The sequence below is a fragment of the Sinohyriopsis cumingii genome, chromosome 3, assembly GCF_028554795.1.
Source record: "Sinohyriopsis cumingii isolate HCF-2022 chromosome 3, ASM2855479v2, whole genome shotgun sequence".
NCBI lineage: Eukaryota > Metazoa > Mollusca > Bivalvia > Unionida > Unionidae > Sinohyriopsis > Sinohyriopsis cumingii.
Genome location: NC_142963.1, coordinates 86,014,384 through 86,080,874, shown reverse-complemented (window position 1 = coordinate 86,080,874; position 66,491 = coordinate 86,014,384). Strand labels below are relative to the sequence as shown.

The following is a 66,491-nucleotide window of genomic DNA, read 5'->3' as shown; positions in this document are numbered from 1 at the left end:
GGATTTAATTCGCAATAGATGTAAGTACCTTTTAAATGTTCACTTTGACACTTAAGGAAATAGATTGGTTGTTGGATAATAATAAAATTTGTTCGGGTTTTTTTCTGTTACACATTTTAAGACTATCTATTGTACAAGATGGCCGCTATCGCTTAAAAGAGACCGCCGTAAAGCTTAGAGGCTCTGGCTTTCCAACAGACTCACTATTCATAAGCAAATCTATGAAGTCGCTAAGAAGAATGTCACAAATATAGTCCATGCAGCAAAATCAGCCCACTACACTACTAAGATGATGGAGAGTTCCAGCTGCAAAGAGCTCTTCGAGATTACTAACAAGCTAATGTCAAGGAACAAGTCAACACCACTTCCAACTACCTTCTCTCCAGTCGACCTTCCGGACATGTTTACAAATTTCTTCCGTGACAAAGTACAAACCATTAGAAATAAGCTTGACACCACAATTTCAATTGACTCGTCGTCACCAAACAGTTGGGATACATAATTTGAGCGGCAACCATTAGCAGCATTTGAACCTGTCTCTATGGATTTCGTGCGTACAATCCTGATGAAGAGTGCACCAAAGTCATGTGAACTTGATCCAATTCCAACATCACTGCTCCTTGAGTGCTTAGATCCAGTATTGCCTTCACTAACTGATATTATTAATACCTCTCTCTCATCCGGGGAATTCCCATCATTTTTCAAAACTGCCATTGTAAAGCCTCTGCTGAAGAAACCAACACTAGACCATAACAATTTAAAGAACTACCGCCTAGTTTCTAATCTCTCATTCATTTAAAAAATCTTAGAAAAGGTTGTTCTATCCCAGCTTGTATCTCATCTAAATTCAAACAATCTTTTCAGCAATGTACAATCTGCATATCGCCCTTGCCACAGTACTGAAACTACTCTCCTAAAAGTAGTTAATGACATTCTCTCTGCGTTGGATAGCGGAAAGATTACAGTCCTCACCCTCCTTGATTTATATGCAGCATTTGACACAATAGCCCATGATATATTACTTCACCGTCTCCAGCATGTATTTGGCATTCATGATACAGCCTTACTGTGGTTCAAGTCCTACTTGGTCAACAGGACACAAATTGTATCTGCAAATGGAATACACTCCAGCCCAGTTGATCTATGTTGTGGTGTTCCACAGGGGTCTGTTCTTGGACCTATTCTCTTCATTCTGTACACTCAGTCGCTCTCAAGTGTCATAGATCATCATCCAGTGTCTTACCACTTGTACGCTGATGACACCCAAATATACAAATCTAGCCACCTAACTGAAGTTGATGCTACCATCCAACGTGTAGAGAGGTGCATTTCTGATGTGAAATCAATGATGACTTGTAACAAGCTGCAGATGAATGATGATAAAACTGAGGCCATTATGATCACAACACAAAGACTTTCTCATTCACATTCTTTACCTCAAACAATAAATATCAGCAACACCAACATTAAATTCACACAATCAGTACGAAACCTAGGTGTTCCTCTGGACAGTACTCTCACATTGCACCAACATGTCATGAACATATGCAAGGCTGCATATCTTGAGCTGAGACGCATCAGCTCAATTCGCAAATATCTTTCAGTGCCACTAAAACACTTGTGTGTTCACTAGTACTTTCAAGACTGGACTATTGTAATTCAATTCTGTCTGGTTCATCTCAATATCTACTCCAGAAACTTCAAAAAGTTCAAAACACAACTGCTCGGATCATACTTAAAGTACCACGATCAGAGCACACCTCCCCGCTGCTCTGTACCCTACACTGGCTATCCATTCGATCCAGAATCAAACACAAAATATGTTCTCTGTGCTACATTTCACTGTCGGACTCTAGTCCAACATACCTATCTGACCTCACCCATGTGTACACACCAGCAAGATACTTACGCTCCTCTTCTGACAATCGTACACTCATTATTCCCACTATGAAAACAGTCATATGGACATCGTTCTTTTGCATACCAGGTCCCAGCAACGTGGAATGAATTGCCCACTGAACTTAGACACGAAGACACAGTGATCACATTCAGGAGGGCTCTCAAAACTCACTTATTTCGACTGCAAGAACAAACTTAAAGATATAATAATGTTTCCTATCTGAAATATTCTCAGCATGTTTTTTATTTTTTTAATGTTTTTCTAATTTCATGGTGTTTGTTTTTGTAATAATATTATTGTTTTTCTATGTTATAGGTGTTGTCTAATGTTGTAAAGCGCTTAGAGCTTCTAAAGATTAGGCGCTATACAAAGTCCTCATTATTATTATTATTATTATTATTATTATTATTATTATTATTATATAGTTGTTCATCTAAACATTAGCTTCAGAAAAATGACGACTAAAGAATATACCATGCTAGTTATACTTTCTATAGTCACCAAGATCTTCCGAGTTGAAAAGCGTTTAAGGAACTCTTTTATCAGTTCTTTTGGGACTGCATTAAAGTGCTTTTCGAGCTTAACCTTTGCGAACTAAGTGTGAGGTTAAAGTTGAATTAGCTGCAATATCAATTTTTTTTTCTGCAGTGACATAGTAGCAGAAAAAACAAATCCATGTACATATGTTCTTTCATTTTGTGGACTGGGCAAATGATTCAGAAGAAATTAAACTTTGCGTAGTCTTAGTTTCCTCCTTCTGTCAATTTTAAGTTGTCCTTCCAAGTTTAATGGTAAATCTTAAATCTTGACACAGAGTGCATTGATACAGAGAACAATGAGCTGCTACTATAGTATCTGGACGTTTACTGTTTTTTTTAAAAAAACTTTTTTCCCTCTGCCACAGACTCTAGTTTCTGTGCCTGTACTTTGCACATTAGCAGTTCCCAATTTCAACTTTTACTTATTATGCCTTGCTCAAATACATTTTGCTCCAACTGATACATGTAGCCACAAACCATTTCATGTTGTGAAAATATATGCCATGGTAATGTCTTCAAAGTCACTGTAATTTTAGCATCTAATTTCACCTTCACATTTATCAAAATGAAGAAATTACCAGATACAATCAATACATTTGGAGTTCACTCTTATACTGGTATCTGTAAAGTTTGATCGGGTTTAATACGGAACAAGGTAAGTGTGATACATGATGTGCTGGATGAAGGTATTTAATTCATTGTGGTATTTGTTACACTGAGTAGAGGCCTTGTCTTCATTGACATCTTAGTTAATTATAGAGCTTGAGGAAAAAACATGACCTGCAAAAATGTAAGCAGCATAAATACTAACACCCATCACATGTGCAATAAAACTTGGTTATAATATGACCTGCAAAATTGTAAGCAGCATAAATACTAACACCCATCACATGTGCAATAAAACCTGGTTATCAGAAGATTGATAAAAATCACTCCATTTTGTCCACCTTGGCTTTTCAAGTTATTACTAGACCATTTAATTATGTCTGCCATCTTTTCACATTGACTAGACATGTATGGTAAATAGTCATCACCAAAGTAATGAATAATGACATTATTTTTTTTATTTAAAGAGGGTAACACAATTAGGTTAAGAACTAATCTATCTTTCGGCCCTCATACAAAGGAATTTATTTATGTACAATTATGCACATATACACACACATGTATACATATATATATACACAGCAGCAAATACATGTCTATACAACAATATATTCCCATTCTTTCCTTTCCCTCCCCAGATAGATATTCACCCATAAATATTGAATCTACATAGTATACATTCATGAATACAAATACAGTTGTTTTCAATCTCATTTTAACTACATTTCTTAAGCCACTGGATATATTGAGTTTGGAATAAGGAAATAGAGTGGACATTTCTAATCTCAACTGGAATACTTTTCCAGAGCAAAGTCCCAGAGTATTGGAAACTTTTTAAAAATAATTCCTCATTGGTTTGGGAATTTTTTACAGTTTGGTAGACATGGATTGCAAGTGAGGAGAATTACCCAGTAGCCTATACTGGAATAGTGACTGTAAATATTCAGGAGCACTGTTATTGGATATCTTGTACATTAGCTTAGCTTTTCTCAGCTGAATGTAGTCTTTAATAGGTAGTACTTTCAACTTACCAGCTATATTTTCCCAGCTTTCTGTTTGGAATGATATTAGCCCAAATGCTCTTTTTTGAAGACATATTATGTTTGCTGTTTTTTTATCATTTGAATTACCACATATTGTATAAAGTAAACTAAATAGCGTTGTATGCAAACTGTTATAAAATAGTTTTATGTGTCTTTCTGGGGGATAATGTCTTATCTTACTGAGAAGATATAGACCTCAATTAACCTTTTTACTGGCATATTTTATATATTCAGTCCATGATAGGTTATTTCTACAAAAAGTAGTCTATCATGATAGACAATTTGCAAATTTATATCCTTCCATGTTAGGTATAGTTCATCACTATAAAGATTTGTTCTTTTTTGCTATGATGAGATAAGTTATAGTTTAGTTTTACCAGTATTAACTACCATGACACTGCATGTACATGAACTACCTAGTTTGTTTTAGGGCAGCCTATGAAGAAATTTCCAATTCATACTTTGTGTTTCCAATGTCTGATAATATTGTGTTGCCTGCACAGAGATCTGTAGATAAAACTGAGTCTCCCAAGAAAAGTGGTAGGTCATTAAAATTAGTAATTTGATCTGGAATTGAGCCTTGTGGGACTACGTATCTAATTGTTCCAGGTTCAGACAGAACATCATTTATGTAAACATATTGCATTCTCTCATTTAAGAATGAAGTAAGCTATCTAATTGCCCTGTCATCACTTTGGTAAATTTTCAGTTTGCTCAAAAGGATTTTATGATCCACCATGTTAAAAGCTTTCTTGAAATCTACAAAATACATGTCCTATTATTCTAACTGATAAAAGTGCTTTAAGCTATTTATCAGTTAGAGAAATCCAGGCAGTCTCATCTGAATGTTTCTGTATGATGCCTGATTGATTAGGGTGTAACAGCAAGTGTTTCGTTAAATATGACAAGTCATGGAAATATGTTTCAATCAATTTTGACAAGTTTGGTAGGATCCAAACATGTCAGTGGTTATCTGCATCTTCCTTATAACCTGATTTGCAAATAGGCCTTAAGTTTGCAGTTTTCTATATTTTGGGGACAGATGAGGGGTTGCAATGCTTAAATTTATTGTGAATGTAATGTTATCTGAAATAGTTGCACCAGATGTTTTTATGAGTCATGGACCAATCTGATCAAGTCCTGTAGCTTTCTTGGTATCAAATTCAATGAGGAATTTTTTAAGAAAGTTTCTTGATACCAGAGGGATAGAGAAACATACCTCCCTAGGTATTTTGCTGGTGCAGAACTTTTTCAGTTTATCAAAGTTATTTTTTATAACTGGTTTCTTTAATTTTGTGATAATGTCAATGTAAAAAATCATTGAAAATATTTGCAATGTCAGTGACATTAGTGACAATGGTGTCATTTTCCAGAAGTGAGCAAATTCTTTGGTCTGATCTTTGAGTGTTCCCCCAATGAGTTAATTGGAAACTTTCCAAATAGAATCTGAGTTGCTCTTTTAGTTGTCAAGCATTGATTGATAATAATTTTTTTAGATTTTTTAATCATACTTGATATTTTATTTCTCCATACTTTATATTGTGCATGGTTTTCCTATAGCCTTGAATTGGTATTGTGTTTTCATGGCATGCAAGAATTCAGTAGTAAGCCAATTAGGCTTATTGAAGTGTTGTGTCATCAGACTTTGTACTATCAGTCTTTCATTCAAATAGTCAAGTGTCTTTAATCTGTTTTCATTGAATTCTGAAGTATATCTTTGGTACTGTTCTTGTTTCTTGCCCTTTCTAATTTATCCCTTAGAAAATTATACAGGATCAAATAACTTGAACACAAAGCTACTTTCCTGTAAATGAGAGACCATTAGCTGTTGGTCCTCTTGTAATAACGGCTACTGTAGCTATTTGTGATGAGATACTGCATTGTTTACTGTGCTGAATTTAACAGTAATTTTAATACTGCTGCTGACCTAACTACAAAAACATTTGGAATGTTTTGTTGAATCTTTTTAATAGTGAACCAAAATTGTAAATATTGTAGCGTTTAAGATAGCACAGTTTTCATTCCATTTTACAGATTCATTCAATAGGCAGTGCATCTGCTGTTTATCTCTAATCCTAAATACAATCTATAAATGATGTCATTGTAGTATCATTTGAAGTTAGTGACCAGAAATCATTTTGTTCTTTTAGAGTGACCTGGACCGTAGACATTTTGAGTCCAAGATCAATGTAGTTCTAATTTATACCTATTGCAAGCTGTCAACAAAGTCTGGTAATAGTAGATGGTGGAGAACCCATTTTTTAAAAGTAGCAACCATTTTTTTTCTTTCAGTCATAGTGACCTTAAGTTTTGTCCTTTTGACCATGAACTTTTTATTTTCCTTTACCCCCAAATGCAAGCTTTCCACAAAGTCTGGTACCTGTAGATGTGTGTGTGTGTGATTTGGATTTTTAATGTACCTTTAACAATTTTTCAGTCATATCGCAACAATGTCTAAAGTGTGGCAGTTTATAGTGATGCCTAGGACTGGGGCATCATTTTGCAGACATGTAGCATGATATCCCACCCAGTCACATTATCCGGACACCAGGTCGAACAGTCCTAACACTAACCCTTCTTAATGCTAAGTGCCAAGTGAGGCAGCTCTTAGTAACCATTTTTGTAAGTCTTTGGTATGACTCAGCCAGGGATCGAACCCATGACCTCCCACATCCGAGGCAGATGCTTTAACCACTAGGCCACCGGAGCGGTTCGTTAACTGTAGATGGTGGAGGGCTTATGCTTTTGAGCAAGAACCACTTTTCTTGTTCCACAGTGACTTTGAGCTTTTAGCTTTTCTGCCTTAAATCAACAGGTTCTTCCTTACCCCAAGTACAAGACAGCAACAAAATATTAGTAATAATAGATGGTGGATAACTAAAGTTATTGTGTGGAAGTAACAAAACCAGATGGATATACATATGGCTGTCTTATGGTGGGTGTATAGCATAATTACATATTTTGAGAACACAACTGTGTTAATGGCAATTAGTCTGATTACTCCTGCACACAATTTTAAAGTTTACAAGCATATTTAGACCATTTTAACAATTTAGTAGACGATATCAATCATTTTCTGCTTTATATGTACAATCTGATACAGATAACTTGTGAAATCTTCTTGTGTAGTATTTATGGTCATTGTGTTATGTGCTACTTTGTTTAAATGAAGAAAATAATAAACTTGTAGTGATTAAACAAGACAAGGCATGAATATACAATATTTTCACTCCTCAGATCTACACTGAAAAGTTTCTAACAACACTGAGCCATGGATTTGAATTGTCTTGATGCTAAACCTTTTATGTTAGACTTTGTTTCAACTGGTCTGGGATGTTCTGAGAAGAAGTTCAGAATAGTAGGTTGTTCTAGGATGGATTAAGGACAATGCAAGAGAATTACAGATCCAGAGGTAATGTGGTCTATACCAGCATGTGCAAAAGACTGACTGATAAAGAACATCTATTTAATTGGGAGGGGGGTAGCCTGGGATTTTCTTAAGAACCTAGATACGTGTATTTTATTGTACTTCAAGATAATCTACATGTATATTTGAAAAACTAAATAATGGACATAATTATATTTTGACCATACAAACCAGAGCAGGAATATTCTTTGTAAGCTATTGGGATGGTGGTAGTGGTGATGGTGATGGACATTTTTTTCCACAAACAAATCTCCGTCCCTCACCAGAGAATAAAAATAGCTAGTCCATCAATGATCACTGAATTATATCAGCTTGGAAATGAAAACAAAAAAGCTGGATCTTTTAGTTACATCATTTTAATGTGTTCAAGTTTTTAACTGATTTGAAATGGACATTCGTTTCTCAAAGAAACAAGGAATCAGCATGTCCAATGTATATATTTATATCATCTAAACAAGAATAGACCAATCAGCAGTCACACTACATGACACTCCCTAATACATCCAATGATAAAACACTACAGATTCATTAGTAAATGTAAACCAGTTGGCACAGACAGATATCTTAAAATGATCAATGAAAGCAGTCAATAAATGCAATAATATTTACTTTAAATAGTCTATCATCCTTTATTATATTTATAAACAGTTTCCAATGTTAAAATTTATTTCTTGAAAAGAGTACTTTAAGAAATTTCACTAGTGCCTAGAGGTTTACTATAACAGGATTCCATCATGTAGTGGACAAAAGAAATTCAATACATACAATTTCGTTTGACATAAAACTATAATACTGTGCTCTGTTTTGTAATACTGTTGGATTCAGACTATATTTATATTAAAAATGATACAAATTTATAGGTAATAAGAATTCCTAGTGGACATGATTATACAATTGTATTGGTAACAAGAAGTCCTAGTGGACCTGATTATACTATTGTATTAGTAACAAGAAGTCCTAGTGGACCTGATTATACTATTGTATTGGCAACAAGAAGTCCTAGTGGACCTGATTATACTATTGTATTGGTAACAAGAAGTCCTAGTGGACCTGATTATACAATTGTATTGGTAACAAGAAGTCCTAGTGGACCTGATTATACTATTGTATTGGTAACAAGAAGTCCTAGTGGACCTGATTATACTATTGTATTGGTAACAAGAAATCCTAGTGGACCTGATATTACTTGCATTGCATACATTGGTTAAAAGGCAAATGTAGTAGTAAGGCAGGTGTCAGGAAATTTTCCATCCATTTGGTAGAACTGGTGATATGTTGTTTAACTGTGTTTATACTCTGAGTAACTTCAGCTGATGAGATGGTGCACTAGCATCATTGTATATTAATATGAAAGGTGTATATGCTAGGATTCAACCAATCACATTTCATCTGATATTAATATGAAAGGTGTATATGCTAGGATTCAACCAATCACATTTCATCTGATATTAATATGAAAGGTCCATATGCTAGGATTCAACCTATCACATTTCATCTGATAATAATATAAAAGGTGTATATGCTAAGATTCAACCTATCACATTTCATCTGATAAGAATAAAAAAGTGTATATGCTAGAATTCAACATATCACATTTCATCTGATATGAATATAAAAGGTGTATATGTTAAGATTCAACCTATCACATTTCATCTGATATGAATATGAAATGTATTTATGCTAGGATTCTACACATCACATTTCATCTAATAAGAATATAAAAGATGTACATGCTAGGATTCTACCTATCACATTTCATCTAATAAGAATATAAAAGATGTATATCCTAGGATTCTACCTATCAAATTTCATTGATATGGCAAGGCATATTTGAGGAGAAAGTTGTTCTATCATCGTTCTTAAATATTAATAACAACAGTACCTGATAGAAGGTAAGTACCATCTGTAGTTTTTGCACCCAGATGATATGGAAACTACATTGTTGCTAGGAGAATTACATATCAGACATTATTTTTCTACAGCATGCTCTAAGAAACATTCCAACCAAGTTTTATCAAAACAGGCTCAGCCAATCTAGAGAAGTTGAAAATAGGTTTTCCCCATGGTGGCTAGGTTAGTGATGGAAGGAGTCCCAGACAAAATCTTAGATAGAACAAGTAACAAAAAACATTCCTGCCAAGTATGATCAAACTAATTCTGCTGTTCTGGAGAAGAAGCTGAAAATAGGTTTTTCATATGGTTACTATGGAAACCAAACTAATGCTTGGCTAGCAATGTTGCAACATGGAAGAGGGGACTGATGAACCCATATGTTGTCTGGTTGCTTCTTGGCCCTGTGTTAACCTCTGTCATGATGCCCTTCACCATAGCTTGGTGGGGAAGGAGAAGAAGATCAGATTTACTCTGTGCACCTGAAATCTTTTCTGAACTGGAGAGGACTCTGGTATCCTAAACCAGAGAGCTTCACACACATATCTGGAGAAAGAAGATGATGATTTCAAATGAGAGTGTGCAATTCATTAGGATTTAGTGGCTCCCTCCTTTGATCCATCTGTCAGCTGACCAGTCTGATGGAAGATGGAGACAATATAAGATGAGAACAGATAGGCATTCATGTTCTTCCTTTGCTGACTAAGTGAGATATGACAATCCCTTCCTTCCCATTCCTTGCCAAGGGGGATTGGCAATCTCCTCTCAATAAAGAAAAAAGTGGTCCCACCCTCCTTTTCCCTGACTACAGCCTGCTTGGTCTGCCAATCAATGGAGCCATGGGAAACTCATCAATGATGCAATAGGGAAAAAAGAAGACTTTGTTCCCACCATCTTGATCTGTGTTTTTTATTTCATGTTTGTAAGCCCCACCCCAAACCAAATCACTATCAGATATTTGGATTCCCTTAGCCCCATGGGGACTGAACAAGAACATTGGGAAAGAGGGGATGTCAACCCAGTTTATTTCCCTAACATGTTGCACCATAGTCCCATCCAGGTAATGAGGATGTTGCAGAAGACTTTGTTCACACCATCTTGATCTGTTTTTTTTTATTTCATGTTTGTAAGCCCAACCACAAACCTATTAGGACTTAACCCCACCTCTTAGTAACCTTGCAGACATGGTATAAAAATCAATTAGATATATGATTTGTCTTCCTTGTATGACTGCACAGATTAAATATTGTCAGAAATATTTGAAATTCCGTAGAAATTAAAAATATTACAATATCTGCACATCTGATCTTTGACCTATTCTCAGGAACTCCAGTTGTGGGAGCCAAGGATAACTCCCTTCTGGCAGATGGTTTCCCAAAAGGCAATATAACTATAAAATTTAAAGAATTTCCTTCCATCAGTTCAGGAGTTGTGGTAATGGACAGGCAGATAGAAAGATGGACAGTCAAACTGATGGAGGTTATCACAATATAATGCTCTAAAGCATTTGATCAAAGAAATATATTAAACACATTTCATACAAAGTCCTGGACTTTGCATCAAAACAGAAATGTTACAAAGGAATACTTTTGTAAGCTAAATAAAATAATAAAAAAATTCAAACAACATGTATTAGAATACTAGGAGTATTAATGGTGTATAAATTTAAGTTAGCTCAACAGTAAACCTTTCCCAATTTTAATACATAAGTAAAAGTAAACCAATAATGAAAAAGTATTTTCTATCAAAATAAAGTGCTACATTCATCTTTTATGGTTATTCTCATCAAATGTTCTAAGAAAAGAACTGATTTTTACAGAACATGTCCACCAAATATTATCCAATTTAGAGTTGCATAAATGCACATTATAAGATTTAATTTCTGTTTTAGTCACAATAATCTACTATATCTGACCTGCACTTAGAAAATTATTATTTTGTAAGCTAAAATGTAAAATGTTCTTCATTATATGTGCCCCATCTCCCCATTTCAGATGCATTGATGAATGCTCTGTATTGTAATCATAAAAAAATATTTGATGGAGAACTAATTGTATATTGAATTTGTGTTGGTTCTCCAACTTGTCCTCTTAAATGATTATCTTCAGACTGTAATGTTAAATTTCAGACTGGGGATCAAATCATACTTAGGTCTTCAGCCACATGGTTATTTTGTGGAAATATAAAACTAAAAGTTTTCCAACATGGCTCATTCACATTGGATAAGGACATCATAATGAGTCATAAAGACAATTAAAAAACATGAAAGAAGGAACCCTAAAATACTACAGTATTATGGAAAAGTCTACAAAGTTCCATATGCACATATGCATTCTGAAATGTGAATGGATGGAGTATTATAAATGTGCATACCAAATCTTCATTAAATATCCTACTTGTTTGAGATAACTGTTAATATTTGTGCACATATTTTTATTATTTATGATAGTAATCTGAATCCAAGAGTTAATAATGGACAAACATAATGTCACTATTAAATATTAAACTATATAGTTGATTCTAATGCTATAATGCCAAATACACATCTATGGTGGGAACAGTGTGTCCACTACACACAGTCTGAATAGTATCATGAGTCTCTGAAGAAGTCTGACATGTCAATCATTGGGTTTACATTTTCTATAGTTGGATTTTATCTGTTACTTCTAGGATGCTATCTCCAGTTGTAATAAAAATGCTATGGAATTGCCTCCTTTATCACATATGGGCAAAATTGTGCTACATGAAAAACTGACAAATAATATCAAATTTTCACCAGTAATATTCAATAATATATAAAAATCCTTGAACAGGAATTTTAGAAATGGCCTGAAGAATATTATAAAATGGAAAATGGGAGTGGGGAACTTATCACAGCACATGTACTTAATAGGTCAAATATGGTAGATTTCATTAATTCCTTCATCCAAGTATGCTGGTCACCTCCCTTCGTATTCCATGTAGGACTCTATTTCCAGATACCCGCCTGTTGTCCTCCCTCCAAGCTGGACCCATTGGTTCACCTAAAAAGATAAATATATATACACTACTTACATTAAAAAGAGCATGGTTTTCTAGGTGTTTGTACAAAGCAATTTGACATGCAAACACTGTTGGTGTATAAAATTGTGATCCACCAATGGCAGGCATATGAATATACATATAAACAGGCTATTGCTTCTATACTCTCTGTACCAGTGATGAGTTTTCACTTATTAATTATTACTGACATAAATAAATAGTGAGAAAAATATGAATAATAGCCATTTTCTAATTGAATTTAACATGGAAAAGAATTTTATTGAAATTCATTCAGCCTCCTCCCTCTCCATCTCTGATGGAACAAGGTCAACGATAAAGACTTGAGGTGCATAAGAACTCACTTGCTAGGCAAAGAGAATTAAACACTGGCCTGTATGTATAAACCCACTGGATTTCTGAATAGAAATGTATATATACTGGTAACCAATAGGTAAAAGGTTTAAGCTCATAAAAGTACTGTTGATTCAGATTAGTGTGAATTATCTGTCATTGTACACTGAAGAAAGTATTATATTTAACATTAGATTTGTGATAACTGTTGCTCTTATTAATTTCTACATTCAAAGCTAAGAATGTGAAAACAAAAGCATTAATAGAAACTCAATTATCATCCTGCTTAGAATTCTTTTGTTGCTCAGATATTGTTCCAGAGAAATAAAATATTTTGCAACAAGGATGGTTTGTCACTCTGGCGGATTTATCAATGTAAAATTTTGATTGATATGTGCTTATCCATCTGACATATACAGTCAAGCTGGACCACATACAGTATTATCATTCCATATGTTGATATTGACTGTATCCATACACAACCAATAAATATATGTTGCTGATGTTGACTCTATCAATCTGACATACACAACTGATAATTACATGTTGCTGATGTTGACTGTATCAATTAGACATACACAACCAATAATTACATGTTGCTGATGTTGACTGTATACATGTAACATAACAGTCAATAATTACATGGTGCTGATGTTGACTGTATCAATTTGACATACACAACCGATAATTACATGCTGCTGATGTTGACTGTATCAATTTGACATACACAACCAATATGTACATGTTGCTGATGTTGACTGTATCAATTAGACTTAGACAACTGATAATTACACATTTCTGATGTTGACTGTATCAATTTGACATACACAACCAATAATTACATGTTGCCGATGTTGACTGTATCAATTAGACTTACACAACTGATAATTACACATTTCTGATGTTGAATGTATCAATCTGACATAAGCAGACAATTGTGTACCACACACTATCATTACACAGTGCACATGTTGACTGTATTCATGTGACATACACAACTGATAATTACAGTGCTGATGTTGACTGTATTAATGTGACATACACAACCACTAATTACATGTTGCTGATGTTGACTGTATCAATTTGACATATACAACCAATAATTACACATTTCTGATGTTGAATGTATCAATTTGACATATGCAGACAATTGTGTACCACATACTATCATTACACAGTGCAGATGTTGACTGTATTAATGTGATATACCAGTCAATAATTACATGGTGCTGATGTTGACTGTATCACTTTGACTTACACAACTGATAATTACATGTTGCTAATGTTGACTGTATCAATTTGACATAAGCAGACAACTGTGTACCACATACTATCATTACACAGTGCAGATGTTGACTGTATTCATGTGACATACCAGTCAATAATTACATGGTGCTGATGTTGACTGTATTCATGTGACATACACAACCAATAATTACACACTGCTGATGTTGACTGTATCAATTAGACTTACACAACTGATAATGACATGTTGCTGATGTTAACTGTATCAATTTGACATATACAACCAATAATTACACATTTCTGATGTTGAATGTATCAATTTGACATATGCAGACAATTGTGTACCACATACTATCATTACACAGTGCTGATGTTGACTGTATTCATGTGACATACCAGTCAATAATTACATGGTGCTGATGTTGACTGTATCAATTTGACATACACAACCAATAATTACATTTGGCTGTTGTTGACTGTATCAATTTGACATATGCAGACAATTGTGTACCACATAATATCATTACATAGTGCTGATGTTGACTGTATTCATGTGATATACCAGTCAATAATTACATGGTTCTGATATTAATTGTATCAATCTAATTACAGTCCATAATGTACCACATATTATCATGACATAGTGCTATGTTGACTGTATCCATCTGACATACACAGCCAATAATGTACCACATATTATCATGATATAGTGCTATGTTGACTGCATCCATCTGACATACACAGCCAATAATGTACCACATATTATCATGATATAGTGCTATGTTGACTGTATCCATCTGACATACACAGTCCATAATGTACCACATATTATCATGATATAGTGCTATGTTGACTGTATCCATCTGACATACACAGCCAATAATGTACCATATATTATCATGACATAGTGCTATGTTGACTGTATCCATCTGACATACACAGCCAATAATGTACCACATATTATCATGATATAGTGCTATGTTGACTGTATCCATCTGACATACACAGCCAATAATGTACCACATATTATCATGATATAGTGCTATGTTGACTGTATCCATCTGACATACACAGCCAATAATGTACCACATATTATCATGATATAGTGCTATGTTGACTGTATCCATCTGACATACACAGCCAATAATGTACCATATATTATCATGACATAGTGCTATGTTGACTGTATCCATCTGACATACACAGCCAATAATGTACCACATATTATCATTGCATAGTGCTGATGTTTGCTGTATCCATGTGACATTCACAGCTAATGGTGTTACATGGTGCTGATAATAATACATGTAATAATAATAATACTTTACTCAGTGATTTAGGCCATCGGCCCATGTAAAAAAATATAAGTAAATAAAATGTGCGCCATGGTGTAAAGAAATGAAATAAATTGTTCATTGTGAGTATACATATATACTTTCCTATAATTGGTGCATAATATTACAAAGATGTTACTACCTCTAAGTATATAAGTCACCATTCATTTAAGTTATCAAAGATTGTCTAAGACTAAAAGCTAAACTGATAGTGTAAGAAAGATTTCTTACAATTAATATATTACTATGACTCATGAGGGATACAAATTTTTCTACAGACGGATAGAGATAAAAAAACCACATTAAATTCTTTCTTTCTTAAATGGCCATAAGCTTTACAAAGACAAACAAAATGGAATTCATCTTCTACCAAATAAACATTATTTTTCTGGCATAATTCACAATATCTATTAATTCTCACAATCTTGCTATGTCTACCTGCCTCTATTTTCAGCGTATGCGCTATGTCCATTTTTAGCAAGTAACTTCCTCAGAAAATATGATAATCCACATGAGTGAGATTTTTCCAGTTCTAATTTAATTTCATAAGTGCTATAATACACACATTTATATGAATTATTGACATCACAAAATAGTGACAAAAATTGTTTTTCATCTCCATCATCTTGATTTAGCCAGACATACTCAAAACCAAAGCGAAATAACACGTCTTTAACTCTGGAAGCCCAGGTAGACATGGTTAGTTTCATCTAATCTCTTCAACATTAAATAATACTGGTTTTGGTAGTGAGTTGAAGGCATTCCTACAACCTTCAATCAGCATTTAAATACATTGTAAAAAATATGAGGTACAAAGTGGGTATCTTTCTCTCTCCCCTAAAAAAATTATGTTTTTGGTAGTTTTAGGAACACCTAAATACTGTTTGCAAATCTTGTATTGCTCTGTATTGTAATCATAAAAAAACATGATGGAGAACTAATTGTATATTGAATTTGTGTTAGTTCTCCAACTTGTCCTCTTAAATGATTACCTTCAGACTGTAATGTTTGATTTCAGGCTGGGGGATCAGATCATACTTAGGTTTTCAGCCACATGGTTATTTTGTGGTGTTTGTACCAAGGTGTGATGTTCAACACTGACTTTAATCCGTATGTACCAAGGTGTGATGTATAACGCTGACTTTAATCCTTATGTATCAAGGTATGATGTTTAACACTGACTTTAATCCTTATGTATCAAGGTATGATGTTTGACACTGACTTTAATCCTAATATATCAAGGCATGATGTATAAGACTGACTTTAATCCTTATGTATCAGGGTATGATGTTTAACACTTACTTTAATCCTTACATATCAAGGTATGATGTATAACATTGACTTTAATCCTTATGTATCAAGGTATGATGTTTAACACTGACTTTAAGCCTTAAGTATCAAGGTATGATGTTTGACACTGACTTTAATCCTAATATATCAAGGTATGATGTTTAACACTGACTTTAATCCTTACATATCAAGGTATGATGTTTAACACTGACTTTAATCCTAATATATCAAGGTATGATGTTTGACACTGACTTTAATCCTAATATATCAAGGTATGATGTTTAACACTGACTTTAATCCTTACATATCAAGGTATGATGTTTAACACTGACTTTAATCCTAATATATCAAGGTATGATGTTTAACACTGACTTTAATCCTTACATATCAAGGTATGATGTATAAGACTGACTTTAATCCTTATGTATCAAAGTATGATGTTTAACACTGACTTTAAGCCTTAAGTATCAAGGTATGATGTTTAACACTGACTTTAATCCTTATGTATCAAAGTATGATGTTTAACACTGACTTTGAGCCTTAAGTATCAAGGTATGATGTTTAACACTGACTTTAATCCTTATGTATCAAAGTATGATGGGGGCCCCAAGTGGCCGATTGGTCTAAAGCGCTCACCATTCCGGATCACTGCCATCTCACCTCTGTCTGCGTGTGTTCGAGTCCAAGGCTCGGCTAGCGTGGGTACGTGGGAAAGCCTGCCAGTAGCTTCTTGTGGGTCGGTGGTTCTTCCCTGGGTTTTCCAGGGTTCTTCCTCCACCAGTTATACTGGCCGCCATGTATAGCCTATCTTGTGCTGAAAAATGGCGTTAAACCCTAGAACAACAACAACAAAATCAAAGTATGATGTTTAACACTGACTTTAAGCCTTAAGTATCAAGGTATGATGTTTAACACTGACTTTAATCCTTATGTATCAAGGTATGATGTTTAACACTCACTTTAAGCCTTAAGTATCAAGGTATAATGTTTAACACTTACTTTAATCCTTACATATCAAGGTATGACGTTTAACACTTACTTTAATCCTTACATATCAAGGTATGATGTTTAACACTGACTTTAATCCTTACATATCAAGGTATGATGTTTAACACTGACTTTAAACCTTATGCATCAAAGTATGATGTATGACACTGACTCTAATCCTAATATATCAAGGTATGATGTTTAACACTGACTTTAATCCTTATATATCAAAGTATGATGTTTAACACTGACTTTAATCCTTATGTATCAAGGTATGATGTTTAACACTGACTTTAAGCCTTAAGTATCAAGGTATGATGTTTAACACTGACTTTAAGCCTTAAGTATCAAGGTATGATGTTTAACACTGACTTTAAGCCTTAAGTATCAAGGTATGATATTTAACCCTGACTTTAATCCTTATGTATAAAGGTATGATGTTTAACACTGACTTTAAGCCTTAAGTATCAAAGTATGATGTTTAACACTGACTTTAATCCTTATGTATCAAGGTATGATGTTTAACACTGACTTTAAGCCTTAAGTATCAAGGTATGATGTTTAACACTGACTTTAAGCCTTAAGTATCAAGGTATGATGTTTAACACTGACTTCAAGCCTTAAGTATCAAGGTATGATGTTTAATTAACACTGACTTTAATCCTTAAGTATCAAGGTATGATATTTAACCCTGACTTTAATCCTTATGTATCAAGGTATGATGTTTAACACTGACTTTAAGCCTTAAGTATCAAGGTATGATGTTTAACACTGACTTTAAGCCTTAAGTATCAAGGTATGATGTTTAACACTGACTTTAAGCCTTAAGTATCAAGGTATGATGTTTAACACTGACTTTAAGCCTTAAGTATCAAGGTATGATGTTTAACACTGACTTTAAGCCTTAAGTATCAAGGTATGATGTTTAACACTGACTTTAAGCCTTAAGTATCAAGGTATGATGTTTAACACTGACTTTAATCCTTAAGTATCAAGGTATGATATTTAACCCTGACTTTAATCCTTATGTATAAAGGTATGATGTTTAACACTGACTTTAAGCCTTAAGTATCAAAGTATGATGTTTAACACTGACTTTAATCCTTATGTATCAAGGTATGATGTTTAACACTGACTTTAAGCCTTAAGTATCAAGGTATGATGTTTAACACTGACTTTAAGCCTTAAGTATCAAGGTATGATGTTTAACACTGACTTTAAGCCTTAAGTATCAAGGTATGATGTTTAATTAACACTGACTTTAATCCTTAAGTATCAAGGTATGATATTTAACCCTGACTTTAATCCTTATGTATCAAGGTATGATGTTTAACACTGACTTTAAGCCTTAAGTATCAAGGTATGATGTTTAACACTGACTTTAAGCCTTAAGTATCAAGGTATGATGTTTAACACTGACTTTAATCCTTAAGTATCAAGGTATGATATTTAACCCTGACTTTAATCCTTATGTATAAAGGTATGATGTTTAACACTGACTTTAAGCCTTAAGTATCAAAGTATGATGTTTAACACTGACTTTAATCCTTATGTATCAAGGTATGATGTTTAACACTGACTTTAAGCCTTAAGTATCAAGGTATGATGTTTAACACTGACTTTAAGCCTTAAGTATCAAGGTATGATGTTTAACACTGACTTTAAGCCTTAAGTATCAAGGTATGATGTTTAATTAACACTGACTTTAATCCTTAAGTATCAAGGTATGATATTTAACCCTGACTTTAATCCTTATGTATCAAGGTATGATGTTTAACACTGACTTTAAGCCTTAAGTATCAAGGTATGATGTTTAACACTGACTTTAAGCCTTAAGTATCAAGGTATGATGTTTAACACTGACTTTAATCCTTAAGTATCAAGGTATGATATTTAACCCTGACTTTAATCCTTATGTATAAAGGTATGATGTTTAACACTGACTTTAAGCCTTAAGTATCAAAGTATGATGTTTAACACTGACTTTAATCCTTATGTATCAAGGTATGATGTTTAACACTGACTTTAAGCCTTAAGTATCAAGGTATGATGTTTAACACTGACTTTAAGCCTTAAGTATCAAGGTATGATGTTTAACACTGACTTTAAGCCTTAAGTATCAAGGTATGATGTTTAATTAACACTGACTTTAATCCTTAAGTATCAAGGTATGATATTTAACCCTGACTTTAATCCTTATGTATCAAGGTATGATGTTTAACACTGACTTTAAGCCTTAAGTATCAAGGTATGATGTTTAACACTGACTTTAAGCCTTAAGTATCAAGGTATGATGTTTAACACTGACTTTAATCCTTATGTATCAAGGTATGATGTTTAACACTGACTTTAATCCTTATGTATCAAGGTATGATGTATAACACTAAAATTAAAGAACAGAATTTATTTAAATGTCAGTAATGCATACAAACTTGTCTACTTCTGATTTGGATCAAGTTGTATTATAAGACCCATGTTTTTTTAAAGTTATTTGCTTTATAAAGGAATGTGGAAGGTTCAAAATATGAGCAGATAAATAAATGACAATTTTACATTTAGATATCACCCCAAATCACTACTGACAACAGTAACAAGTGTTGGAAGAAAATAATGTCATGCTGCTCTTTGACCTTTAGATGTGGCTAACTGTTTAAATGAATTTCTGGTCATTTTTATTTTTAAAATCATTTATTGATGACGAGAATTAAAAGTTCAAGTGCATGTTAGTGCAATAATATGTACAATACAATTTATATTTAATTTTAACTCATTATGCATTTCAATGCCTTGTTGCACTGCTACTGGATTTTGATATTTTTTGATCTGGATTTTCGTTCTTTCTGAATGTATTAGTACAGTAATGTTTTTCAAAAGCAATCCTATTATCCCCAATAGCTAATACTTTTTGGGGGTCCCTGGGTGGCTGAGCAGTCTAGGGTGCTTGCCTTCACAGATCAGTGACATTTCACCTCAGTCTATGTAGGTTTGAGTCTCAGGCTTAGCCAACATGTGTATGTGAAAAAGTTAGCCAGTAGGTTTCTGTGGGTCAGTAGTTTATCTTGGGTTCTTCCTTCATCAAAAATACTGGCCACCATTTATAGCCTATCATGTGCTGAAAATGGCATTAAAAACCCATAATAATGAGCCAACCAACTAAACTCTACTTTTTTGTATTCTACAAAACACTTTGACTCACAACTGTACGAGATGTAAAGCACATTGGGAGTATGACCTTGTGTATAAAGTACACCTGTCTATAAAGGACAATGTTGTTATATGCCATGACTGTTCTTTGTATACAGGTTTCACTGTATAGATGCATTGCACACAAATGCCACTGCTAATGGTTTGGTTAAAAAGGGGCATAACTCTGCAATAATTAATCAGATCATGACAAATAAAATGCATGCACATTTCTAGGTCATGATCATAAAGTCTGAACTCTATCCACTGATGCCTGTAAGAGGAATTGCATGAAAAAGATCCTAAGCATAGCACATGCCATAAATATAAAACATAACAGCAAATGAATTCATGGATAGGGTATACAAAATTTCTCCTCTACCTATGACTTTATATGTAATATGAGGGTGTCACTAAATAGATATAAACATAAAACCTTGAGTTTTTAAATTAAAATCTACTCATTACCAATTAATTAGGGATTTTGGTTTATGAGTACAATCAAGTAAGATTTTATTTTTGGAAGCAGCTAAACTAAAAGTGAACACAACCATCCCAGAACAATAACCAATTCATTTAGATACTGATTTCTGCTCATCACACCAATGATCCACAATATTTACTGATAATAAGGGCATGCTGAATCAATAGAATCATCCCAAAGTACTAAGTTATATACATTTTGATGCATTAAATAAAGATATATAAATACACCCAGTCTTCTGAATCAATAGAATCATCCCAGAGTACTAAGTTATATACATTTTGATGCATTAAATAAAGATATATAAATACACCCAGTCTTCTGAAATGTCGAGTTTTGGCAAGAAATCCACTGTGGTTTTAATCACATGAAAAATCTTAATTCTTGATTGAATTGTTTCTTTACAGTCAATATATTAAAACAGGGATCATGGATGTTTTTCAAGCATCAACATTTGCCCAAGGCATCTGACAAACATTGATACCAAAACAAACATGTTTGATAGCTGTTCTTACCAGCAAAAATAACCCCAATTTGAAATGTTAAGATGCAATTTAAACTGTTTGTAATGAAGACATTGATCCGGTATGTTGGCTTTCTTCATCGGTTGATGTAAAGTGGATGAGTGTAGCGAGGACATTGTTGGCTTTCTTCATCAGTTGATGTAAAGTGGATGAGTGTAGCGAGGACATTGTTGGCTTTCTTCATCAGTTGATGTAAAGTGGATGAGCATCCCACAAGAGTCAGCTTCAAAAGTCTTTTGAAAAATAACAAGTTTAGCAAATTGTTCAGTATAATATCTGTCATTTGTGAGGAGTAAAGCTACCAGATGGTTGGCAGGTAATTACATTAAACTTTACAGATTTTGAACTGTGTTTTGATTTATGGGGATCTGAGAACACACTCTGGTTACCGAGGGCAGATGAACTCCAAAATTCATTTAACATGTATCATTAAATCTATGACTCTGAATGAATAAGATATAATGGAGCATGAGCGTACATCTTTTTGTCCTACCATGAAAATTTATCTTTTTGTTCAACTGGAGCACCAAACAGGGCTGGATGTTTTCATTCAATATACAATACAGAGTGCAGAGTCATTTTTGTGTGTGTGGATAGGGCCAACAAGAAGAGGGGGCAACTGGGGATAATATCCCTGGGGCCTGGGCCCATAAGGGGGCCAGAGCAGAACAACACTTTTTAATTTTATAAAAGAATATTTTTGTTTGAACAAGAACATTGAGAGGCCTAGGTGTTTCTTACCCCAGGACCTGTGATCAATCTCTATGGCCCTGTGTGTGGCCCAGAAAAAGGATAAGTATAACAACATACCAGGGCTTCAATGCCACATGAAATCTAATATTGATACACAGATATGGCCACAATGATACAGCTCAAGAAACAGTGCTCTGCATGTATTTTATGTGAGATTTACTGTTGTGTCATAAGCAAGGCATGTAATTTTACATGCCCCAGTTACCCAGCTGTAACTTAGCATAGCAACCACTAGGGTGTCAAAAACAAGGCACATAAACTTACATGCCCCAGTTACCCAGCCATAACTTAGCACAGCAACCACTAGGGGTGTCATAAGCAAGACACCTAACCTTACATGCCCCAGTTATCCAGCTGTAACTTAGCACAGCAACCACTAGGGGTGTCATAAGCAAGGCACCTAAACTTACATGCCCCAGTTATCCAGCTGTAACTTAGCACAGCAACCACTAGGGGTGTCATAAAAAAGGCACCTAAACTTACATGCCCCAGTTACCCAGCCTAACTTAGCACTGCAACCACTAGGGGTGTCATAAGCAAGGCAAATAAACTTACATGCCCCAGTTACCCAGCCGTAACTTAGCACATCAACCACAAGGGGTGTCATAAGCGTGGCACCTAAACTTACATGCCCCAGTTACCCAGCTATAAATTAGCATAGCAACCACTAGGGGTGTCATAAGCAAGGCATGTAAACTTACATGCCCCAGTTACCCAGCTATAAATTAGCATAGCAACCACTAGGGGTGTCATAAGCAAGGCATGTAAACTTACATGCCCCAGTTACCCAGCTATAAATTAGCATAGCAACCACTGGGGGGAGTCATAAACAATGCACTTAACCTTACATGCCCCAGTTACCCAGCTGTAACTTAGCATAGCAACCACTAGGGTTGTCATAAACAAGGCACCTAAACTAACATGCCCCAGATACCCAGCTATAAATTAGTATAGCAACCACTGGGGGGGGGTCATAAACAATGCACTTAACCTTACATGCCCCAGTTACCCAGCTGTAACTTAGCATAGCAACCACTAGGGTTGTCATAAACAAGGCACCTAAACTAACATGCCCCAGATACCCAGCTATAAATTAGCATAGCAACCACTGGGGGGGGGTCATAAACAATGCACTTAACCTTACATGCCCCAGTTACCCAGCTGTAACTTAGCATAGCAACCACTAGGGTTGTCATAAACAAGGCACCTAAACTAACATGCCCCAGATACCCAGCTATAAATTAGTATAGCAACCATTAGTAGTGTCATAAGCAAGGCACCTAACCTGACATGCCCCAGTTACCCAGTTGTAAATTAGCATATCAACCATTAGGGTGTCAAAAACAAGGCACCTAAACTTACATGCCCCAGTTACCCAGCTATAACTTAGCACAGCAACCATTAGTAGTGTCATAAGCAAGGCACCTAACCTTACATGCCCCAGTTATCCAGCTGTAACTTAGCACAGCAACCACTAGGGTGTCATAAACAAGGCACCTAAACTTACCTGCCCCAGTTATCCAGCTGTAGCTTAGCACAGCAACCACTAGTGGTGTCATAAACAAGTCATATAAACTTACATGATCCAGTTACCCAGCTGTAACTTAGCACAGCCACCACTAGGGGTTGTCATAAATAAGGCACCTAAACTTATTTGCCCCACTCAAGCCAGCTGTAACATAGCAAAGCAACCACTTGGGGTACCATAAATTTAACTTGCAATGGACTGGTGCCCCACTGACCAGAAAACATAAGACATGCATTTTCAATAATCTATATCATGAACAGTGTCACTGTGAGCCACTAGTATTTCTTGAGAATCTGTAACTATTAAAAAGAGCCCCTTGAAGAGACTGACACTCTACTGACTAAAAAGAATTTCTAGGTATCTAAGACCATTGCTAAGTGTTGAAACTATCTCTGATATTCTTCAGCGATACTGGTAACAAGATTTTTGAATTAGTTTCTGTGCTGGACATATTGGGTGTCAGCTTGGCACTGTTTTCATTTAGGACCAACTAGGCATTATAAAAAGTTTCTGGCAGAAACCTCATGTTGATTTTGACTTTTGATTTTAGAGCAGAACAGATTTTTGTGATGGATGCCATGGTGGTCATATTTGGTATCAGATTGGCACTGTTTCTATTTAGTGCCAACTATACATCATTAGAAGTCTTTTGGTTGAAAAACAATTTTATTATGACCAGCTTTTAATAGAAGCTGTGATAACAAGATCTTCAAGATGGCCATTGTGCCAGTCATATTTGAAGCCAGATCAGCACCATTTTCATCTACAACCTACTGAACATCATAAGAAGTCTCTCAGCAAAAAACTCATGCTGATACGACCATTTATTCAGGATAAATACTGGTAGCAAGTTTTATACATGGCCACCTTAGCAGATATATTGAATATCTAAATGGAATAACTGACTAAATAAGAACTTGTTTAATAAAAAAAAACATGTTGATACAAGCATACTTTCATGTAAAGTAATTATAACAGTATTTTGAAGATGACCACTATCGTGGCCATATTGGGCACCAGATTAACATCATTTTTATTTGGGACCAACTACAGATCATAAAAAGTCTTCTGGTGAAAATCCCATGGCAGTACGTATTACTTTTTGTTCAGGATGAGTAGTGATAATAAGATTTAGATTATGGTCACTGTGGTGGCAATATTTCACCTCAGATTGTGCCTACCAACTACTAGACATCACAAAAAGTCTTTCTATGAAAACCCATGACAATACAAATTTACATTCAGGAGTAACAAAGCAAAATTTTCAAGATGGCCACTGTGGCAGCCATACTGGACATCAGGCGAATTCGATTTCCAAGTGTCACCATTCTCAGATCCAACTAGACCATGGGATGAAAGTTTGTGTACAGTTTCATAGCAAGTAGTTTAGGAGGAGTAGCGATAACAAAGTGGTGGTAATGGACAGAGAGATGACAGACAATGGATGACGGACAACATACCATCTCATTAGTTCTTCTGGTCTATGACCAGTAGAGGCTAGAGCTAAAACTAACTTGTCATAGTATGCTTTCAAGGGCCGAAAGGATAACCATTTTCCTGATTGGTGGTGCCTTAGTGACCTTGTGTCAGCATGAAGTTCTGTTTGTTGTGTATGCTGTTGTTCTGGGACAAGTAACTTACCTGTTAGTACATTATAGCTTTGCCTAACTGGTGGTTCCCTAGGGACCCCTTGCCCTAGCATGAATCCCAGTTTACTGTGTATGCGGTTGTATTGGGACCAGTAGCTAGGGCTCTTGTCATCCACCTTTACCACTTTCTTCATGTCTGCTCCTTCTGTCTGGTCAATACGATGGACAAAAGAGGTGAGATGAAGACGATTGGCCTGCAAACAAATACAATGATGCAGGTAAAATTAATGACACTTTCATATAATTACAGTGTGACCCTGCTATAACATGGTAATTGAGAGCCATAGAACCTGACCATGTTATAGACTGAACTGTGTAATAAGCAACTAGGTCAGTAGGCTGAAGAAAATGATGTATGTGCCCAAAACAAATTGCGGGTGGTAGGAGTGGGGTAGGTAATAAATCCGGGCATAAATTACGTGCTTCATTGGCACAATTACCATCTTAAATCAATGCATGCATACTGCTCCAGTGGCCTAGTGGTTAGAGCATCCACCTCAGAAGCAGGAGATCATGGTTTCAAACCCTGGCCAAGTCATACCAAAGACTTACAAAAATGGTACTAACAGCTGCCTTGCTAGGTGCTAAGTATTAAGACATTAGTGTTAGGACTGGTTGGCCTGGTGTCAGGATAATGTGACTGGGTGGGACATCATGCTATATGTCTGTGGCATAATGCCCCAATGCTAGACATCACTATCAACTGCCATACTGCAGACATTGTAGCGATATGAATGAATTTTTTTTAAAGCCATGTTACAAATCCTAAATCAATGCATATTAAATGAGACATACACCTATAGTTAAAACAGAAAAGGCACATATAACATTTTACTTTCTTCAGAGAACCATGCTTTGGTACATATACGTGTATACTGTTTATATATACATCTAATGTATAGCATGAATAGAGTATCAACACCATGTAATCACCCACGAATCTCATCACATACATTGAATCCACAATACAAGTAATTTCATCAAAAATATGCACACATAGATTTAAAATATTTAGTAATTTTGTCACAGGTCATATAAGTCTGAATTCAGTGGGGAAAATATAGCACAATCACATAACAAATGCTTTTTTCGGTACATCCCAAGTCATTAAAACTTCTTTTGTGCTTTAAGCTGCTGGTGGTAGCATTTGTAAGCATAAACTTTCAAGGTAATTTTACCCAAAAGCTTAGTTTATCTGTCAAAAAATTAATGCTATATTCTTTACATTTATGATTTTTGTATAATTAATCTGATAATTGCAATATTTTTGGAACTTGTATGGATTGTATGATTGATGGTATGGGGTTATGTCCTTATAGATGCTGCTATGTTGTTTTTGTGTGTGGTTTTTTCCCCTCAATTTTGCAGTTTAAGATAGATTTTCCATCTCTCAGATGTAATACTTTGTTTCCTCCAGTTCCTCATCATAAGTTAGCTTGTACAAATATATTTTTCTTTATCTTTCGCTTTCTTCCAATGTTGTTGTTGATTGGTCCTTTTCATACTTCTGACTTATAGATATTATAGCTTTCTTTTTCCTTCTTCTCTGTTCTTTTCTCTGTTCATCCATTAGTTATCCTTGGGGTTTTTTCTTTTTCTTTTTGTTGTTCTTTTTCTTTATCTTGCATTACTTCTTGTTGCTTTTTTAATTGTTGTTGTTGTTGCTGTTGTTCACTTATTTCCTTTGTTGTTGTTTTTGTTTGCTTTTGTTGTTGGTTCTGTGGTTTTTTGTGTGTTTCTTTTTGTTTCTCTTTTGGTTGTTATTGCTTTTGTTGTTGTTTGCCCTTGTGTTGTTGGGTTAATTGCTGTCAATGATTTTGCTTCTCTTTTTCTATTGGTTGTTGTTCTTGTTTTTGTTGTTTGCCCTTGTGTCGTTGGGTTAATTGCTGTCAATGATCTTGCTTCTCTCTTTCTATTGGTTGTTGTTCTTGTTTTTGTTGTTTGCCCTTGTGTTGTTGGGTCAACTGCTGTCAATGATCTTGCTTCTCTTTTTCTTTTTCTATTGGTTGCTGCTGTCTATTCTGTTTTAGAAATAGTATCTTGCTAATGTGGTGGGTCTGTTGTTGTTTTTGTTTTGTTATTTCCTATTGTATTTGGCACCTCTTAGGCATGCCCCACTTTCCTACATTTCTGGCATTTCCTGTGGAATATACATCCTTTATAACACATTTTTGCTAAAAAGCCATGTAGAAACAATACTTTCTTTATTGAATATATTTTTTCTCTTTCTATCTCTAGTATTCTTGTGCTGTTTTTTATTGTGTATCCCAGATGGGTGTCCATTCTCGCCCTAGTTAATTTGCTCTACTGTAACTTCCAGTGGAATTTCCATGGGTATATACACAATGTGATGTTCTGCTGTTTTCTTTTTTCTTTTCCTCAAAGAGGGCTCCGGTCCTTTCACAATGATTTCTCCTCCTACAATGTCTATTTCCCCGTATGGTATAATAAGTTCCATTCCTTTTGGTCTCAAAATGTATCCATCTTCCCACTCATGTTCAGACTGCTACATTTGTGAATATTTCTTATTCCTAGAGCAGCCATTACTCTGCACGTTGTGGGTCTTTGTTCTTCTGGTATTCATGATATGTCTATCTCTTCTGTTCCTTTTTTGTATGAGTGTTTTAAGAAAGATCCTTCAGCCGTATCAATCCTTTCTGTGAATTTTATGTAACAATAGATAAATTTCAGTGTATTTTATATCAAGTTTGCAGCTTCCACTCATGGGGCCTCCAAATTTGTCTAGTCCAAACCAATGGTTGTATATACAAGTTTTAACAGCCAACAATGTTGCCAGTAAATTAATAAAATTGCCAGATAGTATATTTTGCCACTAATAAGGAACAAATTTACAATTTGTGACACTGGCAAAGCCCTGCACGATCCCTGAATAAACTTTTTTTTACACATTTTTTGTATTTTTAAGAAGAAAAAACAATTTTTTCATGTATAAGAAAAATACATATAAAATTTCCGGATCCATGCCACAATCATATTGTATTTTATGTATGTGATTTCTTCCCCAAAATGATAATATAAACTTTGTACCATTTTTTTTTACTTTTAAGAAAGATTTTTTTTCATGCACTAGGAAAATATAAGTATATTACATTTTGGGAGCCACACCACAACTGTGTTATATCCAAATGGAGTGTGCTATAGCGGGGTCACACTGTAGTTGTCTCACAAAAGTGCATAAGGTTTATATTAATGATTTAAAGTATATCATTATACTTGAACCAGTCTGGAGATGCAATGCCAAATTACAAACTGAGAAATATCAGAAGTTAAGTCCCTTTACCTCATGCAAGTGTCTTTGGACGCCCCTACTCCATTTGCATGGAAGCGCCTTATGACGCCTCTACAAGATTCGCATGGAAGCGCTTTTTGATGCCTGCTGTAAACATCAGCCATTTTGAGCTAGTTTTCGTAGCGCCACTTTCGGGGAAAACCCCCCTATTAGATACTACATTCATTTCTGCGAATGACAATTACATCAGATCACGTGGTCACTATTCATGCACTGGTCGATACCTGCTATTTAAAGTAACTGGGTCGTAATCTCCACTCTCCAAAATGGCAGCCGCGGATTTCATTCAGTATGTATGAAGTTTTCACAATTAGAATAACAACCACAAAAGATTCAATAAATTAGGTAAAGTCTGATATTGATGTAGGCAGCAATTAGTTTTTACAAATTATCAAATTCAGATGACTTAGTGATGTAGACGCACACAAAAACCTTGTAAATTTCGAGTATGGGAAATTGCAGCTACGGTTGGTCACGCGGCCTCACTGACATGACAGTGAACGAGTTCTCTCTTGATTTTAAAGCACATAAAATATTCTTCCATGAAAAATAATTACACAGCTATAACAACTGGACTTTACTCTTAAATTTTTCCACATATAATAGATGTGTACCAAAAACGCAAAATGGTTAAAACTGCAGTTAAACGTAACATCACTACATTGCTTATCAATTCACAGGCAGGCCTATGTGTATGCGGTCAGCTAGGTAACAGGTGTTCTATTTATAGCGTGCTGCACTTTGTCACTGTGCTATATGAGGTATATGATTCTTCCTGCAACCCTGGTCAAAAACTACAATTTCAAAATCAACACATTGTGAACCAAATAAAAGATAATTCACTTGACAAAGCATATAACATTCTTTTGCAATAATTTCTATGGAAATTGGTGTCAGTAATGCTATTCATTGATTAGAAATTTAAGTTTGTAAAAAAGCCTCCACTGGTTCTAAACTACACAATTTGGGCATCAAGGGAGATAACTGGAAATTTTAAAAAGAAAAATAAGTAACAAACATGTGAAGAAATATAATTGCAGGAAAACTGACATGGTTATTTATAATTTCGTGCATTTGATGTAAAACTCCTCATCAATTAGCATGCAGATGAAATATATTTTATAATATTTATTTAGATTTTCATAACTGGTAAAAAAAAATTAAGATTGGTTCAAATATATCACTACTTATATAAAAAAATACAGAAAATTTATATGATGAAATATATGGACAAAGTGCCATTTGCAAACAATAAAACATTTGTTAAAACAATAAATAAATTGAACAGAATTCAGTGTTCTTGAAACAAATGGAAAAAGCACTGCAACATGCACAATCTAGCATCTGATATTCACAGTGGTAATAACTAATATTCAATAAATTTCATCTAGAAAAGTGAATTCTTTTCTTCATCAAGCAAAATAAGTTGGAATCCCCTCTTCCAATTGATATGAACTTGTCCATGTTCATTAAGATGTTAACCACACTGTAAATCACATTATTTGAGTGGCATTTAATTTTAGTGAATCTTTTATTTCAGCATATTAGCAACATTCAGTTTTCGTGAACTATATAAGTGCAGAAATTAAAGTTTCAGGGATGATCATTTTATATCCTGACAAGCATGTATATTTACATGCTACATACTATAAACATAAATGAAATTACCTATCATTGCTTTATTCCAACAAAGCAAACTATTAAACCACAAATGACAAGGAGTGACTACTGTCAACAAAGAATGTTAAAAAATAGTAAACAGACCAGCAATCTTAAATGACACATTCATGGGTCCATCTACTCACTCATTAGCATATCATGGCACTCAAAAATGATACCTAATATCAAAATTTGGTTGCAAAGACATCCATCGAGATATATGTCAGCATTTAAAGCACTGCATATTCATACAAAATTTTAACATGAACAAGAGGTACAAATCACTGAAGATCACTCTCCTAGCTGACTTCTACCTAACAAACAACTGCAACAGCAGTTAACCCCAAATGACACTGGTTGTAAAACATTGATACTTACTGGGTTTTTTTTGGGGGGGTGTAATGGAAGCTACAGCGAGTGACAAATCAGCATTATTTATGCAAACTTAAAAGACCTTATGCCAGCCATTTCTTATTTTAATAACACTGGCCAGACTGCATCAGCACGTGTTATGCATTTTCTGAATTTAAGATGCTGTGAGAAAGCCGGGGAAATTCTTTTTCTTTAAAATCCTAACCCTATGCAAAATAAGAAACTGTAGAGTGCCACTGTAAACATAGCAACTAATGTTATGCTGAATGACAGGAACATGAAACTAGCCAGAATTATTTCTGATATATTAACAGTGAATTTTACAATTTGAAAAGGGAGGTAACTCATCAGGTTCATAAAGGTCAAAGTGTAAAATATTGGCCCATTGTTTAATATTGAAGAAGCCTATTCACTTTCTCATCATTTATTTTTTTTATTTCATTACAAATAAATGAAAAGAACCATTTTCACCATATATTTCTTTTACTTATTGCAACAGTTTTAAATTTAAGTTGACTCTATTCCGATCTTCTAAGACTTCTAATTTCCCCATAATTAAGGTCACTACTCACACAAACATGCCTCATGGCAAATTATGTAAGCAAGAACAAAATGAGCATAATTAGCTTATTTTCATGCTTAACATCAATATGAATGTATCATTTTATTCAGAACATCATACATAATTATATGAAAGAAAAAAAATAATTGCAAACATTTTTATATTTGCTTTAAGGTGGCGCTCTACAGTTTCGTATTTTGCATAGGGTTAGGATTTTAAAGAAAAAGAATTTCCCCTGCCTTCCTCATTGGTTATACTGGCTATTTAAAAAAGACCTTGTATATCTTAGGTATAATTCAAAGAACCTTTAATTCCCTTTATTTTGGTGTATGATTGATGGGTGTAATATGGGTTATAGAGTTTACAGCTTGGCCTTACTCCAGATGTGCACCTTTCAAAAAAGTGCTAGCTCCACTTGGTCATTTTCACTTCCTGAATTTCAGAGGTAAATTGTATAAAAAAAGAACAGATAACTTTTTTTGACATTTTATATATTTGGTAATTCATTCATTGCACTTTCAGAAGCTAGTATTGTCTAGTCTGGCAAAATTCATTTTCCCTATTTTAATAGCTGCTATGGACAGTGTATTTTAGGCTAATTCAGGCTGAATTTTTAGCACAAGGGAGCAGTCATTTTAGTTAGCAGTGTGTTTCAATCATGTACAATTTCCAAAAGTACAATATCCAAAGAAATATCATCCACATTACATTAATGTAGCATAGAGGTATGCCAATATTCTCTCCGCTGTGCATGTTTTAACTTCACCTTACATACATCACTCTCTCAAAAGTATATAATAACTGGTGAGCGCCCCCAATACAATTGCACAAGCTCTTCTTGACTCCAGCCAGAAGAGCTGAAAATTAAATATTTTCACTCACTGACAATAACAGAATAGATATCAATAGTTTAGTTTCATATTTCAATTACAATCAGTTTTCTAAAGGACAACAGTAAAAACAAATTAGTTCTCTCATACCCTAAATAAAACTTTTTCTAGTCTCCCCCTTAAGCTAGAAAAAATATTGCATAAAATGTTGATCAAATACACAACATTATATGATCATATACAGTTTGGCAGGCACTCATATAACAATCATAGGGGCCACGGGTGGCAGAGTCATCGAAAGTGCTTGCATTTACCGATCACTACCATCTCACTTCTATTCACACGGGCTTTAGTCTCAGGTTTGGCCAGTGTGTGCATGCGAGAAACTTGACAGTAGCTTCCTGTGGGTCAGTGGATCTTACCAGGATTTTCCCAGGTTCTTCCTCCATGAATTATACTGGCTGCCAAGTATAGCCCATCTTGAGCTGAGATATGGCATTAGACACAAAACAAGAACAACATTTAACAATCATATAAAAAAAAATTGTACTGTGTGTTTGCATGATATGTGTATTTTAGAATCACAATTGTTTAGTATTGAATGTACATGTACTTGCATATAAGTCGAGTCCTACTGCAACCAATATCTACCCTTGTCTGCCATTGTATGTTGCACCAGCAGATCAGGGTCTATTTGTTTCTTCTACAGATTACTCCTAACAAACTGCACAGACCTAGATCTGATTGTGCATTATGTGATGGTAGATCTGGTATGTGATAGTATTTGTACCTCCATAATAAAAGTACCCGGGAATAGAAATACAAAAATTGGTTGTGGGGTATGTTTACAATGGCTATAGGATTTATACCCAGGGTCATTGTTATGGTTGATGATGAAAGACAACGACATTAAAATTTTATTAATTTTATTTCAAAATACGTGAAATGCAAATATCAAGATTATAACATACCTGAATCCTTGTGTTTTTCAGAATGATTAGTATTATTTCTACTTGGAAAATACCATCAAAATGTAAGCAAGTTCGTTTCTATAATATTCTTTACTCAAAAAGCTATGTCAACATCTTATTAACAACTTACAATCATGGAAAAAAGTCAGTTATGTAAACATGTTTACAAACAAACATCTTAAATTACAATTTTGCATCATGGATAAAAGTTAAGCACACAATATAGATATTCACAAAAGGAATAACACAAACAATCTGTTCTTTGAATTTTGTGCTAAAAGTTTTAGAAAGTAATTTTTTTGTGCATTATAAGATATTCAGAAGATATCGTGAAACTGTCTTTGAACTTTGCTAATGTCAGATAAAAGGTGAGATAACTCTTAAAGCTATAGTTTTATTGTTCTGACTCAAAAAAGAAATGGCAGACTTTGTTCTACTTAAAGAGTGATAACTCTGGATAAAATATTCATACGAACCATAACTTTTGTAAGTGGCAAATCACCTCTTTACTGACAACCACCCAATGAAACCCTAAGTTATAAAACAGCTGGACATAATATTATCACATTTTTTCATAGCAACAACATACATATAATTAGACCATCTTTGTGAATTTTGTCATTATGAGCTCAATACTTACAGGGATAATTTCTTTCTCTACATATGTTTCAGTGTAGTTTGTATTCCATTTGGAAACTTCCTCGTGGTTTGACCCAAACCGGATCTGTGATACATGCATTGATGGACACAAAGGTGGACGCCGCACTGGACTTAATAATTTACTGCCACTAAAATACTGCAATGTGAAGGAAAAAAATTATTACTGAAGATTTATTTTAACTTGTTTTATTTCTTTTTTCATTAAACATCCTCAATCTGCAACCTATTTTCACAAGTAGAAATTTAAAAAGATAAAGGTTTCAGCAACATATATTTCTGCATATATATATATATATATATATATATATATATATATATATATATATATATATATATATAAAGAGAGTGAGAGATTGGAAAAAATTATGACTATGACAAACAGTAACTTTTTGCAATACATGCTGTTATGAGCAATTTTTGAAATGAGCAACAACAGCTATGGTGCAGAACTTTTACAAAGGTTCAACTTAGTTAATTATGGTAATGTTTGTGACAAGGAAAGTGTAGAAGGACATTGACTACAGCAACCTAACACTGACTACAGCAACCAAACTAAGCATTGTAACATACCTTAACTTTTTCCAGAAGATACAACTGTGTGAAAATTCATTTCTCATCCTCTAGCTGAAAATTCTAGCATGAGGAGTGGAGAAAACTAGGTCATAAAGTTGAAGAAAATTACAGATTCTGTTTGTGTTCCAAATTTATGTTTTGTATCTCAATGGGTAATAGAACCTATGCCAATTTCCAGTCAACCCTTCAAAGCATTTAGAATATAGAACATTTCCAAAGCAAGACAATACAGTAGTCAAAGTGATATTAGCTGATATTAATTTCTTGAAGGCCTCTTTGTACAGAGGTCTAGATTGTCACAGTGTACAATGGTCATGGTTAAAAAGACATTGACTTTACAGAGGTCTTGATTGTCACAGTGTACAATGGTCATGGTTAAAAAGACATTGACTTTACAGAGGTCTAGATTGTCACAGTGTACAATGGTCATGGTTAAAAAGACATTGACTTTACAGAGGTCTTGATTGTCACAGTGTACAATGGTCATGGTTAAGAAGACACTGACTTTACAGAGGTCTTGATTGTCACAGTGTACAATGGTCATGGTTAAAAAGACATTGACTTTACAGAGGTCTTGATTGTCACAGTGTACAATGGTCATGGTTAAAAATACATTGACTTTACAGAGGTCTAGATTGTCACAGTGTACAATGGTCATGGTTAAAAAGACATTGACTTTACAGAGGTCTAGATTGTCACAGTGTACAATGGTCATGGTTAAAAAGACATTGACTTTACAGAGGTCTTGATTGTCACAGTGTACAATGGTCATGGTTAAAAAGACATTGACTTTACAGAGGTCTTGATTGTCACAGTGTACAATGGTCATGGTTAAAAAGACATTGACTTTACAGAGGTCTTGATTGTCACAGTGTACAATGGTCATGGTTAAAAAGACATTGACTTTACAGAGGTCTAGATTGTCACAGTGTACAATGGTCATGGTTAAAAAGACATTGACTTTACAGAGGTCTAGATTGTCACAGTGTACAATGGTCATGGTTAAAAAGACATTGACTTTACAGAGGTCTAGATTGTCACAGTGTACAATGGTCATGGTTAAAAAGACATTGACTTTACAGAGGTCTTGATTGTCACAGTGTACAATGGTCATGGTTAAAAAGACATTGACTTTACAGAGGTCTAGATTGTCACAGTGTACAATGGTCATGGTTAAAAAGACATTGACTTTACAGAGGTCTTGATTGTCACAGTGTACAATGGTCATGGTTAAAAAGACATTGACTTTACAGAGGTCTTGATTGTCACAGTGTACAATGGTCATGGTTAAAAAGACATTAACTTTACAGAGGTCTAGATTGTCACAGTGTACAATGGTCATGGTTAAAAAGACATTGACTTTACAGAGGTCTAGATTGTCACAGTGTACAATGGTCATGGTTAAAAAGACATTGACTTTACAGAGGTCTTGATTGTCACAGTGTACAATGGTCATGGTTAAAAAGACATTGACTTTACAGAGGTCTAGATTGTCACAGTGTACAATGGTCATGGTTAAAAAGACATTGACTTTACAGAGGTCTAGATTGTCACAGTGTACAATGGTCATGGTTAAAAATACATTGACTTTACAGAGGTCTAGATTGTCACAGTGTACAATGGTCATGGTTAAAAAGACATTGACTTTACAGAGGTCTTGAAGTCCATGTTCATAAATGTCAAGACAAAACTGAATATTGTAACAAATCATGGTCAACAAATTTATTTAAAATGTTACAAAATGCTGAAAAATGTATTTTAAAAACACTCACACTCTTTCTAATGTAAGTCTCAAGATGGTAACTGAGACATGAGGATTTGTAAAATTTTACATCTTTACAAATTTAATACAAAACTAATATAAAGAAAAACAAAATCTGAATCCCTATAAATTATTTAATTTTTACTGGCCATGAAAAGAACAACTCAAAACTAATACAAACCTTGCTTTCCATTACAACACACAACTTAATATCAGAACTTGATTTTCAAATGTTTTTAGGAGTTCTTCACAGCTAAAGACTAAACCATATACTAATCCAAAATGGAATAAAAAAGCTCCCGACTGATAAACATCATAACCTTTTGACACTCTTCCACCTGTTATAGATTTCTAAAATGAATATTACTTTGCAAACTGTATGTGATCAATCTTTATCACTTGAGTGCTTTTAAGGTTTGTTGAATATTCACAATGGAAACATGAATGGCATGAATTTGATAGAGTAGTTCATTGACATATGCTCATTCCCCACTATTCACATCCATAAAATGGCAGTGAGACTACATGTATCTGAAGTATATATCCCTGTATGGTTAAAGAAAAAACATACCATATACATTCACTTATAAGTCAGTCCAACTTCAAATTGCACTGGCCATGATCTGCCACTGTATAATGTTAGAAGTAATCAGTTGAGGGAAAATCAGGGTATACGTAGTTGGAGTCAAATTAAAAAAGTAAGTATATATGGTAATAATTGTAAAACCTGTGAGGCATCTCAAGGCTATTTAGTAATTACAGTACTTTTTTAAAATCTTAAAGAAGACATTAAGCCCATTCATTTTTACACTTAAGCAAGGTCATGCAATTAATGTTTTTTATGTTCATAAAGATTGAAGAATTATTTATGGTTTACCATGTAGTTCACAAAAGTTCTACATTACAAAGTTTTGAAATCAATCAACCTTATAACAAGAGGTTAAGCTTGATGTACTAGGGCATGTCTATGGCTAAACCCCCCCAATGGCTGCAGACAAAAGACAGCACTCAACAGAATGGAATTTAGCTGTTTATCCGATCTGGTATTATAGAAACTTTGTTGATCAGTTGCTTGTTCTGAAAGGTACCTGAACAGATGATCTGAAATAATTATTAGTTACTAGCCTTATATTACTATAACTGTATTTCATGTGAATTGTAGTCAAGCATTCATGTAGAAATCATATGAAAACATACCCAAAGAAACATTGAAAATACCATTAGCTGACCCCATGCCTAACACAGTATCTGCATTCAATAACAATTACAATGACAAAGTTGTATTAAGATTGCCTTTTAAATTAAAGAATGTTGCAAAGAAAATGTCAAATATCAATGTTAAAAGATACACATAGTAACCTAATTTACTTTGCAAAGTCACCATGCATGTGTACATAAATATGATACTAATAAATTAATTTCCCATAGTTATTTGTGCTTTAAATCAAAGAATACCATTAAGCAGGGCTGTAACCTTAGTATCTAATTATGCATTGACACAAACAAGGTTTTAGATTACTTACGATTTAACTAGCAATGGCCCTTTTTATATGTATAAACTTGATATTTAAGACCTGATCAATACAATGGAGAGAATACCCATTAATCTGAGGAAAATATAGCAATTTGTGCCAACATGCACTTCATATATGCTCACTTAAAAGTTTAATTCAACTTACAGCAATCTCCATAAACCCAGATTTGCCATCACATACTGTGTTGGCAGATCTGGATCTATGTAGTTTCTTTAGAATAATTAGTATAACAGATAACATGGACCCTGATCAGCCAGTACATTATGCAACAGCAGATTGGGCTCTATTGTATTTGCAGTTGGACTTGACTTATAAGTGAGTATACAAGTTAATATAAAACAGGTACAGTGATCCTGGTGGGAAAACACATTACACTTAGGCAGAATTGTACATCATGTACAGTACACACAATACAGTACTTGTACATATGAATTTACAGGATTTAATTGCACATCAGCACAATCCTGGTTATACAGTGAGAAGTAAATTTATGTATCCCAAAGAAAAAGGCTCAGAAAAATGTCAAAAAAGGGTATGATCCTTAAAATATGAAATTCATATGGCATGGTAGTTACTGTCACTGCATTATGCAGTGACCCACAGTATGACAAAAATGTTCAAAAATTCAATTAATGTATGGATGAGTGTTGGGGGTCAGGGACAAGAATAAAACTAAGCGCTAGTGAAATATATGGTAATAATCTTACAACCCGACAATTTATATAACAGTCAGGATTAAAACAGACCCATGCTTGATAAAATTAATAAATGCTGTGCAAAAACATGAGTTATGATTTGTGAGCTACAACTTAATTTTATTAATTTGATATTCTTTTCACCCTGGGCAATGTTTAGATTATTGTAAGGGAATTAGGAACATCAATGACAAACAAAAAATGGGAGTCACGACATGACCATGCTATTACAAAGCTCATTATAATTGGGTTCCCTTGCGCAAGGAAATTAATACTTTTTCTCATTTTTGCTACTTTATTTTTGAAAAGCGTGTTCTAAATTTAAAAAAAAAATCTTTTTAATCATATATGTATGTAAATTCATTTTTTTAAAACCACTTTCTTATTAAGCCATTTTAGTATGTGTGTATGTGTAAATATGTGTGTGAGATTTGGATTTTTAACGTAGCTTTACAATTTTTCAGCCATATCACTATGATGTATGACTATACCAGCCATTCATGACCAGTTTAATGATTATGGGTAATGAATGTGGTACTAACTAGAGACAAACTAAGTGTCTTAGTTCTGACTCTGGACAGTGTGTGAGAAAGCTTGTCAGTAGCTTCTCGTGGGTCGGTGGTTCTTTCCGGGGTTTTCCCGGGTTCTTCCTCCACCATTAATACTGGCCGCCATGTATAGCCTATCATGTGCTGAAAAATGGCGTTAAACACAACAACAACGACTCTGGACAGTGAACATGGTACCACATATAATCAAAACAAGTGTTTTAGTTACTGGCTCTAAGGTTGTTGTTGTTGTTGTTGATGTAGGGTTTAAAGCCATTTTTCAGCACACGATAGGCTATACATGGTGGCCAGTATTAATGGTGGAGGAAGAACCCGGGAAAACTCTGGAAAGAACCACCAACCCACGATAAGCTACTGGCAAGCTTTCTCACATACCCACATTAGCCGAATCCGAGACTCGAACCGACGCAGACAGAGGTGAGATGGCAGTGATCTGTAATGGAGAGCGCTTTAGACCACTCGGCCACTCAGGGCCCCGACTCTAAGGTAGTGAACATGGTACCACATATAGCCAAAACAAGTGTTTTAGTTACTGACTCTAGGTAGTGTATATATTTCTACATTGAGACAAACCAAATGTTCTAGTTACTTATTCTCCATAGTGAACATAGAGCAAACAACACATTTTTGAATTGGGCTGGTTGAAAACAGAATAAGAAACTGCATACAATTTGAATACAGTTTAAATTCATTATTAATTCCTCCATTTTCAAATATTCATCTGTAATATGTGTAATATTCTGAGTATATATTTTATACATGTTATGAAGACATACACAATTTATCTGACAAGAATCAAAATGCCGCCAACCATTTTTGAACTGAAATCAGTCAAGACCTTAAAGAAAATTGTACACACTCTGATGAGTAACAGATTCGTATGTCTGTACTGTTGTAAGGTACTCATACTACAGTTTTGCTACATCACAACACGTCATAAAATTCTCCTTAAGTACTTGAAATGCCAATTAGAGTGGCAGGAACAAATTATGGGGCTTATTTATTGCAATCAATAGACATTTTCCACAGTGATACAGTTTCAATATTGACATTTATGTCAACAAGCCTAGGTATATGCTTGCACAGAATTATCAATAAACCTCTTTTCAAGTCTCATTTACCATATATCTCCATAGATGAGTCAAATGTGTCTGACAAACTGCACAGACATCAAGGGGTCAATCCAACTACTAGCAATTATTTAAAAACAAAACAACCTCCTACTCATGCATGAAGGTAGGTTTACCTTGTTTACTTTGGCTGCTGGTGAGTTGTATGCTACTGTAATTAATGGCACTGTACCAAGTTACTCATAGTTTAACCACGACAACGGGTTGAACACAAAGAGAAAGTGCTGAAAATGTTGATTACTGTCATTATAAGACTCATAATAGTATTATTGACACAATTTGTTGCACTCTTGACAACCTATACACATAACATTATAAGGCTTATTGGTGGCACTCTACAGTTTCGTATTTTGCATAGTTAGAATTTTAAAGAAAAAGAATTTCCCTGCCTTTCCTCACTGGTTATACTGGCTATTTAAAAAAGACCTTGTATATCTTAAGTATAATTCAAAGAACCTTTAATTCCCTTTATTTTGGTGTATGATTGATGGGTGTAATATGGGTTATAGAGTACACAGCTTGGCCTTACTCCAGATGTGCACCTTTCAAAAAAGTGCTAGCTCCACTTGGTCATTTTCACTTCCTGAACATTTTATACATTTGGTAATTCATTCATTGCACTTTCAGAAGTTGGTATCGTCTAGTCTGGCAAAATTAATTTTCCATATTTTAAGAGCTGCTATGGATAGTGTACTTTAGCCTAATTCAGGCAGATTTTTTAACACAAGGGAGCAGTCATTTTAGTTAGCAGTGTGCTTTAGATCATGTGCAATTTCCAAAAGAAATATCATCCACAATTACATTAATGTAGCAAAGAGGTATGCCAACATTTACTCCAATGTGCATGTTTAAAATGCAAACTTCACCTTACATACGTCACTCTCTCAAAAGTACATAATAACTGGTTAGCGCCCCCATTATGGCTCATTGACAAAATTTATTGCATACTTGGCAACCTATATATATATATATATATTTATTCTTCATAAAGTTTTGGGAACCATGGTAGCTCAGTCGGTAGAGCATAGGAACTGTGATCCAGGGTTAAAGTTTTGATACAGACTTGATTGACTGCACATCAATGTGTCCTTGGAAACAGTTCCCATTTCCTTGGCATAGTGTGAAAAGAGATCTGTTGAAAGTACCTTTAACTAACATATTATATATATATATATATATATATATATATATATATATATATATATATATATATATATATATATATATACCCACATTTGTCCAGGCTGCCATAAGAGGTCACAAGATAGAAATTTGCTGTGGCATCTCAACTGTTTTTAATTTTTCATGTACATGTATTTTTATCTTCAAACTTTCTCATTTCAATTTGTTTTAATTTTTAACAATTTTTTTAAAACACTTTTATATTCAAATTTGATTACTCCCATCCTAGGATGGGCAATAACTAGTTTTCTTTGACATGTGTTGGTCAATATGGGTTTTCAAGCCTCTGTATCACTAAGCATATCAAATAATGGCCTCTCAATAAAACGTCCTTCAAAAAACCTGTCACCATCCTAATAAGAAGGTTATGGTCATTTAAATTCAATTTTGTGTTAAACATTACTACTTGAATTTATTCATTTTGGTCCTTGACTAATGAAAACCATTTAGAATATGGTTCAGATCATTACCTATCCCATTTTGGAGTTTTATTGCATTATTATGATGCAGCTGTGTATAGAACATCTCTAGAACTGTACAGGGTCCCCTTAGTTAATGACACTTTTAGCAATAAAAAGAATGATTACTGTACAGGGTCCCCTTAGTTAATGACTCTTTTAGCAATAAAAAGAATGATTGCAATATTATTCTTTGACAAGGTTTCAAACTGATATTGACAGATACCAACTAAGGTTGCTACATATGGTAACTTGTCTTGTATGCTTCCTGCACCAAAAATTAAAAGGTACAAGAGCATACCATTTGAATATATAATTTTCTTTCAATGGAGAACTTGACCAACACTTGTGAAATATGAATGGCTTCTAATAAAGTGTTGAGAAAAGCGTTTTAAATTGCATGTTACTCAAAAGGGCAATATCTATTAAAGGATCCTCCTTCTCAGGTAAGCACTCTGATAATTTACTATTTGGTATTGTAAATACATGTCCATGGTGAAAAATTCAATATAGTTATCAATATTATGCAGATTATACAGACAGAACAGTGTAGTAATCATGGCACACAGATTACATGTATACACAGTCAGAAGGATGTAGTGATCATGACACACAGATTATACACAGAGACAAGGATGTGTTTATTGTAGCATATAGATTATACACAGAGATAAGGATGTGGTAATCATGGCATACAGATAATACACAGAGACAAGGATGTGCAAATCATGGCATACATATAATACACAGAGATAAGGATGTGCTAATCATGGTATACAAATAATACACAGAGAGAAGGATGTGCTAATCATGGCCTATATAAAATACACAAAGAGAAGGATGTGCTAATAATGGCCTATATATAATACACTGAGAGAAGGATGTGCTAATCATGGCATACAGGTAATACACAAAGAGAAAGATGTGCTAATCATGGTATACAAATAATACACAGACAGAAGTATGTGCTAATCATGGCCTATATATAATACACAGAGAGAAGAATGTGCTAATCATGACATACAGATAATACACACATAGAAGGATGTGCTAACCATGGCCTACAGATAATACACAGGCAGAAGTGCCAATCATGATATGCAGATACACAGAGAGAAGGATGTGCAAATCATAGCATACAGATAATACACAGAGAGAAGAACGTGCTAATCATGGTATACAAATAATACACATATATAAGGATGTGTTAATCATGGCCTACAGATAATACACAGAGAGAAGTATGTGCTAATCATGACATACAGATAATACACAGGCAGAAGTATGTGCTAACCATGGCATACAGATAATACACATATATAAGGATGTGTTAATCATGGCCTACATATAATACACATATAGAAGGATGTGCTAATCATGGCCTACATATAATACACAGGCAGAAGTACTGGTATATGCTTATCATGGCATACAGATAATACACAGAGAGAAGGTTGTGCTAATCATGGCATATGGATTATAAAGCAATGTCCTAATTATAGCATACAGATTATAATCATAAAAAGTAATGTTCTAATCATGGCATATAGATTATACACATACAAAGTAAAGTCCTAATCATGGCATACTGATTTTATACATACAAAGTAATGTCCTAATCATGACATATAGATTATACACATAAACAGTAATGTCCTAATCATGGCATATAGATTTTATACATACAAAGTAATGTCCTAATCATGACATATAGATTATACACATAAAAAGTAATGCCCTAATCATGACATATAGATCATGCATAGCCAGAAGAATGTCCTAATCATGGCATATAGGTTACACACATACAAAAGGAATTTTCTAATCATGAAATACAATTATACACAGCCAGAAGAAAGGCACTTAGTTCAATATATATGTTTATGGCATACAGTTCAATATATGTGTCTTCATAGCATACAGTTCAATATATGTGTTTATGGCATACAGTTCAATATATGTGTTCATGGCATACAGTTCAATATATGTGTTTATGGCATACAGTTCAATATATGTTTATGGCATATAGTTCAGACTGTGGTTTCATGGCATACAGTTCAATGTATGTATTTATGGCATACAGTTCAATATATGTGTTCATGGCATACAGTTCAATATGTGTGTTCATGGCATACAGTTCAATATATGTGTTCATAGCATACATTTCAATATATGTCTTCATGGCATACAGTTCAATATATGTGTTCATGGCATAAAGATCAATATCTGTATTTATGGCATACAGTTCAATATATGTGTTCATGGCATATAGTTCAATATATGTGTTCATGTCATACAGATTAATATATGTATTTATGGCATACAGTTCAATATATGTGTTCATGGCATACAGATCAATATATGTATTTATGGCATACAGTTCAATATATGTGTTCATGGCATACAGATTAATATATGTATTTATGGCATACAGTTCAATATATGTGTTCATGGCATACAGATCAATATATGTATTTATGGCATACAGTTCAATATATGTGTTCATGGCATACAGTTAAATATATGTGTTCACAGCATACAGTTCATTATATGTGTACATGGCATACATTTCAATATATGTGTTCATGGCATACAGATCAATATATGTATTTATGGCATACAGTTCAATATATGTGTTCATGGCATACAGTTAAATATATGTGTTCACAGCATACAGTTCATTATATGTGTACATGGCATACAGTTCAATATATGTGTTTCTGGCATACAGTGAAATATATGTGTTTATGGCATACAGTTCAATATATGTGTTTCTGGCATACAGTGAAATATATGTGTTTATGGCATATGGGTGCATTTATATGACTTCAACCAGTTCTTTTCATTACTTGTGTACTTATTTAAATACTTAAATGGCTTCATAACCATTTAAAGAAAAATGACAAACTATTGAATTGGCAAGTGAGATTCAGATGTCAAAATTAGCTATCTTAAATTAATCCACTCCATTTCAAAATGCAAAGCTAAATTCACTACCCTCAATTGAAACATGAAAATTAAACCTCCACCAGCTAAAGTTTTCTGTTTTTAATGATTCATCTATTGTACACATTTTTCATTAAAATATTATGGTTATTTTACGATAAGAAATTTGTAGTGCAATATAATTCTTTAAAGCAAATGGTACTGTATGTGAAAATATTGTCTAAAAATATCAAAACCAAATGGCTTTTACAGATATTGTAAAACTTGATATCAAATTTTATTCCTTGCTTTTAGGTAGATATTAATGTGACAATTATATTACAAATATTATGAAGAAAAATACAACAAATATACAAGTTATACCCTGTTGGTGGCTGGCATTTATTTGATCCATAAACTAATATATTTGATTGCTCAAACTTAAACCAAACATAAATTTTGTTTCATCAGTCGTTGATTTTTCCAATATTTCCAACAGCTTAAGTCTGAACACTGGATTTATCAACCAGACTTAAATTTCCTAAAATAAGATTATTTAATTGTAGATATAATCTAACCAGACTGTATTGTCTGTCATTGTATCCATATTATTGCTTGATTCTAGATGTAGTCTAGTGGACTGTGTTTTCCTCTATTAGGATTGGTTGATTCTAGACATAATCTAATGGACTGTATTTTTCTCTATTAGGAATGCTTGATTCTAGACATAATCTAATGGTCTGTATTTTTCTCTATTAGGAATGCTTGATTCTAGACATAATCTAATGGACTGGATTTTTCTCTATTAGGAATGCTTGATTCTAGACATAATCTAATGGTCTGTATTTTTCTCTATTAAGAATGCTTGATTCTAGACATAATCTAATGGACTGTATTTTTCTCTATTAGGAATGCTTGATTCTAGACATAATCTAATGGACTGTATTTTTCTCTATTGGGAATGCTTGATTCTATACATAACCTAATGGGACTGTATTTTTGTCTATTAGGAATACTTGATTCTAGACATAATCTAATGGACTGTGTTTTTCTCTATTAGGAATGCTTGATTCTAGACATATATCTAATGGTCTGTATTTTTCTCTATTAGGAATGCTTGATTCTAGACATAATCTAATGGTCTGTATTTTTCTCTATTAGGATTGCTTGATTCTTGACATAATCTAATGGGACTGTATTTTTCTCTATTAGGAATGCTTGATTCTAGACATAATCTAATGGGACTGTATTTTTCTCTATTAGGAATGCTTGATTCTAGACATAACCTAATGGGACTGTATTTTTGTCTATTAGGAATACTTGATTCTAGACATAATCTAATGGACTGTGTTTTTCTCTATTAGGAATGCTTGATTCTAGACAATCTAATGGACTGTATTTTTCTCTCTTAGGAATGCTTGATTCTAGACATAATCTAATGGTCTGTATTTTTCTCTATTACGAATGCTTGATTCTAGACATATATCTAATGGTCTGTATTTTTCTCTATTAGGAATGCTTGATTCTAGACATAATCTAATGGTCTGTATTTTTCTCTATTAGGAGTGCTTGATTCTAGACATAATCTAATGGACTGTATTTTTCTCTATTAGGAATGCTTGATTCTAGACATATATCTAATGGTCTGTATTTTTCTCTATTAGGATTGCTTGATTCTAGACATAATCTAATGGACTGTATTTTTCTCTATTAGGATTGCTTGATTCTTGACATAATCTAATGGGACTGTATTTTTCTCTATTAGGAATGCTTGATTCTAGACATAATCTAATGGTCTGTATTTTTCTCTATTAGGATTGCTTGATTCTAGACATATATCTAATGGTCTGTATTTTTCTCTATTAGGATTGCTTGATTCTAGACATAATCTAATGGTCTGTATTTTTCTCTATTAGGATTGCTTGATTCTAGACATAATCTAATGGTCTGTATTTTTCTCTATTAGGAATGCTTGATTCTAGACATAATTTAATGGTCTGTATTTTTCTCTATTAGGATTGCTTGATTCTAGACATAATCTAATGGTCTGTATTTTTCTCTATTAGGAATGCTTTATTCTAGACATAATCTAATGGACTGTATTTTTCTCTATTAGGATTGCTTGATTCTAGACATAATCTAATGATCTGTATTTTTCTCTATTAGGAATGCTTGATTCTAGACATAATCTAATGGTCTGTATTTTTCTCTATTAGGAATGCTTGATTCTAGACATAATCTAATGGTCTGTATTTTTCTCTATTAGGAATGCTTGATTCTAGACATAATCTAATGGTCTGTATTTTTTTCTATTAGGATTCCTTGATTCTAGACATAATCTAATGGTCTGTATTTTTCTCTATTAGGATTGCTTGATTCTATATATAATCTAATGGTCTGTATTTTTCTCTATTAGGATTGCTTGATTCTAGACATAATTTAATGGTCTGTATTTTTCTCTATTAGGAATGCTTGATTCTAGACATAATCTAATGGTCTGTATTTTTCTCTATTAGGAATGCTTGATTCTAGACATAATCTAATGGTCTGTATTTTTCTCTATTAGGATTACTCGATTCTAGACAGAATCTAATGGGACTGTATTTTTCTCTATTAGGAATGCTCGATTCTAGACATATATCTAATGGTCTGTATTTTTCTCTATTAGGAATGCTTGATTCTAGACATATCCTAATGGACTGTATTTCTCTCTATTAGGAATGCTTGATGCTAGACATAATCTCATGGGACTGTATTTTTCTCTATTAGGATTGCTTGATTCTAGACATAATCTAATGGTCTGTATTTTTCTCTATTAGGAATGCTTGATTCTAGACATATATCTAATGGTCTGTATTTTTCTCTATTAGGAATGCTTGATTCTAGACATAATCTAATGGTCTGTATTTTTCTCTATTAGGATTGCTTGATTCTAGACATAATCTAATGGTCTGTATTTTTCTCTATTAGGATTGCTTTATTCTAGACATAATCTAATGGACTGTATTTTTCTCTATTAGGAATGCTTGATTCTAGACATAATCTAATGGTCTGTATTTTTCTCTATTAGGATTGCTTGATTCTAGACATAATCTAATGGTCTGTATTTTTCTCTATTAGGATTGCTTGATTCTAGACATAATCTAATGGTCTGTATTTTTCTCTATTAGGAATGCTTGATTCTAGACATAATCTAATGGTCTGTATTTTTCTCTATTAGGATTGCTTGATTCTAGACATAATCTAATGGACTGTATTTTTCTCTATTAGGATTGCTTGATTCTAGACATAATCTAATGGTCTGTATTTTTCTCTATTAGGAATGCTTGATTCTAGACATAATCTAATGGTCTGTATTTTTCTCTATTAGGAATGCTTTATTCTAGACATAATCTCATGGGACTGTATTTTTCTCTATTAGGATTGCTTGATTCTAGACATAATCTAATGGTCTGTATTTTTCTCTATTAGGATTGCTTTATTCTAGACATAATCTAATGGACTGTATTTTTCTCTATTAGGAATGCTTGATTCTAGACATAATCTAATGGTCTGTATTTTTCTCTATTAGGATTGCTTGATTCTAGACATAATCTAATGGTCTGTATTTTTCTCTATTAGGATTGCTTGATTCTAGACATAATCTAATGGTCTGTATTTTTCTCTATTAGGAATGCTTGATTCTAGACATAATCTAATGGTCTGTATTTTTCTCTATTAGGATTGCTTGATTCTAGACATAATCTAATGGACTGTATTTTTCTCTATTAGGATTGCTTGATTCTAGACATAATCTAATGGTCTGTATTTTTCTCTATTAGGAATGCTTGATTCTAGACATAATCTAATGGTCTGTATTTTTCTCTATTAGGAATGCTTTATTCTAGACATAATCTCATGGGACTGTATTTTTCTCTATTAGGATTGCTTGATTCTAGACATAATCTAATGGTCTGTATTTTTCTCTATTAGGAATGCTTTATTCTAGACATAATCTCATGGGACTGTATTTTTCTCTATTAGGATTGCTTGATTCTAGACATAATCTAATGGTCTGTATTTTTCTCTATTAGGAATGCTTTATTCTAGACATAATCTAATGGACTGTATTTTTCTCTATTAGGATTGCTTGATTCTAGACATAATCTAATGGTCTGTATTTTTCTCTATTAGGAATGCTTGATTCTATATATAATCTAATGGTCTGTATTTTTCTCTATTAGGAATGCTTGATTCTAGACATAATCTAATGGTCTGTATTTTTCTCTATTAGGATTGCTTGATTCTAGACATAATCTAATGGTCTGTATTTTTCTCTATTAGGAATGCTTGATTCTATATATAATCTAATGGTCTGTATTTTTCTCTATTAGGAATGCTTGATTCTAGACATAATCTAATGGTCTGTATTTTTCTCTATTAGGATTGCTTGATTCTAGACATAATCTAATGGTCTGTATGTTTCTCTATTAGGATTGCTTGATTCTAGACATATATCTAATGGTCTGTATTTTTCTCTATTAGGAATGCTTTATTCTAGACATGATCTAATGGACTGTATTCCTCTCTATTAGGAATGCTTGATGCTAGACATAATCTCATGGGACTGTATTTTTTTCTATTAGGAATGCTTGATTCTAGACATAATCTAATGGTCTGTATTTTTCTCTGTTAGGAATGCCTGATGCTAGACATAATCTCATGGGACTGTATTTTTCTCTATTAGGAATGCTTGATTCTTGACATAATCTAATGGGACTATATTTTTCTCTATTAGGAATGCTTGATGCTTGACATAATCTAATAGGACTGTATTTTTCTCTATTAGGAATGCTTTATTCTAGACATAATCTAATGGTCTGTATTTTTGTCTATTAGGAATGCTTGATTCTAGACATAATCTAATGGTCTGTATTTTTCTCTATTAGGAATGCTTGATTCTTGACATAATCTAATAGGACTGTATTTTTCTCTATTAGGAAAGCTTGATTCTAGACATATCTAATGGTCTGTATTTTTCTCTATTAGGAATGCTTGATTCTAGACATAATCTAATGGTCTGTATTTTTCTCTACTGGGAATGCTTGATTCTAGACATAATCTAATGGGACTGTATTTTTCTCTATTAGGAATGCTTGATTCTAGACATAATCTAATGGTCTGTATTTTTCTCTATCAGGAATGCTTGATTCTAGACATAATCTAATGGTCTGTATTTTTCTCTATTAGGATTGCTTGATTCTAGACATAATCTAATGGTCTGTATTTTTCTCTATTAGGAATGCTTGATTCTAGACATAATCTAATGGTCTGTATTTTTCTCTATTAGGATTGCTTGATTCTAGACATAATCTAATGGTCTGTATTTTTCTCTATTAGGAATGCTTGATTCTAGACATAATCTAATGGTCTGTATTTTTCTCTATTAGGAATGCTTGATTCTAGACATAATCTAATGGTCTGTATTTTTCTCTATTAGGAATGCTTGATTCTAGACATAATCTAATGGTCTGTATTTTTCTCTATTAGGAATGCTTGATTCTAGACATAATCTAATGGGACTGTATTTTTCTCTATTAGGAATGCTTGATTCTAGACATAATCTAATGGGACTGTATTTTTCTCTGTTAGGATTGCTTGACTCTAGATGCAATCTAATGGGACTGCATTGGACTGAAGTGTCTCTAATTGAATCCAATTCTAAACATTGCTTAATCAAAGATGTAGTGCAATTAGACTGTATTGTCTGCAATTGTCTTGATTCTAGACATAATCTAATGTGACTTTATTGTCTATTATTTCCACCAACAGGACTGTTTCATTCTAGACATATCTTCCTCCAACAGGATTTCTTGATTCAATATATAATCTAATGGGACTGCATTTTCTGTAATTTCCACCAACAAGACTGTTTGATTCTAGACATAATCTAATGGCTCTTTATTGTCAGTGATTTCCACCTTTGCTTGACTCTAGATGTAACCTCATGGGATTGCATTTTCTAATAATTTGGGGTGCTCTTATATTACATACTTGAGAAATTGACATTTGTAGAGAGAAGTTGTTTACATTTGCAACATGCACAAAGGATAGAATGTTGCCATACCTCAATGTTTCTTTTACATACTCTGGCAGAAATTTCCTTGGATATTGTACTTGTGGAAACTGCATATGATCTAAGCACATAGCTAACCAATATGGCTGCTTCCATATGCTCAAAAAATCAGCCTGAATTAGTGTAAATTATGCTATCTTTAGCAGTGACTAAAACAGATAAAACCAATTTTGACAGACTATACAATACCAGTTTCTGAAAGTGCAATGAATGAATTACGAAAATATATAAAAAGTTTTAAAAATTATCAGCTTATTTTTTGTTTGCAATTTACCTTTTAACTTTAGAAAGTGAAAATCACCAAGTAGAGCTAGCAGTTTTTTGATAGGTGCACATTTGAAGTAAGACCAAGCTGTATGCTCTAGAACCCAATTACACCATCAATCACATATCAAAATTTCTTTCAACAACCAGGATAACCAGTGAGGAAATATTGTAAAATTCTATTTCTTTAAAAACCTAATCCTATGCTAAATACGAAAATGTTGAGCACCTTATCTGAATTGATTGTTTGATTCGAGGTTGTATTATCTATAATTTACTCCAGAAAGATTGCTTGATTCCAGATGTAATTTAATCAAACTGTGTTGTTTGTAATGTCCTATACATTTTCTATTAATTATTTGTTCTCACATGTGAACAGTAATTGTAATTTTCAGCTCATTCTGAAGAATAAATAATTTCAGATTTTATATAAAAAAAAAGGTTCTTTGAACACTAAATTTAACTGGATATAAAACAATAATTTTAATTAATTTAATTTTGTGGGTATCAAATTTGGTCTGTGTTTAGATTGGTAAATTGTGGATGCAATCTTATTGTTTACACACAAGGATCATTGGGTCTTTAAATTCATGGTTAAAGCATCATGAAAATTGGTAACCCACACAAACTGGTTAACACATGAAAATTGGTAACCCACACAAATTGGTAATACATGAAAATTGGTAACCCACACAAATTGGTAACACATGAAAACTGGTGAGTGAAGGTTGGCAAAAAATGAGATGGTATAAAAAATGATGGACAAGTAGGGGCAAGCCAAGATTTAAATAATGTTGTTGAAAATCTGTGAGGCCAGCTTAATGGCTGGATTCTTGACTTTATTTTCAGGTAAGACTTAAGCTCTGTTGGCAATAGCCAGACTTCATCCACATATATTATAACTACATGTATTAAAGCCACTCAGACTATTCAATTTTGTGGTAATTGAAATTGTCATGAAAAACGGTCTTTGTACAACATTTGACTCATAATACACTCATGAAGTTGCAATAATAGTTTAAACTTTCCTTTTTTACCATTATATACACCACTCATTATGGCAAAAAAGTAGCAATGTTAAAACTATTCTAGGAGTTGATGCAATATGTGACAAAACAGTGTCAAAGATCTTGGAGAAATCTATATACCAGTACTTCACATGTTATCTGTCTTTTCTTGTCACATTCTTATGAAAAGTAATGTGTGAGACAAGCAGGTATGCGCATAAAGACAGTGCTATTTTGTTCCTGGAAGGAACTGAAATATAATAAAATAGCGGTCCACCATTTTTCGTAAATGTTGTTGCTATGAAAGTGATAAAAGTCTGTAGCTGGTTACATTATTTCTGCAACTTTGGCTCTAGAATGGATCTGGACATAGCTGTACTAAACATCTCAAAATCAGATTTTTTTATATTTTTTTCTTATTACTTGGTTGGTAACAATGATTTTGAGAACATTCAGTAGAAATCCTGGATTAAAATACAGTCATAAAATCTTGAATTTCATGTAAGGAAGTCATGCTTTTTCTCTGAGGACATTTTGAGGAAATCATCTTGAGGAATTTCTCATCTCTTTCTTTCAAATGGTTTCCATATGTTAAATTCTAAAATTGAACAGTGAATTTATGTTCTTTCTACTATCTCTACCTTTGAAAAAAACATACTATCTGAACTATGATATAAACAAAACAATTGAAAATTTAAAGTTGAGGAGAAAGTTTGTGAATTTTAATGAAACATTAGCATTGGCCCTATAAACCCTGTAATTTTCAGAATATTCATTGTGAAAAATGAATACCAGTCAACAACACTTAGGTATATATGTGTCCATGATAAGATCTCACTTAGACATTGTACAAAATGACATACTTTGCACACAAAAAGCATAGAGAATTACTTGTGCCAATATACAAGTTAAAACAAATATATCATATATACTTGCTCACAAGTCAGATCCAACTGCAAAACTGCATAGACCCAAACCTGCTGTCACAAACTGTGCCAGCAGATCTGAATCTATGTGGTTTGTTAGCAGTAAGTACTAGAACAACAACATGCACCCTGATCTGCCAGTACATATGCAATGGCATATCAGGGTGTATATTGCTTGCAGTCTGACCTGGCATAAATGAGTAATAACGGTAACATACAAAGGTTCCATGGAACACTTATGACTTGCTCATTTTGGCTTCAACCTGCAACCTTTCTTTTGGTAATATATATAGCTCAGTCTCACAAAGTATGGACAGACCTGGGAATCAAAGTTGGTTTCAAAAGTGAATTCCCCTTTTCATGCCAAGTATGTATACTTTCATTTGTAGGGTGTGGTTCTTAAAGTTTTCAAATTATGACACAGAAATCAATGTACATGAGGTAGAGAAGGTATATATTGCTTTTTTCCTTTAGTAAGCATATATATGGTTATCAAGTGGGATATCTCAAAAGTGTTCACTTTATGAACCAAAGGCATGGACCAAGGGATCAAGACAAAGCCAAGAAATAATGTTGACTGCATAAGGGATATACCATTGTGTTAATACAGCATAAAACTGTATTCCATGGAGCCCTTGAACTTAATACAGTATGAAATAGTGTTCCATGGAACCCTTGGGTTTATGCAGCATGAAATTGTGTTCCATGGAACTCTTGCAGTGGTGTACTAAGGGTTAATGGCACCTGGGATAACGATGATGGCCCCACAAACAATTTTCCTACAATTTAACTATTATCAGCTGTTTTGGTGCCCAAAACCCTCTGGTGCCTGGGGCAACCACCCTCTCTGCCCCCTCATTAGTATGCTACTGAATCCTTATGTTAATACAGTATAATAGTATTCCATGGACCCCTTGTGTTAATACAGAATGACATTGTGTTCTATTGAACCCTTTTGTTAATAAAGTCTGACAGTTCCACACAACACTTGTGTTAATATAGTCAAGTATTGTGTTCCATAGAACACTTGCATTAATCTAGTCTGATATTGTGTTCCACAGAACACTTGTGTTAACATAGTCTAATATTGTGTCCCATAGAACACTTGTGTTAACATAGTCTAATATTGTGTCCCATAGAACACTTGGGTTAATGTAGTGTGGTTATTTGGAGATGAAATAAGACAAATAAATATTCTGATTCTTGAAGTCAGACCATGACCAAAGTAATTCTTGCTTCAAATTCACTTGATTAGTCTTGATAAAATGGAGATTTACCATCATAGCATAGTATATATATATATATATATATATATATATATATATATATATATATATATGCTCTCAATAATTCATTGATTGTCCAGGTTACACAGACCCTTTACGGGGGGGAACTCATATGCATGCTGAACATTTTTTTTTTATAAGCCTACAAAATACCTAATCTACAGTGTGCAAGATAAATAACATGTGTATAATAAATTACAATTTTGTTTCCCATGTCATTACTGAACATTGTATGTTTAGTGGCAATAAAGGATTTTAATTTTAATTGGATGATGGCCAAAAGAAACCCCAGTAACCAAATGAACAGTAAAAAAGACAATACTGAATCAAATGTGAAAAGGCTTCCTTCATTTTGAAATCAAAAGTCTTACTATTATATTACTCATTCTTATCTAAAAAAAAAACAATCCATTAGTTAGACCTGCCTGGTAACTAATTTTCTGTCTGCTGCCATGCATTAATGTCTTGCATTAAGGATTAGCATACAAATGGTTTAGTACATTGATTTAACCCCTGGTCTCAACACCTATCAAATTAACTTAGAAGTTGGCTGTTTGTCATAGACTTTCCTTTGAATTGTCAAATAACAACTGTCAAGTAATACAAACTAATCACTAGGGGATATCTGCTATAAAAGGAATTTCAAATAAGACATATCGCATACAAGTGATGATATACACATTCTTAAAATCTAAAACCAGTTTTCACTTTAAGGCTTAACAATTTAAAATGTAATAAACTATGAGAAAGAATACCAAAACATGTACCTTTTAAAGATGGAGGGTACAGTTTGAATGATGAAGAGACTTATTTATGATAAAGTGAAGGATGTGGACCCAATAGCCCAATTAGCACTCAGTTATGTAAAGTATGCCCAATGAGCTCTCCTGCATGTGACTAATGGATGCAGGAGCCATAGTGGCTCATTGGTAAGTGTGTCAGGCTCGTGACTAAAAGGGTGCAGTTTAAAATCTTACCACTGAATCAGCCCAGTCAGGTACCATTGTATGTTTTTGGGTAAGACACTTTGTTAATTTTTCTTGACACAAAATAACCTACCTGTGCTACTGTGCCATGAAACACCAAACTAGACATTTAAAATATTTAATAAAATGTGGGTATCACACTAATGTGAGTTTCTCTAGGAAAGCTCACAAAAAAAGGTTCTTTTATGGGTGAGGTTCATCACAGTTGTATATATCAAAATTATCAATCAATATAAATTCTGAACTATCATGTGAACAGCAAAAAAAAATTATTCATAATTTTATACCAATATTATATATTTTAATCTCTTTCTTGATGCTGCATGTGTAAAATTGCAAATCAAATCATACACATGTTAAACTTGCTGAAGATTATATGCATATTGCCCCCATCCTGTGTTTTAAAATGCACTGACCTCTATTATCATGGATTTAAAACACCCAACATTTTAACATTTCCACAATCCAGTCTAACTGACATCATAATCATCTGTATGCATCCTAGTTCTTTAAAATGTGTTGTATCCCAATATATAAATTTGACTAAAATCATATCTCCAATGTCCTAGGTCTGACAGCAATCACTTAGGGGACATGTTCTGTTGACCTTTGAAATTAGCCAATGGAAATGCAGCTTTCAAAAATGTGAAAGTGAATCAAAAATCATTCAGCATACATTGATGCTCTTCAATGACACTGCTCAGTCTCCCAAAAGTGATAATATAAGACTTCATGTGATTGGCTGATAAAATTAGAGACTATAGTAAAAACCATAAGTCACCAGAACATGACCCCTAAGCAGTGGCTGTCAGATCTTCAGGTAGTACAGTGAATATTTGATTTTAATCAGATTGCCCAATATATATATATATATATATATATATATATATATATATATATATATATATATATATATATATATATATATATATATAATGTTATTAGCATGATTTCATTCTTAGTGCCTGTATCAGATTCTAGCTGTTTGTAGTGACTGTTGGCCAGAACATTAATCCCAACATTCTGGATACTTTATACCATAGACTGTCAATAGATTCTAGTTCTCATGGTTATCTTCCCATAGCTAGCTGAGCCTGGACCAGTTCATGCCTTAGATGAGGCACAAATGTTAAATTAATTAAAATCTATTATCTCTAACCCTTAATAAAACAAGAGCAGAGTGGGAAAGCAGGCAGTTATGTAGCTGGGCTTGGTATTATAAGCATCACTGGTTTTGGTTTTTGTGAAGATTTTAGCTTTATTTAACAAAGTTGGAGGACCCTTACTCGGTGTTTGTGTGTCCTTTGAACCCGAATGTAATATATATATAAAGTGACGGAAAACAGTGAAAGACAACAAGCTTTGTGAAATTTAATAAATAATTTATTTCCCTAGAATACAAAGTAAAAATAGAAAGAAAAAAACTTATGGTATTGCGAATTAAATCCCAAAATAATCCAAGAATTAAAGACACAAGTCCTAGTAATTTAAAGTTCTGAATAAAATTCAGTAAAAGTCCTGAAGAGATCCAAAACTGAAGTTGATGACGTATCTTTTAAAGGTTATGGAGTGCTGATGTGTCAACAGTCTTTTGTTGACTAACAGTAACATAATTCCAGGTTTGAATATATTTAAATTCCAGTGAATGTCTTTACCCAAGAATGTTATCAGAGCACTTTTGTATTTCCAGAGAAAATAATCACTTGAATTCAGCAATCTGAAGAAAATAAAATTCAGCCCAAAGTGACCACAACATAATACAACTTTAAGGTGCTAGATGTTATACCATGACTAACCAACTCCTCACAATCATAAGATTATATAGTTCTATACTTCACCTCATGTAATAATTAACATTTTCTATTTTTTTTAAAAACACTACCTAATGGAAATTAACCTTCTAGAATGATCTAATGAGTCTTCTTCATTTACACCACAAAAACCAGTAAAATTCACTTTGGAATCTCCAAAACCCTAACCCAAATCAACATATTTACTCCTTCTTATTCACCTGAATAATAATCCTGATATTAAGCTGATATACATAGAGAATACTTTAGCTATGTATTAGTTAACATAAATGAAATTTAAAAAATTATTAAAGTCAATTAGGTCAAGCAGAAATGAACTCAATTTTGGACAAGGTCAAGTCCAACATACAATGTTACATTACAATAGCATGTAATGAAATAAAATTATTTTGTTTAAACTAACAAATAAACAATTTTATATATATATATATATATATATATATATATATATATATATATATATATATATATATATATATATATATATATAAAGTGAAATAAATGCATTTTATGGATTTGTTTTTTCATATTTACCACAATCAAAATAAACTTCATATATAAATGCAATCTGCATCATTGTGCAAAAAATTCAAGTGCAAACAACTATACCATCCAAACTTCATTTAAAAGGATATCTTGATTTACATACAATGGACTGTAATGAACTTGTTTGCAGGTACAAAATTAGCCATTCTCATTTCTTTCCCATGCAAGGAAATGAATAAATATGGATCCATTTAACTAAAGTTATGACTGTTTATTTAAACAGGCTAAAAACAAAATTATGTAAGTGGAAATTCACAAATTTGTCAGCTGTTGCTATAAACATAGACAAACTGTGCACTTCAAAACAATTTTGACAATCAATATTATTGTACTGTATTTACAAATCTGAGTCAGAGCTGTTAAAAAATACTCCAACCTGAGATACATCAATAATGAAGATAGCCAATGGTACAGGTGGGTGTTTTTTTTGAAAACCTGAACAAAAATATAATGGATAGGTGGATCAAATGCCATATCACATGCTTCTGCCTAATTTCTTAAATTCTCCAAAACATATGAAAATCAAATTTCATTGAATTATTCTTTGGCTTAATATAAATGTTAAGTATTCTCATCATACAGGTGACACTTGATTTACAACATTTCCTGAGGTTATGACTTAATTGAAAGTAATTATCCCATAGGATACTTGTAAATCAAGGAAGTTCTTGGGGAAATTATACATCTATTTTCAAGTAATGATTATTATGCACAATTTTCAAAGAAATAAATACATAAAATAAGTATGTGAGTTGAGTGTGAGTCATAGCATATGACACCAGCAATGGAGTAAAAATTAATACAGTTGCACAAATTGAATGTTATTTCTTCATTGTAATGGTATAACGATGAAAATGCTTAAATTGAATTGGCAAAGAATAAATACTGGGCATCACCTTTATTCCCATTTTTATCCCAATTGAGATAAAGTATACACAACCAAGCTTTAAATATTACTTATCAAAAACATGCAGAGATGTTTTAAATCTGGGATGATTATGTTTCATTAGTGTTAGTCATGCATGATGAGTCAAGAAAAATGATGATACAAAAAGAAATCATATTATAAAGGTCAAGGTTTCTCATATCCTACATATCTTTGGCATATCGTATTGCTCTGAATATATTTTGACCCATGCTATCATTAAAGGTGGTCACCATTTTCACCACTGCTAGACAGTATCTGATGATTTCCATGCTACTAGACAAGCTGATACATTTGCTGACATTGCAGTAGGATTGAAACCAGAACTACTTGAGGTTAATATCTTCACTATGAAACCAATTAAAGTCATAGAAACTCTCAGTATGTTCCAAAAACTCAAAATCTCAATATAATATATATATCCTGCTTAACTGGTAATCTTTTCTCCAAGTCACACTTTTGATATGCTGATGGAAATAAAGTAATTCCGCTGCATCTTTACATGTTCATGTTCTATATTTAAACCTGACAGTGGTCGATGAAAGGATGGGGGGGGGGGGTATATGGTGAGATATGTGTTCAGGGCCTGTTTGAAATTGGATTGTATTTTTTTCCAGCAAAACTTCTGGATGGAGTTTATTTTTCAGTGTATAACACATGCTAACATTAACCAAGACAGAGTGGAATGTCATTTTGCTTCATAAACTGAGGCAATATATCTATCAGAAGCAATAAAGTTAGATTAAACAGGTAGCAACAATCAGAAATTATACAGGTAGGGTCCAAAACCTTCAGTGGAACTCATCAACCATTTGTTAGCATCAATGCATCAAATTCACCCTACCCAGCTGGGGCTGTACCTCAAACTCTGCTTCTAGTCTGATGCCCACTGTCATCCAAAGTGTATGTCAGTGTGGTTATCCAAATGCATTTATTCAATTTAAATATATATTGTTGTTCTAAAACTGAAACTAAATAGTTTAATAAACAACTATTCAATCCTGACTGTTGAATGCTCTGCACTTAAAATGTCATTAAAAAACTTTCAGCAAAAATTAATGATTGCAATGGACTTTTACTATGGTAGCCAGGTACTAATCTGGCTAAAAAAGATAGGACATCTGACCTACCATAGCATATAACAGGGTAGTACGAGCTTGTTTTCAACACATGCTTTCACTGTGACATCACAGCATGTGACATTCAATACAGCTTGTAGTGGATCACACCTTTAGGTTGTTCTTGTTAAAATATGTCCATGTACATGTAATTTAACATTGATTTGCCATATTTTCTTTCTCAGGGCATGTAAATAATGCCGTTCCAAAGGAATATGGATATATGTGGATCCAAATCAAGTGAATAATTGCCATTCAAAGGTTTGTGTAATCGAATACTAAAATATTACACTCATGACTGAAATAGTAGGTTCTGAATGCTGACATGACCAGTGTGACTTTTATTGTAGTAAAAGTCACATAGATCATGTAGGCATTCAACACTGACTATTTCAGTAATGAGTGTCATTTTTAGAAAATTGATTCTGCACCCTTTAAGTGGCAAGTATTCACTTCATTTGGATTCTTATGCATCCACATTCCTTTGGAAGGTCATTATTTGGATGCCCCAAGAAGTGCATATGGTAAAATCAATATTAAAGTATGCAGACCAGAGATGGCTTTAAAAAAGTTGGGGCTCCAAAGTCGCCCAAATCAATATTTTGTCACCAATTTTCAAAAATGTTTGCAATTTTCAAAATGCAGTACTATCCATTTATCTCAACATCCTCAAGACCAAGGAATATTTTCAACATAAGCGGATGTTTAGATAAGTAAGGGGTGGGACTAAAAATAAATTGAAATTTCGCATAAAAGTGAAATCTTTAAGAGATTACCTGTCCTCAGCGACTAGGATTTATGCAGAAAAGAAAAATGGAAATTTTGATTAAATGAAGACAACTAATCTGAAATACACTTGTATATTGACAACTTACATTTGTGTAGTACATTCCACAACATGTTAAATAATATACATATGAAAAATCTTTGAATTTGAGTATTTGATCATATGTTAGAAAATGCATCAGTCAAATCTCATTAGAAAACACCAAAAACATATCTATAAAAAAAAAACAGTTAAGTCCTCATTTGATCTATATCTCACTGTCAACAACACACTTCTCGAAACAGTTAACTCTGATATTTATTATCCTAGTCGCACATGTCTGTCCATGTACTTAAATTGGCCTAGATTTTGGTCAGCCAGAGATGACAACTACCATGAGGCCAAGGCTACCAAGGGGATAAGGTTATTCATAGGGAAAATAAAACATGTGAACAAATTAAAAAGTTTAACATTCTTACGAGATGTCCTGTCTTCATTTAACTCAATGGCCAGATAGCTATTGTTTCAAACTATTGGAACTTTAATTTGTGTTTTAAACTGCCATTGGCAGCGATCATAAGCATGAACTTTTTTGTCGCAAACAGGAAACTTTCATGAAACAATAAATATGTACCATTCTTCATGATGAAGAATGAAACAATGCTTTTATTTAAGTTTTTTGCTGACTGTATTTGACCAATGGTCTTCAGCTTGCTTTGATGAAGGTTCATGTGTTACTGAAGGCACCACTAAAGGCGCTCTTTGAAGGACCAAACAAATGCCAGTTTTTTACTGCTGTGGCAAAATCAAATAATTGTAAAACATTGTCAGAGAGAGACATTTTATTCTTTTCTTAGTATATTATAAAAAGATTGATCAATGTTTCAATGGTACTCAGTTTTCTTTGAAGTTTCAGCAAACTATTTTTTTCTGGTATATTTTTCAAAAAGGAAAGAAACTGACATTGTCTGGTGGATTGTAGTCATTTTCATTAACGATTTCAGAGGTGGTCAATTGTAGCTAGCCAGACAGCATGACTATTTGGGTTATATTACAGCACAGAATACTAAGGCCAGACATCAGCAAAAGCGAATTATGATATAGCTATACCATGTTATGGTGGTTTGTCAATATGAACAAAGGATTTGTTTATGTAACAATATATTCGAGTGCAAATTTTTATCCAAGTTTGCAGCTTCCTGTCATGGTGCATTTGAATTTCTCAACTCCAAGTGCAAGACTGTATATACATTTTTTAACAACCAAAAATGTTGCTGCCAAAAGATTGCCACATGGTATATTTTGTCACCAATAAAAAGAAAAAAATCTCCCTTTGCGACATTAGCAAAGCCCAGTGCAATCCCTGGTAGATATGTTTAGATAAACCTAAAGATGTGATCCAGTACAATCAGGATTGAATGTCACGCACTGTGATGTCACAATGAAAGCTATGCATATTGATAAACAAATTCGAACTACCCTATACTGTGATGATTCCACCTGAAGTACTCTTTTCTTGACGCAAGTTTAGTACATGGCCACGATCGTCAAAGACCATAGAGATCAACAATTTTTGCCCAGAAGTTTCGTGATGACAGTTAGGTGCAGAGCATTCAATAATCAGGATTGAATTGACTTTGGTTAAAGAAAAAAATAGTGTTAAATTTTAAAAGAACAATTTGTATTTAATTTAAAATGAGTAAATGTGTATACATGACCCGTGTCACTTGTATTATATAATATGCTAATAGTACTGGTCAAGATGCCTCACAGACCTTCTCTGAAAAAAGAGAGGGACTACCAGATATGAATAAAGTAACAGCTGCTGGGGGCGGGGGGCACAGTAAATGTGGGTAGGAAGACCAAACCTTACCTGCTTGCTTGTGGTAGTGTAACCTTGGGTCGAGGTCCAGGGAGGCTTAGCCAAAGTCAGTGTGGTTCTGTGCATTTGCCTTGCCCCCCTTCCAACCATATGGGGAGCTGATTGTGCCCTCTGTCGGTCTGAATATGAAAGATGCGATATAATTGGATAATAACAGCCATCTTCAGTTAATAATGTTGTGGCAGCTTTTCCCTGACCGATGCGAACACATGGGATTTGTTTTGAATCAACGATCATCTCATTAAATTTTCACTTGAACTTCGAGGGCTTGTTGCGATTCAAATGTTTCGGTAATCCCGCACCATGTTCTGACACAGTTTAATTATCTGGCTGCTTTAAGTGTCCAATAGGTATGAAATAGGCATATCATCTGTGCAATCGATAGTAAATAAACTGCCATCACAGTGCATTGTTCGTTTTATTTGGAGATGTCTAGTGCTACCGTTTCGAATGTTTACATGGGACGAATAACATACTACATAATGCTACATCCACTTCTTTCCTGGCAACAGCATGAAAAAAATAGTGTATACATATAACATTTGTTTTTCTATAGTTAACTGTTTATGTGACTTTTTATATCTTTATGATTTCTTCACATAAATAAAATATTAGAACACGTAAAATTAATTGTTTCTTAATTTCTATTCTTTGTAATGTTAACTCGAAAATTGTTTTTGTCATGCGTATGAATATATCAATTTGAGCTGTCTGCTAGACTACTTTTTTAAGCGAGTTAATTTTACAACATAAGCGATTTAAAAAAAAAAAAAAACATATCCAACAGTATATTATATTTATAGTTTAAAATCTATTCTTGAAGGTCTTCAGTTGTAAAATTCCTTTACGAAAACTTATTATTTATTGGATTAAACACAAGTACCATAATTTGTGAAGGAGATACTACTACTATTTGCATATTTATCTCTGTGTAAAAATTCCTACATACATTCATACATACCTACGCACGCACGCACGCACACACACACACACACACACAGGGTCGGTGGTTATTTCAGGGGTTTTCCCCTGGTTCTTCCTCCACCATTTATACCAGCCAGCATGTTGTATGGCCTATCTTGTGCTGAAAAATGGAGAGAGAGAGAGAGATTAATACTGCGAAATTTCCCCAATACAAGGCACTTTGGGACGATAGAAGAGACCAATATATAGGGGTTGTATTTGTAAGGGGATAGTCTTTTTGATACAAAAATAAAGGTTCATCTGCGGGGGAATGGGGGGGGGGGCAATCCAGAGAAAACTCAATGTACATTCGACTCATATATAATTACATAATGCATAGGTACATATTACCACATATCTTGTCATTGACAAAGCGGCAAATATAAAATAATATTCGGTTAAAATACAAGCTATTTACTTCAGCTGGCATTTGGTGTCAATATTTTTATATGTTGAAGTTCGGACAGAAAATATATAAAAATTCCCCACAGTCGATATTTACTTGGTGATTCATTTTGTAAATATATAATTTCAACTGTAATATCAATAAGTTAGACAAATCATCAGCTTTTCTGCTTGTTAGACAAATCATCCGTTTTTCTTCTACCTATTACACATAGAAGAAATTCTGTTTGAAAATTAAAAGACAATTCGCACTCACTCCGTATTTACCCTGTAATGTTAATTAGGATATACTGTGTTTCTGGATTCTGTGAAAATAAGATGGGATAAAATGTTGAGGTTTGACAAAAAGGACACATATTATTAGGAATTTTTCCCCAACAGTGATGCAGAAAATTCTTATATGTGTTTTATATAAAAAAATAATTCGTTTCATTAACCCAAGTATTGTACATTGCATTAGAGTTTCCAGTTTTATATTATGATGTACGATGTATTAGACAGAGCTATTAGCTAGATTTTTACACATGTTAAATTAATTCGATCTGCCTACACAAAAAATTAGAAAGAAAAAAAAACACCACATTAATGACGACACTGTTAAATAACATACTACTTTGCAACCAATTTTTAAATTATTTTTATATCGTGTAGGGATACAAGAATACCCTGAAACAACTTGTATATTTTAATGTCTTCACATCTCGTGCATGGATACAAGAACACTTAGAGACCACTTGCAAATTTGTAATTTTCACTATCTCTTGTAGGTGTAGGAGAACACCCCAAGACAATATTAATTTGATCTTCTACCGCAAAACTGAGCATAAAAATAATTTTAGTTGGTTTTACACAATATAAATATGGTAAAAGGGATCTACAGTTCTTAATGTGTTTATGCTGTAACAAGTTATTCTTTAAATCAGAAACACTAGAGGGAGAAACTGGTCTTGTGTGAAGTTTATACATGACAGCCGCATGACACACAGGTAAAATAAATAAATAAATAAATAAACGAAGGAATAATAAAATACAGGCTGATATAACTGAGCCAAATATACAGTTTCAGTACAAAAAAGCAGCCTAGGAAGTAAGACTTAAAAGAAGAGACGGTTGCATGTGTTACATATATCTGATTTAATTCATATTTATTTTATTTTAATTGTCAGTTTTAAAATTTTTATTCTATTATATGCTATTATAATATAAATTTATTCACTGGAGATGATATTTTTCCAAAAAATTAGTTCACCTGGATCATTATTTCGTAAACATCAGGTGTTGATCTAAATCTTGACCATGTTTCAGAATTTGTAACAACTTTCGTAAACAAGTTCTATTTTATTTTAAAATGATGGGTTTTCGTCAGGGTCATTTTTGATGTACGTGACATAAACATGATCACGTACCCCCCCCCTCGATTTTGCAATTCCGGTTTTTCCATTACTGCGTATTTGTTAGTTTTAATAGAGATATGTAGAGAGAGATTTCTCAGTTGTAGGCTTTCTGCACTGATGTCAAGTTATTCTGTTGTACCAGAATATGAGTTATAATTTTCTTCAGATCTGTTGAATTTCAAAAGGGCTAAAAAAAAAAATTTCCTCTGGAAATATTTAGAGGAGTGCTCATCCAGAAATTTTGGAAAGACATTGCTTACAAATTTAATTTGGATTTCCAACACCGGAGTGCGATTATTTGTATTTCTACAAGGATCTGTAGATAAGCACAGTACTGACTACTGCATATGTCATCGTCATCCATCTTGGATTTTCTATCATGATTCGAACTTTAAATTATTAGAACATTTATTACTATGACTTTTGCAATTTAATTCGTGGATTATTCTTAGATTATTTTTGGATTTGATTCTTGAAACCGTAAGTTCTTCTCCCTTTTTCATTTTTACAGAATTTTTCCAGGGATTTTTTTTATTGGTTAGATTTAAAAAAAAGCTTGTTGCTTTCACTTTTTCTGTGTTACTGTTTATTCGAGCTTAAACATGTAAAACATGTGGATCTTAATTATAAAGATCGTGACAGGGTAGCATAAAAAATAGCAAATAAGTTACTAATGGCCTCCAGGTTAAATTACTTCTGACAATCCTTTCATTTTGTTTAGACATATACAAGTAAATTCAAATTCAACCGTGTTATTCTGATCGTGAAATGAGGACAAAATCCGATCGTCGAGTGTAGACTGAAATATGCTGTGAGAAAGTCATCTTTTCTTGGGATAATAAATTAAAACAAGCCAAACAAAGACAAGAAATATATTTCATTCAGCAAGGACTTCACATTTGACAGGTTTATGAACCAGGTTTATAATAATAATACAAAATTTAAAAAATTTTAAATACAAAATCTGGTTATTTAACAATTGCTTTGTGTGATTTTATTTTGATGTTAAGGTAGCTTTAACAATACGATTCATAACGCCACAATATCTGCAGTGTGACAGTTTTAGTGATATCAAGCACTGGGGCATCATGTTCCACCCAGTCACATTATCCTGACTCAAAACCAACCAGTCCTAACACTAACCTGTTAA

At 33.5% G+C, this 66,491-nt stretch overlaps 1 protein-coding gene across 1 annotated transcript; it reads right to left on the bottom strand.

The window, feature by feature from the left end:
* Positions 1-7,855: 7,855 nt before the first annotated feature.
* Positions 7,856-63,029, bottom strand: LOC149803238 (uncharacterized). Its single transcript, XM_089952880.1, has 4 exons — positions 62,571-63,029; positions 34,099-34,254; positions 25,747-25,948; positions 7,856-12,428 (listed from the first exon to the last, which is right to left on the bottom strand). Exons 1-4 carry the CDS (start codon positions 62,814-62,816, stop codon positions 12,328-12,330), a joined length of 705 nt encoding a protein of 234 aa, XP_089809006.1. The 5' UTR covers positions 62,817-63,029; the 3' UTR covers positions 7,856-12,327.
* Positions 63,030-66,491: the final 3,462 nt, after the last annotated feature.

Excerpts from the sequence above, each read along its gene's own strand:
- LOC149803238 (XM_089952880.1), bottom strand. The coding sequence starts at position 62,816 with ATGATCGTTGATTCAAAACAAATCCCATGTGTTCGCATCGGTCAGGGA. Across the intron at positions 34,255-62,570 it reads ACACTACCACAAGCAAGCAG|TATTTTAGTGGCAGTAAATT; the intron begins GTAAGGTTTGGT and ends TTCACATTGCAG. Across the intron at positions 12,429-25,746 it reads AAGCTATAATGTACTAACAG|GTGAACCAATGGGTCCAGCT; the intron begins GTAAGTTACTTG and ends TTATCTTTTTAG.